General features: G+C 52.4%; 17 protein-coding genes across 17 annotated transcripts; 6 read left to right on the top strand and 11 right to left on the bottom strand.

Moving 5' to 3' along the window:
* Positions 1–376: 376 nt before the first annotated feature.
* Positions 377–1,794, bottom strand: MYCGRDRAFT_108931 (uncharacterized protein; the record flags this gene model as incomplete). The annotated part of the gene is made up of 2 exons (XM_003852765.1): positions 377–404; positions 1,260–1,794. 2 exons carry the CDS (start codon positions 1,640–1,642, stop codon positions 377–379), a joined length of 411 nt encoding a protein of 136 aa, XP_003852813.1.
* Positions 1,795–13,093: 11,299 nt separating this feature from the next.
* Positions 13,094–13,907, bottom strand: MYCGRDRAFT_99780 (uncharacterized protein; the record flags this gene model as incomplete). The annotated part of the gene is made up of 3 exons (XM_003852764.1): positions 13,094–13,336; positions 13,386–13,569; positions 13,621–13,907. 3 exons carry the CDS (start codon positions 13,830–13,832, stop codon positions 13,094–13,096), a joined length of 639 nt encoding a protein of 212 aa, XP_003852812.1.
* A 3,413-nt stretch (positions 13,908–17,320) lies between these two features.
* On the bottom strand, positions 17,321–18,621 carry MYCGRDRAFT_99779 (uncharacterized protein; the record flags this gene model as incomplete). The annotated part of the gene is made up of 2 exons (XM_003852763.1): positions 17,321–17,571; positions 17,629–18,621. The coding sequence occupies 2 exons, from the start codon at positions 18,605–18,607 to the stop codon at positions 17,321–17,323; spliced, it is 1,230 nt and encodes a 409-aa protein (XP_003852811.1).
* Positions 18,622–18,871: 250 nt separating this feature from the next.
* Positions 18,872–19,408, bottom strand: MYCGRDRAFT_17911 (uncharacterized protein; the record flags this gene model as incomplete). The annotated part of the gene is made up of 1 exon (XM_003852762.1): positions 18,872–19,408. A coding segment is annotated over one exon (537 nt), but the record flags the coding sequence as incomplete, so codon positions are not given.
* A 629-nt stretch (positions 19,409–20,037) lies between these two features.
* On the bottom strand, positions 20,038–21,834 carry MYCGRDRAFT_70620 (t-complex protein 1 subunit gamma; the record flags this gene model as incomplete). The annotated part of the gene is made up of 2 exons (XM_003852761.1): positions 20,038–21,629; positions 21,682–21,834. 2 exons carry the CDS (start codon positions 21,704–21,706, stop codon positions 20,038–20,040), a joined length of 1,617 nt encoding a protein of 538 aa, XP_003852809.1.
* Positions 21,835–22,752: 918 nt separating this feature from the next.
* Positions 22,753–23,550, top strand: MYCGRDRAFT_30460 (uncharacterized protein; the record flags this gene model as incomplete). Its single annotated transcript, XM_003853542.1, has 3 exons — positions 22,753–23,067; positions 23,143–23,337; positions 23,398–23,550. Coding segments are annotated over 3 exons (663 nt in total), but the record flags the coding sequence as incomplete, so codon positions are not given.
* A 2,958-nt stretch (positions 23,551–26,508) lies between these two features.
* On the bottom strand, positions 26,509–28,939 carry MgBGL1 (putative beta-glucosidase; the record flags this gene model as incomplete). Its single annotated transcript, XM_003852760.1, has 3 exons — positions 26,509–28,065; positions 28,116–28,750; positions 28,807–28,939. 3 exons carry the CDS (start codon positions 28,937–28,939, stop codon positions 26,509–26,511), a joined length of 2,325 nt encoding a protein of 774 aa, XP_003852808.1.
* Positions 28,940–29,516: 577 nt separating this feature from the next.
* On the bottom strand, positions 29,517–30,249 carry MYCGRDRAFT_92255 (uncharacterized protein; the record flags this gene model as incomplete). The annotated part of the gene is made up of 3 exons (XM_003852759.1): positions 29,517–29,619; positions 29,672–30,119; positions 30,216–30,249. 3 exons carry the CDS (start codon positions 30,247–30,249, stop codon positions 29,517–29,519), a joined length of 585 nt encoding a protein of 194 aa, XP_003852807.1.
* A 314-nt stretch (positions 30,250–30,563) lies between these two features.
* MYCGRDRAFT_108927 (uncharacterized protein) lies at positions 30,564–31,960 on the bottom strand (the record flags this gene model as incomplete). The annotated part of the gene is made up of 2 exons (XM_003852758.1): positions 30,564–31,295; positions 31,353–31,960. 2 exons carry the CDS (start codon positions 31,845–31,847, stop codon positions 30,645–30,647), a joined length of 1,146 nt encoding a protein of 381 aa, XP_003852806.1.
* Positions 31,961–32,901: 941 nt separating this feature from the next.
* On the bottom strand, positions 32,902–33,564 carry MYCGRDRAFT_92253 (uncharacterized protein; the record flags this gene model as incomplete). The annotated part of the gene is made up of 2 exons (XM_003852757.1): positions 32,902–33,125; positions 33,180–33,564. The coding sequence occupies 2 exons, from the start codon at positions 33,562–33,564 to the stop codon at positions 32,902–32,904; spliced, it is 609 nt and encodes a 202-aa protein (XP_003852805.1).
* An 808-nt stretch (positions 33,565–34,372) lies between these two features.
* MYCGRDRAFT_39947 (uncharacterized protein) lies at positions 34,373–34,897 on the top strand (the record flags this gene model as incomplete). Its single annotated transcript, XM_003853543.1, has 2 exons — positions 34,373–34,552; positions 34,628–34,897. The coding sequence occupies 2 exons, from the start codon at positions 34,373–34,375 to the stop codon at positions 34,895–34,897; spliced, it is 450 nt and encodes a 149-aa protein (XP_003853591.1).
* A 1,201-nt stretch (positions 34,898–36,098) lies between these two features.
* On the top strand, positions 36,099–38,327 carry MYCGRDRAFT_40311 (uncharacterized protein; the record flags this gene model as incomplete). Its single annotated transcript, XM_003853544.1, has 5 exons — positions 36,099–36,489; positions 36,543–36,563; positions 36,622–37,833; positions 37,899–38,028; positions 38,096–38,327. 5 exons carry the CDS (start codon positions 36,099–36,101, stop codon positions 38,325–38,327), a joined length of 1,986 nt encoding a protein of 661 aa, XP_003853592.1.
* Positions 38,328–38,638: 311 nt separating this feature from the next.
* On the top strand, positions 38,639–40,004 carry MYCGRDRAFT_99777 (uncharacterized protein; the record flags this gene model as incomplete). The annotated part of the gene is made up of 3 exons (XM_003853545.1): positions 38,639–38,801; positions 38,856–39,901; positions 39,952–40,004. The coding sequence occupies 3 exons, from the start codon at positions 38,689–38,691 to the stop codon at positions 40,002–40,004; spliced, it is 1,212 nt and encodes a 403-aa protein (XP_003853593.1).
* A 426-nt stretch (positions 40,005–40,430) lies between these two features.
* MYCGRDRAFT_92250 (uncharacterized protein) lies at positions 40,431–42,461 on the bottom strand (the record flags this gene model as incomplete). Its single annotated transcript, XM_003852756.1, has 1 exon — positions 40,431–42,461. One exon carries the CDS (start codon positions 42,459–42,461, stop codon positions 40,431–40,433), a length of 2,031 nt encoding a protein of 676 aa, XP_003852804.1.
* Positions 42,462–44,788: 2,327 nt separating this feature from the next.
* MYCGRDRAFT_108925 (uncharacterized protein) lies at positions 44,789–46,051 on the bottom strand (the record flags this gene model as incomplete). Its single annotated transcript, XM_003852755.1, has 1 exon — positions 44,789–46,051. The coding sequence occupies one exon, from the start codon at positions 46,016–46,018 to the stop codon at positions 44,789–44,791; it is 1,230 nt and encodes a 409-aa protein (XP_003852803.1).
* A 119-nt stretch (positions 46,052–46,170) lies between these two features.
* MYCGRDRAFT_70608 (uncharacterized protein) lies at positions 46,171–48,961 on the top strand (the record flags this gene model as incomplete). Its single annotated transcript, XM_003853546.1, has 1 exon — positions 46,171–48,961. The coding sequence occupies one exon, from the start codon at positions 46,184–46,186 to the stop codon at positions 48,845–48,847; it is 2,664 nt and encodes an 887-aa protein (XP_003853594.1).
* A 349-nt stretch (positions 48,962–49,310) lies between these two features.
* MYCGRDRAFT_70606 (uncharacterized protein) lies at positions 49,311–50,840 on the top strand (the record flags this gene model as incomplete). The annotated part of the gene is made up of 1 exon (XM_003853547.1): positions 49,311–50,840. The coding sequence occupies one exon, from the start codon at positions 49,311–49,313 to the stop codon at positions 50,838–50,840; it is 1,530 nt and encodes a 509-aa protein (XP_003853595.1).
* Positions 50,841–60,948: the final 10,108 nt, after the last annotated feature.

Here is a 60,948-nt window from a genome sequence, read left to right as displayed (position 1 = left end):
AGGAGTTATCATGGCAACTAGGTCCATCGAACAAATCTCATCCTCCTGCTTATCAATCGCTTCCTTCGGTCCTTCTTACTGTTGAGGTCTCGCTACCGGTCGCCTACACCAACACCATGCGCGCTCTGGCTGGACCGCACAGGCAGGCGGCATCCACCACGAGGGATTTCATGATGGTAAGCTTGTAGGCGATCCGGTGAATGATGGCTGCATCTCCTTCCCTCCCCTCGGGCAGCCCGGCAGCCTAACGTGGGCAACTCCAGATAATGGTACAGGAGAGAGTGTCCGAGGCAACGGGCAGGTAGCGTGACATTTGACTTCACCGCAAGTCAACAAAGTCAGCCCGTCAAGGCAAGTCAGTTCAATCAGGGTGCCTTCAATGTGAGTGAAGGCTATTTGACGTTCTGCAAGCCAGTAGTGAGTAGTTAGATAAGATATTGCGTTAACGGCTAAGGTAATCACTGGAGCGATAACTGCGGTGAAGCAAGCGCCAGCAGTCGGCTCTCGTGCAATCGCCGGCAGCGAAGAGGACACCATTCGAGGCCTCATTATGCCGTGGATGATGTGTCATTGCTTGCGCAGGGACAGGCAATCGCGGATATCGTCAGCGCTGCGATGTCCTTGTGTCGACACTCGGCCGGGAGTTCGGAGTAGGCAGAGCGAAGGGCGGTGACAGGGCGGAGGGGGTTGATAGAGGCGAGGGCGTTGATCCGGAATTCGGAGTAGGCAGAGCGGAGGACGGTGGCAGGACGGTGGACAGGGACCAGCAAGTTATAAGCTAAAGATGAACAGACGAGCGAATGCATGCTGAAGGCAGCAGGCGGCAGGCCATACAAAGGAAGACTGGCTCGATACGCTTCTGAATTTTGCGCCAGCCTCGATGACCATCAATTGGGTGCAAGGGGAGGCAAGACCAAGCATGCTAGTCGGAACTCGGAGGTGGAGAGACCATAACGATCGATGCAAATCACGCGAGGGTATCTGGCCACTATGCATGCGAATCCACTCGCAGAGGGGAGAGCGATGATAATGAGAGTCAATCCTCGACGTCGAAGTCCGGAGCGAAGACAGTTCAGTCCCCGGACAGAATGCGGCGGCCTCCCGACTGCATCAAGTCTTGGCCGGAATACTGGTCTCGTTCATGCGAATCTGGCATTGCGACCCGGGCAGATCTCCTGTGCAGCCGGAGATGAATTCCAGGCGGATGTCCCACATGTGCAAAGCGTGCAAGCCCAGGGCCAAAGAGATCCCGCACGTACGCCGCGTGCTCCACCCTCACCGCGTTCGCACTCGACAGGATGCTGCCGTTCTTCTTGCCAGCGTCGGGGTGATGCCCACAGCCGCCCAGGCTTCGTATTTGGAGAGTCGATCTCCAGCTGCGCTCTGCAGTTGGACGGTAAATCGAGCCTCTAGGCGCCAGAGGTTGATCCTCTGTAGCTGGGCGCGGAGAGCGTTGGAAGACGATTGGAGGTTGGCAGCAGGAGACTTGTCGGCGGCGTTTCTCATTCGCTGGTAGTGTTAGAGGGGCGGAGACATCATCACGAGGGTCGAGGGAGGAGTATGGTCGGTTCGGTCGGTGTGGGAGTTTTGCGTCTCGGTCGCTGCTGTACTCGGTCTGGACTGCTGATCCCTGACTGAACATTTTCTCGTGAGATTGTGGTCGACGTTTACCTCCAGACCGCTATTGAGAGTTTGGCAGGACACGCCATGAGTTTGGGGTGGTGGCGAGCTCTCGGAAGATCTTGCGCATGGACCTTTCCACCTTGAGGACATCAGCTCAAGGAGAGAGATCAGATGCAATGCCCGTAGCTTCCATATAATTGAATGCTGCTGTGGTGTGCCCGTCGACATGGAATCTCATGAGATTGGTGCCAGGGTTTGCTGCAAGTTCCGAGGTGGAGCGGAAAGGCGTTTAATAGTCTGACCGGCACGACCATACCAGAGAACCAGCTCGAATTGATTAGGGATTGTTAAAACGAACCGGCAACTCAAGATTGGAAAGGTGAAGTCGGAAGAGCCAGCGGGTAATGTTCTCGGCAAGGTCGGAGCCTGAGAAGTTGGTTAAGTCAGCATCTGGGTTGAGTGCGGATGCTGAGGAGCGCGATCGCCGCACTTGCAGGCGAAGCTGAAAGGTCTCGCGTCTCTCACAGGCGAATACGCCGTGCGACTTTGGGCGGTATCAGCTCTGGGAGGAAGGAAGTGGCAGGAATAGTCGATGACCAGAAGGAAGTGGCAGGAAAAGTCGATGACCATGAAGGCAGACGATCCGGCAATCCGGGCATGGCGAAATTGAGCTGACGCTTCCGCGAAGAGGCTTGACGACGCCTTTGTGCTGCGGTGCTAGGTTCCCAGAGGTTAATGGCGAGAACTTGGAAGTGCTTGTCGAAGGGTATGCCGATCGACTAAGGTGGCTTGAGATGTGAGATATCGTGCAGCGGTGGGACGACGCCCTGCAAGGGCCGATTGTTGTGTCCCTTGCGCGGCCTTTGGCTGAGAATGAGATGCATGTTGCTAGTGATCTAGATACGCGATGATGGCAAGGCCACGGCGTGGATGCCGGTCTTGATGTTCTGGACAGTCACTGCTTGGCCTAGGATGGTAACGAGGGGCGTCGCTGCGGTTGACGTTCCCTATCTGGTAAATTCAGTGTAGAGCTGTCGCAAATGAGGCTCGTGAAGATCAAGGTCCCGCCGGTATGCTGGGAGATCGAGACTGCTCGCCGATGAGGAGATGCTGAGGAGATCGGCTGATGCGAGTAGGATGAAAAGATGATCCACCGATGGCTTGCCATTCTCAGTACCCGAAGCTTCAGCAACATTGAGGGCGTCGAACGAGAGTCGAGAGGGACGCGTGTCAAATCGCTTCCGATGAGGAGACGCACATCTCGCTAGTGGAATTAGCGGTATGTAAGACGAACGTCAACATCAGAGCTATGCCGGTAAGCGTGGCGGAACCTCCAGGATCAGACAGGTCGAGATGGAAGTGCCGAAAGATGGTGTGCGAAGACAGAACAGCGTAAGGGACGGACTGGAGATGATTGCGACTGCCGGCGTAGTGGAGGTAGGTGGTAGCCAAGGTGACTTGCACGGCTTCGAACTGTCCCGCGAGGCGCTTGACATGTAAACAGCTTGCTCCACGATCGACGAGTGTCGAGAAGGCGCAAAAGGAGTGGAGGTTCTCGTCAAATTCCAAACTCAACCGCGCTGGGCATCCTGGCAAGGCGACAATGAGAACGATCCGCGTGAGAGAGCAGGTTAAAGCAAAAGATGCGAGTCTCGGGAGACTAGCTATGGCTGCCTTGCCGCGCAAGAGTGGGAGAGGTGGCGGTGGTGAACGCAGATAGAACTCCATGCTGGTCGCTGTGTCAAAGGAGTGTTTGGGATACTGCTGATGATGGCATCTCGGCGACCGGCTGGATCTCATCGCACGCCGTGTCAAGATCTCTCCAGTGTACGTGGCGATTTGTCAGAGTGATGCGAGAGGTTAGCCGGAAGACCATCGCTCTCGACATTCTTCCCAGATATGCCCTCGATCAGACCACCTCATCCAGACTCTTGAAGGCGCGGTTGACAGTCCGGCGCGGGTGCGGTGGATAGTCGGATGACTTTCCTTGGCTCGTAGGATCTGCGAGAGAAATGTGACTTGATAGCCTTATGCGCGACTCGCTCCCGACTCTACGTCGATCTCTCAACCCACCTGACGTGCAGCGCCACAAACGGGACTCCGTAGCCTTTCCAGAGCAGAGTCAAACTCCACCCTCGGTGATGCATCGCATTGAAGCCTTTATCGTGAGTGCATTGGAGCATGCTAGCATGTTGACGCTCCGTGCGAGTCGTGAAGAGGACAGGCCGAGTCCTTTGGAAGTAGAGGATTTGAGCAAAGGTCGGCATTGAGATAGCAGAGCGTATGTGTCTTGAGATTGTCCAGTCGATGTCGAATTCGACAGCTTCAGCAAGTGGAGATGGTCGTCCTTTAGCACCGGTGCGACGTGTTAGCTGTGTCGGAATCGTCGGGACAAGAGGTAACAGAGGCAGTTCGCACGCGTCCTTCGCCACTCTGCTGGGTATCCTGTATTCTTCTCCTACTCTTCTCTCAGGCTTCACTCCATCTCTTGCGTTGGCGGCGATCCCTGATCCGTTCATCTCGTACTAATACAATGCCGGATTTGTAATGGCTCGGGGAGTTCGCCTACAGCACCTGTCTAGGCAAGAATCTTCTCGCTTTAAGCTAGTCTTGTGCTTAAAGCAAGAAGAGGTTGTGTTAAGGTAGTATAAAATTTACAGGGAGTATTAGCAAAGTCGTCGATGCAAGGGACGTCTTTTAAGTTCTCGAGACCGAGCTTTTGCTACGACCTTCTCTCGGGCTTTAAGTACGCTGAGGGCAAGTATTTGACGTGCATATAGATAAGCAAAAACGTCACAGGCATTGCTCGTGTAGTTATTGCTAAACCTGTGCACGAAGTTTCGAAAACCGAGCTCTAAAGGGTACAAATAGCAAGATTAATTAACACAGGCCTCTTATACAACTATGCGCATGCCAGAAGGAAGACGGTATCGTTTAAAGCTATAAGTAAACACAGTAAGACCCCGGTGTATGTACGTACGAGTAGAAGTAACGGGGGTAGCGGTTGTCTGTGCCTTTCTAGAAACGGTGCTTAAAGATTCGAAAACCGAGCTTAACGCCTTACGTTCGGCTTGTTTTAAGCATCCCCAAGGCCGGACGGCGAAAGGATGGAGAATAAGTGCAGATCAAATGTCTAGACGTTCCGAAGGTGGTCTTCCGGGTTCGCGGCTTTCCTTGTTCGGCAGCGACTAGACAACAGAAAGACTGGTCGCTTAGGGCAACGTCCTTTTTGAGTTTTCGAAGGGTCGAACTTTAATATAGCAACCTTACCCTATCGTTTAGAGAAAAGACGGCAATTTCGAACACTATAGAAACGAATTAGCAAGTGAACAAACTGTAGAAGACGGTAGATAGTGTCTTTGGCCTCGAGATTAGCTTCTATGTCCCTCCGGTTGTCGAGCAAATCGCCTTTAAAGTTTTTAAAACCGGTCGAAAAAGCAATCCTCGTAGCAGTACAAAAGCAGGAGCACCCTTTCTACGCCCTACCTAACGAGAAATACTTTCTAGGCACGACATTCGGGCAAAACGAGCTGATACCCGAGCTGTTGGCGTTTCTCCCCTCGAAATTCAACGTAAACGGCCTTACATCGCGGGCTAAACTTGCTGTCTGTTCCCTTGTTGTGTCTTGCAAACGCCGTACCAGAATCATTCTATTGGCCCGGTCAGAACCGCCGCAAGTGTATGTCCTTTTCTACAATATCAAACCCGAAGATATAGACAACACGGAGTGGCTGTAAGGCATAGGATGTGGCGGAATAGCATCTCCAGATCATACTCGAGCGTAATATACTGCTGTCTGAGCGTTTTGCGTTAAGTCCAGAATGAGGCGAATGCAAGTTGATATTGTAATCGATGAAGCATATATGCGGGAAGGGCGGGACTGGACGATGTAACATAGCTAGGATAGATTCCATACGGCGGTGGGGTTAAAAGTGTTAAGCAGAAGAATGCAAAGATCGAACTTCAGAATGATCATTGCGGCAACATTAGGCGCTGATGCCGTTTGAATCTCGTCGCCCCGACGATAATGATGGTGTTATGTGCTTTTGTAATCGCAATAGTTCTATCCGTTTCGGCTGAATTATACTCCTTAAAAAAGTCCAGCACAAACCCTAGGATTATGCTACGGCTGCGATTGCTACTTGATCGAGCTTAGGCGGGTCCAGTTTGTATGTCCACGGGACGGAGCGCCATCGAAGCTGTGGTCACATGTCTTGCGTCTGCTCTAAATCATGCACAAATTCCCTATTCCGCGTGGCCGTGATGAACGACGCACAGATGAAAGACGAGACAGCAGCAGACAGAAGCGTAGCAGGCAGCGTGAGCATCCGACAGCGAGGTCAGGACGACTGCAACACTTACGAGGCGTCACAGATTACGGGTATGTTGAGGAGAGCGGATGTACATGAGTCATTGGTTGATTTGGTTATGTAGGTCTAGCTAGTGGCATGCGGGATAAGATGTGTTCGGGGAGAGGGTCTGAGGGCGAGAGTAGCTGGAGGGATTGGGCGCGGAAAGCAAGGCAGATGTCGGCGGGAGACGATGCGGGGCTTCGGCAATGGGGTCGAAGACGAGGCAGAAGAAATCGAGCGAAGGAGTCGAGATGGCGGAATGTAGGAGGATGGGCACAGTCAGTGGCAGACTAGCAGCGCTGAAGGGAATTCGCAATAACGGCATGACCCAGGAGCCGGAGGATCCAGCAAGCAAAGAACGTTCGAGGATAAGACGACAGCAGGCCGCAAACCGAAGACTATGCAGGTTGGCACAGGAAGGTCGGTAACGAGTCTGGAGGCGAAATCAGCAAGCGGGACGGCCGATTGTCAGGTGGGAGGGAGGATTAGGATATAGGTCGGCCGGTGAGAGAGCAATCGTGTGCGAGCGATAGTCAAGTCTGCAGTGTCGAGCACAAAAGACGATGAGACCTTCAATGGCACTGTCAGCATGGAAGTAGTAGGAGACGGCGCGGCTATGCGCTGTGCAGTTGTGAAGCTAGCGAGAGTGGAGCGGAGATTTTGGTATCGAGCAGGATGACGGATTCGCTGCGCTTTGAATGTAGCGTAGTGGAAGGTGGTGTGGCGGCAAGATTCAGGGCGTCGCGGCGGTGGTCGGCTTTCTCACAGCTGGAGAACGGACGGGAAGGTGGGCACGGCTGAGGGAGGTGATGATGGTAGGCATGCATCCGCACAGAATGGTCGTCCACAATGGAGTGGACCATATAAGAGAGAACCGGCAGTCAATCGGGCTGACGACGTCATAGACAGTGAGGTGCTGGCGGGAATATCGAAATATATCAGTTGCGTGCATATCGAGGGCATGTACCTTCAAGACGAAAAAAACCGGGCGGCTTCACTAGGCATGGTTCCGACATGCGAGTAGGGTCGTGCACTGCTGTGTGTTCATTCACTGCGATTCATGCCTCGACGACGACACCCAGGATTGAGTGCAGAAATGGCATCGTTGGCGTCGACAGTTTTGACCAGAAAGGGAAAAGACAGTCAGGTAGATTGTGGTGTTGAGGTGGGTATGTTGCAGCGGAGAGCTAGGTGGGCTGTCCTCCAGGCGTTTGGCAGTCGGGAACGGGCAGTGGGCGTTTGGCGTCGAAGATTGTCGAGGTCGAATGCTAGCAAGGTCAGGATCGCAGGAGGTTGGTCTGGCGAGAATCCGGGATGGTGAGGGGTCCCTGCCAGGAAATGTAAAGATCAGTAAGGTGCTACGTATTCTGGGAAGAAGAGAGGTAATACAAGGAGGAGCAGGACAAGTAGGAAAGCAAGGAGTCGGATGTCAGCAAGCGACGAATGCACTCGAGAATCACTCCCAGAGATCAAGAAGACAGCGGGGTGATAGAGAAGGAAGGAGAAGATGTGGCAGAGAGGACGAGAGAGGGTATGACAGAGATAGGGCGATGGGAGGAGGTAATGGCTCTGCTACGGAGAATGGCTGTCGTGCATCGAGCGGTCTGCTTGAATGGGAGGAAAAGGCAGCGAAAGGCACTGGCGGCGATGGTTGAGTAGACGGCTGGGCGGAGGCGGTCGATGCTGTAGAAGTCAATATCGATGGAGTTATTAAGGATCAACTGTGCAGTGTATGAGCTGACTTGAATGGGCTTGAGCCTCCACGACTTGTGGCGGAGACACTCGGAGAAGCGACTCCGCGGGATCGAAGGTCATACTCTTAGCCCCAAAGTCCACGGAGTCGACGATGGTCAAGATCGTGACGAAGCTGAGGGCGCCGGCAAGTCCAGTCACCTTCTTTCCGGGGCACCGAACTTTTCCAGCACGGCAATGATGAGAATATGCAGGAGTTTGAGCCCGAGGTGGAGACGAACGGACGGTTGCCGAGTTCGACTGTGTTGGGAGGCAGCGACCGATGGACATACTTGACACCGTAGTTGTTCGGCAGGACCTCCGCAGTTGCGACCCAAGACAGCGGCATGTTTCGGCTGTCGAGGCATGCACCTGGGAGACTTGTCGGCGGTGTATCTCATCCGCTGATAGTGCCATGCATCTTCCGGGTTGGAGAGGGTTGAGGTTTTGATGCGATCAAGGTGGTCCGAGATGAACTTGCGGCGGTGGGAGCGGCGGGGATAGGAGGTTTGCTCGAGGGAGTTGTGGTGGATATGGAGGGGTGGTGCTCGATTCGGTCGGTGTGGGAGTGGCGGGTGTTGTGCCTCGATCGCTGCTGGCTTCGGCCTGGACTGCTCTTCGCTCGACCGCGCGTCGAGCCGTAACGTCTGACGTCAAGAAAGGAAGCTCCAGCATCCGGCTCCCAATCTAGTGAAGCCTGACCGCAAGGGACCGGCAGCACAGTTGAAAGTAGCAGGAACTACCATGGCGATGGCAACGTGCGTATTGCGGAGGAGGGAAGCAACATGAGCCGATGGTGAAGAGTGAGCACAGCCTGGGCGGCTTGAGCGGCTACTTGCTTGTCGATGGCTTCTCGGTGAGCTGAGCGGCACTCTTGTATTGATCAGGAAGTGAAAGCCTTGTCTGGCCGCTCGCTGGAGTAAGATATTCAATGCATGTATGTCCATCTTCGGTGCGTCCATCCTGGACCTGGTTCTGTAAGGCGCGCTGAGGACAGTATGCATGTTCAGCTCCATGCAGGGACGGGCAGGGAATAGTAGTGGCTTGGATGACAGGGAGGCGGTCGTAGATGAGCGAACAGGCCTTTAGCATCGAATGAGTCCAAGTGGCTTCGATCAAGGCATACTTCGCGGCGGCCCAGTCGGCAGAGGCACGTCAGCCTTCCACGGCGCAACCCTGAGTGGCATTCCGAGTGTTGCGCTTTTCATTGCGATGACGGGCTCCCTCTACTTAGAGTCGAAGACCGGCACAAGACCTCTCCTTCACCACAAGCTGGAGGCTGGTCCCGGGCGTAGATGGTGATGCTGCGGATGCGAGCTTTGTTGAAGCAACCGCGAGAGTGAGAAGTACGAGAGTCGTTGGCGACCAGATGCGACTTAATGGCCTCTGTGGGTATCAGCGTGCGCAGGAGGCAGAGGCCAACAGTTGAGAGAAGCGCGCAGTTTCTCCAGGGAGCAGCGGGGGACGCCGGCGGCGATTAGCCTGGGAGCCGCGATTGTGAGCCTGATCAGCAAGACTTGATCATTGAGGGCGGGCGATGAGGAGGACAGAGAGCTCCACGATTCCCGGTGGTGCGGATACGGTGCCTGATGGAGTGGCCTTCTTGCCAAATTGGACTTCCCGGCGATCGTGTTGAAGAAAGAGGCACGATAGTGGCGATAGAGAGCATAGCAGCATGCGTGGAGAGCCTCGCCGACGGTCAAAGGTCTCACGGACGGTCTCGTTGATCCGGGCTCTCCAGATGAAAAGCCATTTGCGAGGTTCTCGCAACGATCAGACCAAAATGCGAACGTTGTTGAGAGCAGCAGTAGCAGCAGTAAGCGCTTGAATGAGGATATGCCTGGACGTCCAGAAGATCGGGGTGCCGCATCTTCTGAATGATGCGCCTTCAGATCTGCGCACTGTGAAGTACGACAGCGATATTTCTTCACCTCTCAAGTGGATGCTTGAAGATCGGATCAAGTATTGGAACGAGGATGGACTCAGTGCTGCAGTCGAGTTCGGAAAGCGAGGTCGGAGGAACCCACGATGCGCTGAAGTTCGTTGATCCGGCAGAAGACCTTCGACAGCAAGCAGCAAGTTGTGAGCTGGAGGTGAACAGACGATCGAATGCATCCTGAAGACAGCAGGCGACAGGTCTTCGAGGATGCTCAGATGAAAGATCGAATCGTTTTATGACGGCCGGTGAGTCGCAGCACACTTGAACATGCATCGCTTCCGGGATTCATGATCGTGTGTGCGTTGACGTCGTCTGCTTGTTCTCTGGGGCGCTCTATCAGACCTTCGTCGGGCTCAGCCAGGTGTTGTCTACCTCCCAGTGCACCCAGCGATACTCAAAAGCCTTCGGAATTGTCCTTGCTCATTCCCAACCCATCCAGCTTTTCAGCAGCTCACCGATGGTGTCTTCAGATTCTTCGCTCGGCTCTCGTCTCGGCGTCGAGACATTCATGGATGTGGCCTGAGCCAATAGCGAATTGTGTTGGATGTCTTTCTCCCTCTCTTCCGGCGCCAGAGATTGATCGTAGTAGTGCGTGATAGGTTCTTGAACTCGTCCCGATCTTGGTGAAGGAGACACGTCGACCGACAATGATTATGTTTTCCTCGAGCTGTCGGTGCTCGATGAGCTTCAATGTCTTGCTGTAGCTCGGAGCTGACGTGCAGACATCAATCGCTCTGAGCGCGACCGTGGTATCTGGCAGCCTCTGATGTATCCACTGACCTCAAGACCGCACTCGGAATCTCTCCACTTGCTCGGCCAGCCCCCCTTTCTTCCGAAGCCCAGCGCCTTCATCTGCTCCAATTGCCAAACACCCTCGATCAGCGAGGTACTGCTGTTCCAGGCCCGCCGATTCGCGTCTCTGTCCCAAGCAGCCATGACATTGTCAAACTACTCTCGAAGATCTTCTATCCAAGCTCTTTGTCTAGGGTCTCATTGGGGCTGATGATGATCGGGGATGAGGCACATACTTCATCATTTGGCAACGAGAGGATGGTAGGAGTAGAAGTCGGAGACTTTTCGATCTCGCAACGGAAGTCGCATGCTCGAAAGGTGCGCAGTAGTGGCCTTCCCTGGTGATGACCACGATCTCGGCGTATGAGTAACAGCGAAAGTTCGATCGCTCGAGACGGGACAGCTTTGTATCCGAGACTTTACTTCCATGCTCTTGTTTTTGCTCGGAGCTGCTGGCGTCGATACGTGCTGGACTGCGGGAGTCAGGCCGTGAGAGCGCGAAAACAGATGATCGACAGAGGCGCGAAGATTGCGAATGAGGCGAGGTGGGATGCTGCTGAAGCGGTTGTTGATGTTGTTGATGTTGCCGAAGCACTCTTGGACGTTGCCAATTAGATTTTGCGCGTTGCCCCTCAATCGATGCTAAAACCATTATCCGAACAACAGGCCGTAGGAACAAGAGACACGAGCAGAAGAGATGTTCGTCAGTGCTTGAGGAAGTGATCGCATCTCGATTGTGGTCTACTGGAAGTAGGAGAATAAGCCGTCTGGACCTTCGAAAGCGTCGGCGGTACAAGGCATCCAGCCTGCTGCCTCCTATCGCTGAACGATGTTGTGATCCATCTCTCGAGCCTCGCGGAGTCGATCTGATATCCCTTGGAATCTGTAACAGACGCTGAGTCGATGCGAATGCCTTACCACTCCTGATCCCGGGAACGCGTTGGAAAATGTCCGATCGACTTTGTATCCTCCATTTGCGCACCGTTGAGCCAGGCAGGACCCCTTGCCCGGAGAATACTTCCCGTCCTTAGCATCCTCTCTTAAAGATGCCGGCCGCTGAAAAGCTCCGGCAGGACGGGTGAACATGTCATCGATAGGGTATTCGGTGGCCCGATGGAGTCTTTGACCACAATACTGGACAGCTGAGCAGTACTTCGAAGCCTCCATACGGCGAAGGCACAGCATTGGTGATCCAGAAGAAGCTGCATGGCAACATGGATGAGGAAGCCGCTACTATCTCACATAAGGCTCCGACAGTCGCGCCTTGCAGAAAGGAAGGCGCCACTGTCTAGATCGGCACCTAGACAGTCGTTGCTGCCTTCAAGATAAGGTCGTTCTGATCTGTTACCCATGATGCTTCGTCGAGCGCGGAAGGAACTCCAGACCTAGACCCAAGCATGCAAAGTCCGGTGCCCAAGATCGAGCAGAATAGGGATACTTCGGCGACTTCGCGGTCCGAAGGCGCGCATGAATGACATGCTTGACCGGCTGCGGAGGTAGCGGACACTGAGTCAGGAATACCAGTAATCGCCGGCATTGGTGTTACAAAGACAAAGCCCGGCCAGATTTTGAGGTCGTGGCTGTCCGGGTCGACCTTTCTTGCGGCACTGGTACTGCACTGCTACCGTGCTGATGCTTTTAGAAGACCGAAGGCGCCGGCTCGAGGTCATGCCTGGTGTAACAGACGGCAATGCTGCGCCTGGACTTCTTAACCGGGATCGCTTTGATGAAGGGAGATTTCTCCCTTCTGATCTTGAAACTGCACCAAGTCGAACTGGCCGCGAGACCCTATGCATGCCTCAGGTTCGCTGGCACAGCCGATGCCGAAGGAGATTTGGCGTCGGTGGACCATCGTCACGTCTTTGCAGTGGAGTGGAATTCTCGAGCCGGAAAGTGAGATGCCTTGACGCATGATGTGGCCGGACGTGTTGCGATATCGTGGAGGTATGGTTCTCATGAATATGTCGCGAGTAGACAATGACCATTTGATGCCAGAGCTTTCGAGCTGCGCACTTCAGCGATCCGCTATTGCTGCCATCGCTCAGCCGGAGGCAGTGTGCAGGTCGATGGTGAGCTTGGCGATGACTTGTAGGGAACTGTGCACTCTGTCCATCGTGATGGTAAGCGAGCTCGGAGGATAAGTCGATTGCTGGCTCGGCAGTACGGAGGCGATATCCTCTCAACGGTAGCAAGCGTTCCTTGTATTGAAGCGATCTCAGACGTGACTGCTTGCGCTGACGACGTGCCAGCGGAGGAGTCTGAGTGTCCAGCTGCCCCGAATTCTCGCGATACCGACACCCAACGCTCCACCTTCATCGTTATGCATCTTTTGATCACGCCCCACCCTAGCTCTCGACCATCATCTTCCACTCAGCGCTGCCTTCTCTTGCCTGCTCCGAGCCATCTGAAGATTCGTTTCGACTGACGCGCCATGCTTGAAGTCGAGCCATGGGAACGATGGGAGTGTCGTGTCGAGGGTTGCCGGTGCCGGTAGTATCATTCACGGGTCGGATTTGTTCGCTTTGTGTCGGCGGAAAGTGGCAGCTAGGAACGAGCTAAGCAGAGAAGAGTTCATCCGCGAATCTGTGTGATGTGAAGTGAAGAGAGACGCCTCCGCCGGGCAGACTTCGGTCCCGTCCACATTTCCCGCCTCACCTCATGCCGCCTTCAACGCGCTTTTCCCGCGTTCTCTGAGCTCCCCATTGTTCAACACACTCTGTTCTCCCCCGACAACTGCAAGATCAACAAGCGCTGCTCCCAGTGTCGCCACTGGAATATAACTCGACGACACGAACCTCATTACCGACTCCCCCTCTGTCACGAGCGAGGGCCGAGCAAAAAACGATGTCCACTGCTTGCTGTCCTTCCCAAGCTCAACTACAGCATTCTCGACCTCTCCCTGTCGGTTCGTTAGACGGGCCAACAAGAATCGCAAGCACGAAACATACCCTCATCCGCCTCATATCGCCCATGAACCACAGCGTCTTGCTCTGATCTGTCTCGACCAGTGCGCCACTGACGTAGACGAAGCGAAACTGCTGCCCGTTCTTCAGCGATGACTTCAACGCTTTGACGGCAGCCATTGTGTAGTCCATGTGTACATCGCGACCACCTGTCGGCGTGCCGAGCGACCTGTGTAGCCTGTTAGAGGTATAGAGATGATCTCTACATGACCGCACTCACCATATACACGCCTCCGATCCGGACAGCTGCTCCAAGACGCCCGGCTCGTAGTGGAGGAAGTCTTCGATAATAGCCACCGTGAGCTTTGGATGCTCGACATCGATCTTTCGACGTGAGAGAGCGATGACAGAGGTAACTGCTGGGAGAGCGAGCAGACGTTGGAGCGCCGCACCACCAATCTTGCCCGTTGCGCCGGCGATCACGATCTTCATTTTGCTGTTGAGGGAAAGGAAGAGTGCTGTGGACGGACTTAAGGATTTCTATTCGATGTAGGAGCAGCTGATCATGTTCTTATGTGTTGAGCTTGACAGAGCTTAAGTCGGGAGGATTTCGAGCTTCTTTGGCCGATCAACAAGTAGCCGGAAGGTTGTTCCTCCGATTCGGCGATTCGGGAAGGATTGAGCGCCCTGGGCCCCGCCCTATAACCGAGATCGTCCTCCATGCGTAGAGAATTGTGATAGATCAGCAGTGAGTTCACGATCTCGGCCGGACGTTGACTTGTTCCTCCTTGTGCCACAGGCCATTCTAAGAGCAACACACGGACCCGATGCAAAGGGATAGATCGACATACACGAAGGAGAGCGTTCTTAAGAAGAGAGATGAACGAGAGACGAGAAACGATAACGACAGAAATAATGAGACGATGATCCAGAGCAAATGATGTTTGTCTTCGAATGATAGCGGGCGCCAATACTGACGGGATTTCCGTCCCTCCATTTCCGATGCCCAGCCAATCCAACCGTCAGCGACTGTAGGATCCTCCATGGTTGTCGCATGCTGGCAAATATCGTGCTTGCTCTTCCCGTCCGTGTCGATCGAAGATGCCATGCGGCCCACACCAAATTGTCAAGACCGGTGCGTCGCCGTGGAGAAAAAGTGCATACGTCGCGAGTCTTGGTTTGCGTATTGTGTACACCGATGCGGGGCGTGGTGCTTAGATGACCGACACGCAGTTCTTGTTGCTGCACCAATAGACCCAGTTTCCACAGCCGCCGCAGGTGGTGCCGTCCGCGGCATTACCACAGTTCACGCCGTTCGATTGGAACGTACAATCGGCAGATGCAAGGCCCGCCAAGGTAGCCAGGAAGGCGAGTGCGGGGGTGAAGCGCATGTTTGGACCATAATTGGCTGTACGTTGGTGGGAGGGACGACGATAGGATGATCTCGTCCATATCCTTGGATGCGAGGAAGATGTGGAGAAATACCAGTGGCCGGAGCAGATCTTGAAATATCTGCGCGGGACAGAGAAACCAGGTCAATCCCTTGATATGGTCACGAGGCCGGTACAGCATCGGCGCGGATCGGGCCTGTTGTATTGAGCTTTTCATCCAATCCGAGGGCCACAGCTGTCGGTATCGTAGGCATACCCTTGAGACTGGACGTCACTCTCGGCAGCATCTTCACCACAACCACTCAACTCCGAGCGCTCCGTCCATAGCCTTGCAGCCATGAATGAGGGCGCCTTTTGCTCAGACCAATCACATAAAGGCCATCTCTCTCACTAGGCCTCCCTTGGTCCAGCCACGAGCAAAGTTGCGGCCAGTCGTCAAGAGCAAGCTGATCCACCAAACCCGTCCAATGAGACCATCATACCACATCTTCTCTTTCTGCTGCCTGCTTTTCCTGCTTCTTCGTACAGCTCTGATGATCAGCTCTTCTACCAGAATAGCGATACCGTTCAATGCGAAGAACTTCGCTTCGCCTGCTGCATCGGTCCAACTCCCAGCCAAGGTCCCTCGCACGGAAAATGAATGAACAACAGCAGAGCTCAGGAATCCTCCGAGGACTTTCCCGACATCCGCGGGCTGATCAGGCGATTTTCCTGTGAGTTTCCTTTCAACCCACTCCCCTGGCCAGACGCCCCATACTAGAAACAGTCGTGCGAATAATCGATGCCAGCCGTATGACCTGTACACGGAAGGGTATAAGGGTCAGCGATTTTCAGACAAGCCGAGAATTTCTCAGGCGCCGTAAGCCTTGCACCCTTCAGAGACTTACCAGAACCCTCTTGCAGATGTGATGTCCCACACGCGAGTTGTATACAAAGGCGGAAAGAAGGAAATCGGGTGCGGAGCTAGAGGCGAGCAGATTATTGCAAACATAGAGTGACCAAGTGAGAAGGCCGCCATCAGGAAGGCTCCTAGCGCTGTTGTGAGAAGGTACTGCTCTGGCAAGGTGAGCTCATCAAACGGCGACTCAGGAGGACTGGGTCCAGCCGTCATAGGTGCCAGTCGTCGCACATACATATATCGAATGACTGCCCAGGCAAGCACAAGAACCGGCCCAACATGTACAAAGATGGAGTGCAGCCGGTTTTGCACGGTCGGCAGCCAAGTCTTCGTCGTATGTCGAATATCTGCAGTCGTCCAGGTGAAGCCCACTCCACGCATCGATAGTTCCAGCTCCAATGCCCACGATGCTCTGTCTGCAAATCCATGTGGCCAGCCATCTTCAGTGTGTGCCGTCTCGATGACCGGGATCGGCTTCGGGCCATTCACAAGCTTCGTCATCATGGTCATGTAGCCATCGTCTTTGTTCAGTAGGTCTGTGTAGGATTGGCTCGTCATGTTCTCCAGCAGGTCCGACTGTGACACCATCCTCTGTGGCTTCGGTCGGGTGGGCTTCAATAAAGCCTCATGTTGCATCTCGAGCGCAGTACTGTGCGCATCGCCCTTCGACTGACTTCCAGGAGGTGGTTTGGTAGGATCCTTGAGCATTCCATTGCTGCCTCCATCGGCCCACGGACGAGGCGCATCGAAGCGGCACCTACCACAGGCGTAATCATTACAGCTTCGTAATACATACTGAATCCAAGACCTTGCCCAGCATCATGACCGGCCTGGCATCCAGGTCTGCTTCGAGGTCTTTGCATCTTCTTGTCTTTCTGCTTCAGTGCTTGCGCACGCGAAGATTCCTGAAGGTCGCACGGGCAGCGAGCCATCGTAGGCGGAGGTTGCGGCCTCAGGCTGGAGCACCACTCCGTGCGGACAGCCCCAGAGCAGAGGATATATATCTCTTCAAGAGACGGATGGTGTGTATAAGTCAGATGCCGCAACAAATCCGGTCTCAATTAATGGTTCCAAGGTTCTTGATTTCGGGCGCGATTGGTAAGCAGCAAGGATGAAGAAGCACGCGGAGAAGCGACGACACATCAAGCTGGAGGAGTCTGGACACACATGTCAATCTTCCTCAGCGAGACGATGCGCCATGGTCTCTCGGGACCCGTGGCTTGGCCTACGGAACGCCGCCGCTGCTAGAGTACGCCAGCGAGAAGATGCCTCCTCACCAACACAGAGAAACGCATCTGCATCGCCACCACGGAATCTCATGCTGATATACCGATGTCGCGGCAGTGCAGGCTGCTGCGATCAAGACAGAACATGGCAGACACTATATGGACTATGGAATCAAGACGTTGAGTTGGATCTGAGGATCCAACAGCTCTACAGACGTCTCGTGTAGAGGATGCTGAAAGCTCTTCGGCGTCGACCTGGCAAGTAGGAACTTGATCGCGCTATCCCGCTCCGAGGCCAGCGATACGTTCTAGGCGATGGCAGACCTGAGGACGTCCTCCTCGTCCAAGACCTGCATCATGCCATAACATCGATCCAATGCTCGGCAGTGCAGGCCGCAATATCTTGTGATGAATGGGTTTGCACTCAGTCGTTCCTGTGATGGAAGTCACCAGGATGAGCTGCGTTCAGTTCGCTCCCACCGTCGGACTCGTCTCCTCATCGATCTTGATACCAAACTGCTTGGTAGCCATACCGTAGCTCCAAGCGACGGCCTCGCTGCCGTAAACCCTCATCTCCTGCTCGTACTTCGCCGTCAAACCCTCCTTCCAACCGCCTGCTTCGTGCAGCAGCTTCCCAAGCAGAGCTGAATCCCGGACTGCAGTATTCGCACCAATGCCACCCGCGGGAGTCATGCTGTGCACGGCGTCGCCGATTACTGTACGAGGTCAGCGAATTTCATCGTTAGGGTGTCGAGACGATTCACCAGTCACACGCGGCTCATTTGTCCATTCCGGTACTCCAGATGGAGTACTGCAGGTAATCTTCCAGAACGCCGCATTGGCTTCATCCATCTGATCAAATAGAGACTTCACCCTCGGATGCCAATTTGCAGTCAGAGACTTTGCCATCTCTGCTGCCGGCTTACCAACAATTGAAAAGTTGTTGTTCGGCGGTGAGATGACTCCCGGCTCGCCGCCCATCGTCCATCCAAACTGAACATCGGGATCGTCCATGTCACCAGGTCTGACATTGGTAATGACAAACACCTTGCCCTCGTCTCTTGAATTATCGTTCAGCATCCAGACCCCTTCGCCTAGTTCTTTGAACGCCGTGGTAGGTGCTTGTCCATGGATGCCGCTCGCACCGGTATCGTAAGTCTTCAATTTCCCCTGCGAGACTTGCTTTGCGACCTTGCTGTAGATCCCCTCACCACCGACCAGCAGATCTCCCTCCTCCGACTTCGACCCATCTTTGAACACAGCCTTGACTCCATTCGCGGTCAACTCATACCCGGTGACCTGGTGACCCCACTTGACATACGGCGCGCAACCCTCGAGGAATAGCGATCTCATATCTCCTCTCGAAATACCAATCGTCTTATCACCCCTTGAAGTCAGCATCTGTTTCGAATCCGGTGCTGTCGGTTCATCTTCTTTTGGCTTCTGGTCCGGTTTGTTCATCTCGACCTCCTTACCGGTCAAGACATCGATGGTGCCGGGTCCGGATGATCCTCCGGTTTTCCCGCATTTGTCCCAGAACTTGGGGAAGCCTTCTGGGCCAAGGACATCTTCAATAGCATCTAGCCCTTCGGCGGAGAGACGCAGACGGTAGCCTTGACCACGAAATGATATTGACTCGTCCCGTTCGAAGACTTGGAAAGGTATGTTTGAGCGACGAAGCGAGCGGGCTAGGAGGAGGGAGGCGAGACCAGCGCCTGAGATGAGGACGGGCTTCCGAGATTGTGCTGCCATTGGAAATGCGGTTTGACTTGGAGGTCGGAGTGACGTTGATGTTTATCGATGGAATGTCGGAAGAATGATACATCATCGACGGCAGCAGCACGTCAGCTTACTAAGTCGAATAGCCCGTCATTATTTGACATCTCTCTTATTTCACAACTTCATCCCTCCCGACCTGAGCCAGAATGCCTCACATGTGGCCGCCACATGCAACCTCTCCATCACATCCGCACCTCCCGCGTCTGTAGAACTCGCACGCGACTGATCATCCCCAGACTCCTGCAGCAGCTCGGCATACGTCCAACACTTCCTCCCCGCAATTGCCAGACACCAAGCTCTCACGACAACGATACCCGGCACCCTGACAGGCCGCCGGTACTTGACATCCAGCTGCATCGTCGAGAACCTCGTCGGGTTATCCACATCCGCTGGGTGAGTATACATCACATGATTAAGCGTAGCGAAGAAGACTTCGTCGAATAACGTGGAGATCATGCCGCCGTGGAGAGTATTGTGAAAACTGCAGACGCCGGAACCACCGAGGTGGATCAGAGTGATGAGATCGGGTTTCGTTGTCGTGGATACTTCCACACCGGGTGTAGGCGCAGTGGGTAGGTTTCGTCGCTGCTTGGTGCGTAGCGTGATCCAGTGCGGGATGGTATTTTCGTTGTTCAGCGTGGAGAGGAAGAGGCCGTTTGCTGAGCCTTGCATGCGCGCCCAGGGCACGGTGGGTTCGTAGTTCTGGAGGGAGAGACATTTGGCCGTGATTGCATTGTCTTCGAAATGCGAGCGGATGTTCTGCGGGATGGCGTACGGCTGGATGTGCAATTGTTTAATGGCGGTTTTGGGGTCCATTGGAGGAGTAGTTCTGTGCGTGAGGTGCGTTGCAGGAGATGCTGAGGACGGAGATTTATCTGGTATTCACGGCGCAGGCATATTCGCGTTGTGGTATGTCCAGCAGAGGTCACCACTACGTGCGTAAGAGCTTGACAGTCTAGCATCTCGACCGCGGTGGACCCGAGGATTACCTTAGTGAACGACCTCACCTTGGTGTGCTGCAACCAGCACATTAGATCCATATGCCGCGGGATCTGCATCGCTACAAGATGGCAGGCACGTGTCGCGGGCTGATATCGAAAGTGTTGAGACGAGACGAGTGTACTTTGGAGAGGAGGTCGCATCGCGATCAATGCGGAGTACTTTCAGAGTACTTTCAGCGGGTTGTTTCACGGTTCGTATGTCTTGATCAACGGTAGATGTGCCTCACGATCAGTGAGAGTACCAAGGAAGGCAATGCTGTCAACTGCCTCGAACTTGGGCCCATGCTTGACCCGCGTCCTCTCGCGGGCACACGAACGGAACTGGAAGCGACCGAAGGCGCGAGCTCCCTGCTCCATGGTCAACTACTCTCCGAGCTCTTGTCATCATGACCGTCTCCTTTTTCAGTCCTCTCCACCACCTCCGCCGCCACCTCCAGCCGCACTCTTCGCGCCCACAATGTCGTCCACTCTCAACAACAAGCATGCACTCTCCACCGCAGTCTTGACGCTCTGCAGCTTCACAGCTTGCGGTTCCCAAATGCCAAAGTCCCTCATGTCCACCACTTTACCCGCATCACCGTCAATACCCCACGTACTGCCACCTTCCGCGTGCTTCGCTCTCAGTTGAGTCAAAACGCGAATGGGAGATGCACCAGCGTTCTGGATCAGCGTGCGCGGAATGACCTCCATCGCCTCTGCGATCGCCTTGTACGGCCATTGCTGTACACCTTCAACACCTTTTGCCATTTGCGAGAGACGGACCGCGCAAGCCATTTCAGTGGCGCCGCCGCCGGGAGAGAGGTATGGATGAAAGATGACGTTTCGAGCCACGGACATGGCGTCGAGGAGGTTGCGGTCGATCTCGTTGAGGATGTCTTTGGATGGTCCGCGGAGAAGGATGGTGCATGCTTTGGGGTCCTTGCACTTTGTCAGGAAGGTGAAGTACTCGTCGCCGATCTTGGAGATCTCAAAGAGGCCGCAGTGTGTTCCGACGTCCCTCTCAGCGAGATCGTAGACACTGTTGACGATTGTTGCGCCAGTAGCGCGGGCCACGCGGTTGGTGTCGGATTTGCGGACACGACGCAGGGCGGTGATGTTATGTTTGAGGAGGAAATGTTGCGCAAGATCGGAGACACCCTTTTCGGTGATGACCAGATCCGGCTTGACGGCGATGATGGCGTCGCACATGGCCCGAACTTGCTCTTCTTCGATTTGTAGGATGCGGTTCCAGTCTTCCTCCTTGCTGATTTCGATGTTTGTTTGGGACTCGCCCTTTTTGTATTCAAGGGTGCAGTCCAGGAGGACGATGCGAGGGTTCTCTATCCGGCGACGCATCTTTGGGTGGGTGATGTCCTTGTTCAGCATTACGCCGTCCAGCACGCAGGAGTCCTCGATCTCTCCTCCCGGCACCTTCTCCACACGCGCATATCTCTTGATGTCCACCTCTTTCTTGCCACCGCCTGCATCATGGCTGACCGTCCGCACTGCCTGTAGCGCCAGATCGCACATCAGGTCTGAGTAGCGCGATGTGAATTTCGTACCGATGGATGTCGAGATGAGATTTCGCATGACTTCGTTGTCGTTGATGTCCACAGGAATGGAGACGTCCTGAATGACTTTGATGACGTCGGCAAGTGCACGCTTGAAGGCTTGGATAATCACAACGGGATGGATGTTGCGCTCGAGTTGTGGTAGGGACAGGGCGAGAATCTCTCCCGCGAGAATGATCACAGTCGTGGTGCCATCGCCAACCTCCTCATCTTGTGTCCGTGCCAACTCAATCATGCTCTTTGCTGCAGGGTGGGCGACTTCGATCTCACGGAGAATGGCGTGGCCGTCGTTAGTCAGGACAATTCCTCCCATGGGATCCAGCAGCATCTTCAGCATGGCCTTTGGTCCTAGACATGATCGGATGATGTCGGCGACGGTCTTCGCGGCGGTGATGTTCGAGGTTTGCGCTTGCCGGCCAGTCTTGCGGTCACCTGTTGCCGTGTCTGTGGCGTGTCAGTCTCATGTGTATTGATCTGTGGTATATTGAGGACCTACTCATCACTACCACTGGAGCCTGCATCTTGAAAGAGGAGAAGCGCCGCTTGCGCTGGTATCGATTGTCGGTCTGGCAGCTTTGTCGAGATATGCGTCTCTTTCGTCTGATCGGTCTCGGATTGTCTACTCGGATGTCTCGTGGTATGGTATCTCTCGTTGGTGCTGGAGCTCCAAGTTTTCTTTGGAACTTCAGAACTTCCGACCCGCGTCTCGTGTCGTTGATGCAAAGGTCGTGGTCATCAACGGACAGAAGTCTTGGACATGTCGAAGCTGAGTCATCAAGTGGTGCTGGTGATCGACATCCCGTCCATCGTCGACTTTACCTTGGTCTTTTACCTCCACAACTCCAACTCCGTTTGGACAGTTCTTGAGGCAGAAATGCAGAGATGTAACTTCGCGAGCGCCTCTAAGACTACCTTGCCGTCGCCATGAGCCATTCGTTCCGCTTCGAAGGCCATACAACTGAGGACCATGGCCATGCCCTTGGAGCCTATGGACCTCGACGACGACGACGATGAGAGTTCCCCCTCATCTCCGGGACAAATTGGAACATGTCCTGAGCGATTCCTTCAAGAACAGTTGACTCGACCGCATCCAGGAGACGATCCTATACTAAGATGTGGGAACGCTCTTCTCTCCGCCCTGGCTATTCGACCGAGAGAAGTTCTGCGAGAGGCACATCGAATGCTCTACTCCAGAAAAGCAGACGAAGTCGACGTCTGCTGGCTGAGACTGTTTGAGGAGGTCAGCCTCCATGTCGTGTTTTGTCTGCTCCCATCACAGCCACCGAGCGCAGACGAAGATGCTCTCAAGATATGGCTGGCAGAAGTCATTGCTGTGCTTGATCGTGCCATCATCATTGCTGGGGCTCCTGCCCGTCGAGAAGTGATCAATGTCCTTTTGGAGGAACTGGAGCCGATAGCGCAGCAGTGCAACAGCAATGCGAAGCCACAGCTCTTCCACGTTGGCCCTCCTCCGGCTCTCCAGACGTCCAGCCCAATCGCCCGTACCAGGAAGTCTTTCGATCGTGATGGCTTCTTCGAGTACCTCACCACTTGTCAGCCGCCACATCCCATCATAATCCCAGACCTCCTGTCAGACTGGCCTGCTCTTCATCTCTGGCGAGATCTGGGATATCTCCACCACCGTACGATGGGCGGCCTTCGACTTGTTCCTATCGAGATTGGTTCGTCTTACACCTCTCAAGACTGGTCTCAGAAGATAGTCACATTCGGCCAATTTGCAGACACCTACCTCGGTCCACTCGAGAGCCATGCACGAGATTCAGGGCACGTTCCAAAAGAAGTTGCCTACCTCGCCCAACACGACCTTTTCGCACACATACCGTCCCTCGCCCGGGATATCATGTCACCCTCTCTCCTTACCGTCTCTCCGCCTCCATCCATAGGTGCCGCACTTCAAACTCCAGGTCTCGCCACTTCTCTTCCACACCACGGCGAGGCACCGCGAATGAACGCCTGGCTCGGCCCAGCTGGGACCAAAACGCCACTTCACACCGATCCGTGGCATAATCTGTTCTGTCAGGTTGTTGGATGGAAGTACATCCGCTTGTGTCCGCCTGAGGAGCGAGAGAGGTTGTACCCAAGAGGAAAAGATGGGATGGGTGTAGATGGGAGTAATACGTCTGGAATTGATGTACAGCTTCTGAGACCGGCGATTGGGAAGCATGAGGTCAGAGCAGAAGACTTCAAGCAGGCGAGGAAAAGTCATGAGGTCGAATTCCCGCATGCAGAAGAGGCTCGGTATGTCGAAGCGATGCTGGGACCGGGAGACTCACTGTACGTGCCGCTGGGTTGGTGGCATTATGTGGAGAGTGCGACGACGAGCTTTAGTGTGAGCTTTTGGTGGATCTGACGGACGGCTCAATATTGAGCCACAGGATGCCACGAACCGGACTGCCCAGTTCCACGAACCTCTCAATGGTACGAACTATGTCAATCCCAAGGTACGGCTCCCAGATGTCTCGGCACAGACTCTGGAAAATGACAGCCTGCCATCGCCTACGCCGCCAGAAGTATCCTGATCTTCTCGAATCAATCGGCACAACTTTGACAAGAGTCCTGACTGACGACCAGCATCCCGCTCGAAGCACACCACGGTCAATCTCAATACTTTCCGAGGTCTTTCACGACCAGAGAAATGGACGACACCATCTGACGGACAGTGCGATAACAGCCGCCAGGCTTGACGCTCAGTATCATATCCACCAAGGCATTCGCTTCGCCTACATCCCAATGGTCCTGCTGCTCTTCGTTTTCCCGGTCATCAGATGAACCTTCCCCGCGGTGTTCCGCAAGATCACCGCCATTGCTACAGGTCGTCAGATGGTCTACGGCCTCTTGGTGATCTTCACAACGGCATTTCTAATCACCGGCCACGCACCCGATGTCATGCGCATCCTGGTCTACACCGGCGTTCGGGTCGGTGGATGGTAAATCCTGTCGCGCATCCTCCCGAGCACATGCGAGCTGGCGAAGAAGGTGGAAGAAAGGGTCGACGTATGGCCTTGTGCGAGAGACGAGGTGGTCGAGGCTTGGAAGACGGGTGGAATCTCGATGGAGGTGCTGTGGAATAACATGCTGTGTTGGATGTTGTTTCATTCAACCTGGGTTATCGGATTTGCTATTGCAGCTGCCTGGACGATCGGGCAAGCTGGATCGGAGAAAGTGGAAAGATTCGATCTGGAGGGCTGCTGGTACCAAGAGTTGACACGCGAGATGCATGGCGTTCCGTCTGATGGCAAGGCTAACGAGGTGTGATTGAGGAATGTGGGATCTTCGACCAGAATCGTATCGCTACAAGACTCTAGCAGCGTCACTATGGAAACATGGCGCTTGGAAATTGATAACTGCGTTGTGATGAGAGAAAGACAGAAGTACACGACTTGCTCGAGACACTTGAGGCGTCCGTCATGGCCTGCGAAAGCACGAAGCGTCCACTCCGTTTGCATGGGCAGGTCTCGCTGTCTATGCGGGCCTGCTATTGCAACACGTCCGCGGTGAAAGCTTGCACAAGCGAGTAACGTCCTGGATCGGCAGATGAACGGGAGTGGTAAGGCAAGGAAGCACTCTCCCGTCTGCACTAGTTTCTTTGCAAGCTAGCCATGGTTTGTTCGAGGACAGACTTTGCCCGTGCAGCACAATGCTGACACTGGCGGATGTACCCATCGTATGATGTCGTGTGACGAGCACATGAGAGACATCATCTGATGTTGCAGCGGCACGGACATCACAGACATCGTCTGATGTTGCAGCGGCACGGACATCAGAGACATCGTCCGATGTTGCAGCGGCAAGGACATCACAGACATCGTCTGATGTCGTAGCGCCCAACACGGCTCCAATCGGAAGCCAGCGATCGGCAGTCGAGCGCTGCGCCCCTTTGCATAGCCAGTCTGCGATCTGGAGAGATGAAGTCAGAGTGACCTGATGGAGAAACGGACGAAATATGGTCGCGAGCTCCGAAATTGTCATAGTCAAGTACTCGCCAGGCCTTTCAGGTCGTCTTGCTGAGAGCGACGCTTTACTGACTGTTGATGGGGAATCCAGTGCACGAAGAATATGCCCCCATTCGCGAGCCCATCCCGCCATTCCCGCGCACAAGACGCCGACTTCGAAGAAAGGACTGTCTCCCTTGACTGGAATCCCCGTCCCCGTCTTGGTGGTCAGACTTTAAAGTAGTATGATTGAACGAGGACAGGGTCCCGAGTCCCAGCTGGAAATCCCTACCCGTGATGCAGTCAGATCATGTCGATCCCAGGCAGGTTCGGCTCAATGTCTTGTCGCTGAACATCACGTCGCTTGAATATTGGCTGGCGGTGTTTCTGGATATTTTCGGTTCCTTCAGCACGGTCATATGAACATGGCTTGTAAGTTGTAAAGAAGGTACCAGAACTCATACGGCGACGCGACGTGTGGAACTCGCTCATGGTGAGATCAGCTCCCCAACATGGTCAGCATAGCATGATCAGAAGCCGGTATCATCCGATCTCGCGGCGTCCGGGATCGCATTCGTACCTAATCCCTGCATCGAACGATCAAGCCTGCACCTGGAGCTTGGGCGTCAATGGACGTATACTCGTGCTGACCGGAAAATCTCAGTCGAGTGTGAAGTTGTCACCCCTTGCTGCGACGGCTGTCTCAGCAGTGGCTACTGCGCCTAGCTGGCGAGACGACCAACGCCGACATCTGCTTCTCGCAACGCAACCCACCTCGACGATCTCGACTTCGGACAACACCTGGCATTCGATTCCTGGCCACTTGCAGCGCTTTCACAGGGGGCCGATAACGACAAATCGGACAACGCTCTTTCTGGTTCTGTGTCATTTTGGAAAAAAAACAACTCCCCTCAAAAAAAGATCTTGGAGTCATCGACCTTTGGCCACTTGCTGCTCTTCGACAAGCGGTCCAACGACGACACACTGGTTGATACTCCCTCTGGTTCTCTGCGATTTTTATTTGCAAAAATATCCTTTCTGGGAGTTATCAATCTCTGGCCTTTTGCAGCTCTTCGACAAGCGGTCCAACGATCACAAACTGGTTGATACTCATTCTCTCTGGTTCTTTCTAGAATTTTGGCATTTGGGGAACGGTGGAGAGGTCGCGTTCAAAAGACGGAGGACGATTCGTGGGTCAGGAACGCCGCTCGACTGCCTGGTCTCCAGGGTTTCGTCGACAAGGACCTCTCGCTTGACGACGAAAACATTCCTATCTGCTATCACTTGTATCTATTCATCCTCTGCTGCCACGCGTACCCGTTCATTCACTCGTTCCTTCGCTCCTTTCAACGTCGATGTTCATGTGCGTTTTACTCTACCACCAAATGCCCCTCAATCCTCTTGTCTCTCGAACTCGCACCAACAAACAGCCCATACGTCCCCTTCTGCATCCTCCAATTCTGCGCCACCACATCCCAAATACTCAAATCCCTCCTCGTCAAGCCCAGCGTCACCTGCTTCTCCTCGCCACACCTCAAGAACGTCTTCTCGAAGCCTCTGAGCTGCCACTTGGGAGCATTCGGCACGGCGAGGTATAGCTGAGGGACTTCAGCCGCTTCCACGTCTCCGATGTTCTTGATCGAGAACGTGACGTTGTAGACCACTTCCCACAACTTTGGACTGCCACCTTGAGGGATGTCTTCCGGTGCGAGATGGGCGGGATATTCATCTTTCGGTCCATCGCCGACAGCCACTACTTCCACCGTGGATCCATATTCGAATTCGGTATAACTCAGCCCATACCCGAACTCAAACCTGACGTCCAAATTCTGCTGATCAAAATACTTGTAATCAACATGCAGTCCCTCCGTAAAATCGATCTGCGGGAACGGGTCCGGAAGTGCAGTGCCAGACGAGTTGAGCAGGTTTCCATAATCTTCCTCCTTCTTCGCCACAGTGAAGGGTAGACGACCACTCGGCACAACGTCGCCGTACAATACATCTACGATTGAGTTTCCGCTCTGCTCACCAGGAAGTAAAGCGAATACCACGGCCGTGACGTTCGGGTGTTCGATCCAGCGGTCGACTAGTCGGATTCCAGCCGAGTGTATCACGACGATGGTATTGTTGTGCTTGGCAGCCACATTGTTGACCAATTGATCCGACCACTCGTCCGCGAGGGTGGTGCGATCGAAGGACTCCGAGGCATACGCATTGATGAACACAATGCTCGCGTCGGCGGAAGCATACACCGTTGGCTGGACATTGACAAAGTCCCACCTGGTCGTTCCACGATCTGCTTGAACTCTCCGCTGAATCGCTTCGAAGGGCGATACAAGACCGGACGGCGTATTGGACCCACTTCCACCTGCTGTGATGAGCGTTCCGTCGAAAGTGTTCCAGCCGAAGTTGACGTCGTAGCCACCACCGAAACGGGCGGAAGTGTTCCAGGGAGCGGTGGGAATGGTGGCGTCGTAGCCGTAAATGTTCAGGAAACGAGGAGCTTTCAGTGGCAGCGCTTTATCGACGTTTTTGACCAGCACTGTTCCGGCTGCAGCGATCTCTCGGATGACAGCAGCGTGGTCCCCACGAACGTCAACGATGGGATGCTGCGTGTCGTAGTTGAAGACGGAGGGGTCAGGAAATGCGGCGACGTCGTCTTGGTTGAAGTGGTACCAAGTTGCGAGGATACGGGTGACCATGTCGTCGAGTCGGGTGCTGGACACGGAGCCGTTGGTCACGGCTTCGGTGAGGTTGTCGCCCCAGTAGCCGCCGTCGGGCATGACGAGATCGAGACCGGCGTTGGCGGAGGCAACCCCTGCGTGTTGGGCGTTCCAGTCCGAGGTGACGAAGCCTTGGAAGCCAAGGTCTGTTTTCAGGATACCATTGAGGAGTTTGCTGTTCTGGCAGCCGTAGCTGTTGTTGATCTGCGGGATGTCAGTGGAGGTATATTTCGTACTGTTGTCACGATACACACCCTCTGGTAGGAACACATCGCACTTCCACATCCTTCTCTCAAGGCATCCATGAAAGGCCAGACATATCCCTCCCATATCGTGCGGTCGTCAGCATTGGTCGACACACTTTCTCCGAGATCCTCCCTCGGCAACCTCCTCCACTCCTGTTCATTCAGCAACCAATGTTTCATCTGCGCAATGACACCTTTACTCTGCAGGCCTCGCGTGACCAGACCCATTCCCACACCGCTGAGATAGTGATCCGCACCGAACCCTTCCCAATTGCGGCCACCGCGAGCAGTACGCCCGAGCGGACCAGCGACAGGAAGCAGGGCAATGTTGATACCTTTGCCGTGATACTCTTCTCCGAGCGCTTCGCCATAAGCGAGCATCAGTTCTTTGTCAAAGGTGGCTCCAACGGTCAGTTGAGCTGGAAACGAGGAGACAAATTCCTGCCCGCGAATACCGGATGGAGCATCGGAGAAGCAGAGCGAGCGGATCCCGAGTCGAGGAACGGCAGGTGTGTTGCCAACGCAGGTTCCTACATGGCCGCGGGTGAGGTTGACTTTCTCCTCGAGGGTGAGTTGATTGACTAGGGCGAGGGCAGAGGCATAGGAGTTTCGCCAGGCAGAGGAAGGACCGCCTGTGCCTTGGGCTATTTCGAGGAGATAAGTAGAGGTCTTTGGCGCTGTACGATGCTCGAGAACTCACGAGTTGGGTAGACGGGCGGAGATTGGCCGCAAAGCGGTATCTCGGAGACATTGGTATAGGCTATGGCGTCGACTGAAGGAACTTGAAGGAGAAGAGCTCCTGCTTGAAGGAGAATCAAGGTTGGAGACTTCATGTTGACGTTGTCGTCGTCGCTAAGAAAAGCGACGCCAGGAGATGAGAGAGGAGGAAAGTCGTCGACTTACTCTTTTGGGTCCGGGAAACGGTTTCTTTCATCCATCTGCCAAACGCCATCACTCACCATACGTCGTGATCGGATCAGTGTCACGATCGGTCTCCCCCTCTTCTGGCCCGCACAGTAGACCCACTCGCCGCCCATTTTGGTGTGGGTCTATACCGGCACGCGGTACGTCTTCGCCTTGGCGAAGCATTGAGGGTGGAGACAACCAAGTACCGTCCGGAGAAAGATGTCGACTGGCGGATCGGAGGAGAAGTGATGTCGTGGTACCAAGCTCGTGATATGCAGCATGATCACATGGTGCATGTTGGATTCGGTACCCAGACGACCTCGTCTCGAGCTCGGCCGATATTCTTGCGGTAGGCGAGCTTCTTTGTTGTGTTCTTCTTGATCCTTGTGCTGTCCGCGGCAACAGCTGCGTTGTTCCAGCAATATGGGAGCGATATCGGTCAGTCTGCACTCTGCGCTGCGAAGGTCAATCTCAATCTCGACATCTTGCGAGCAACGCACACCTTCACAACCTCATCTCCAACACCGTCCCCTCCCATCCCTCCTCCGTCCCAGGTTTCGGCACCGTAAAATCACCCAGCGCCTTGAAGCCTTGACTCTCATAGTATCTATCCTCAAATTAGCCATCTCCCCTCTCAACAACACGGACGACAAACTCACCTCACCAACTTCCTCCCATTCCCCCTCCAACAATCCACACAAATCCTCCCAACGCCCGCTTTCCTGCCCTCCTCCCTCGCCAACTCAATCATCTTCTCTCCACCCCCCTTCCTCTCCTCCGCTCCCGCATCACGATTCGTGATCAGATACGTCAGATAAACGAATGGATCGTCCTCGGTCTGCGCGGGTAAGATTTCGTGGACATACCCCGCTGCCTTCGCCTCCAACACCAGAGCAGCCACCGCAACGGGCGGTGAGGATTTCGTTTCGGCGATGAAGACTCGACACCACTCCTCGCTGCCGCTCGTGAATGGGGCGTTTTGCTCGCTGAGTTCAATCCACTTTTTAGTGCGGTCGGAGACGTTGGGAGTTGCGACTCGCGATGGGATAGCGCCCCATTGTTCGGTTGATGGAGGGCGGGCCGGGTAGATGTAGTTCCTGCTGTTTACTAGGAACTGGAGGTTTGGATGTTATTCCGTTGCAGCCTTGGTGAAGTGTTATATCGAGAGACAGAGTGTTGACACGTTTACCCCATCGCACTCACAATGCACGCGATCCGAGGTGTGGACTCTCGGCATTTCGAAGGATTCAGGCGTCAGCTTTGAGCCTGCTTGGAAATCGGCCTGCGAGTGGCATGATGGAGGAGACAACAAGCAGCGACATGTACGAAAAGTGTATTGAAATCAATCCAACGATGTCTGTATTGTGTTATTGGCTGGCGTAGTCCTCACGCTAGTCGAGGTGCAATACGGTTGCTAAAGTTGACCTCGCTGGACTTGGATAGCCCCTACTTCGCCTGTAATTGCGTTCCTAGGTATGCAATGCGCCGCTCTTCTCTGTCGCGCGACGTCCTGTCTTGCGAGAAACCTCCTCTTACGGATCCGCCTCCCCTGCGAGCATACCAAAGCAATGATAGCCTCCCCAATGTATTCCTCTCCCTTCAGTCCCTCTCATCACAGTATCCTCATGACAATCAAGCCTTCCGTCTCGTCCTCAGCGTCCGCTGTCCTTCCATCTCGATCCCTCTCGAGCCATCCGCCTCCACAACTTTATGCACCTTGATCTCATCCTCCGACTGTCGTGGACTTCCCTGCATCCTGACCCTCTCCTTCGGCTCGTAGTGCACCTCCTTCGCTTGTCCCTTGGTTCCAAAAGGCGGAGCGAATCGACTCCTAATCGTCTGCACCATCTTTCCAAACCACCAGATATTCAAGCTGTTCAACACGATATTCGAAGCCAGGTAGATCGCTCCCAACCACAATGGGATGAACCTCTCCTGTCCCGCGAACGCGAATCGCTGACCCTGCTCATCGTTGTATATCGCCAACAGATCTTTCGCGGTGTAGCTCGACACGGGTACGTCGGCAAGGTGGTGCGGTTTCGACAAAGGAGTGGTGTTGCCGCGGAAGACACCCTTGTAGACGTCCTGGAAGACGTAGACGGAGGAGATGTTGCCCCAGATGATGCGGCAGGCGAAGAAGGTGAAGGTCAGGAAGGCGCCGTTGATGGCTTGGTAGATGCTGCCGGTGAGCTTGAGCTTGTCGCAGAACCAGTGGATGTTGAGAAAGGGCGAGGAGAGCTCGTAGAGGAGGAAGACTGGTGCGTAGAAGTAGATGAAGGGTCGCTAGAAGATCACTGTCAGTCTGCGACTTGCCTGTCTCCAAGATGGCAGTACACTCACATAACCCAGCGCAAACACACTCAGCGCACTGATCGCATGCGCCAACATACCCCACCCGAAAATGTCCACATGCACCGTACACATGATAAAGTCCCACAAAAAGTAACCCAACGCGAAACTCTGCAGCAACCCGCTCAGTCCGCTGTACTCCCAAATCCTCTGCTCCCACGCCTCCCTCGGTCTCGTCTCTTTCCGCTCCTCATCGAACCAGATGACGTACAGCGACAGCGCGCAGATGATGACGGACTGGAAGAAGGACACCACGTGGACATCCCAGTTGATGCGTGTGCGTCGATTGAAGGAGGTGTAGGTGGAAGGGAAGAAAGTCCGGGAGAGCCATGGCGAGAGGACGACGTTGACGAAGTTGTAGAAGAAGAAGGCGAAAATGACTTCGTGGACGTGGAGGGGGAGCGTCGGGAGGGAGAGTGCGGTTGCGATGGGTTGGGTGAGGTTGATGAGCGCTTCCGGTGGAGCGATGGGGAACGGATCCTTCATCGCGGCGGTGGTGGGTGGTGGTCTGGAGGGTGAGGTTGAGGTCACCGCATTGCTGAGGGCGGGAGGTATATGAGGTGGTGGAGGAGGATAGGAACCGAAGTGCGCGTGAGGAGGTCGAGACGATCAGTTGGACAATGAGGATGGCGTCTGGTCTGGAACCAAATGCCACATGAGTGAGGTCAGAGGGCTCCCGTCCGTCTCGGCTTCGGCAATTTGATGGACCGCTCGTTATCGCTTCGGCCGGATTTCATTGCTTCCCTTTCAAAGTGCATCAATTTACAACATCTCCCTCTGCATGAATGGGCAAGAGATGAGAAGGGTATTTGTAATTCTCAGGTGCCCCTGGCCAGGCCAGCTACCTGAGCTACCGGCGAGCAACGGAACCATTGACAAGGAAGCTGGAGAGTCAGCTCATACAAATCTTCTCGATCGAGGACTCCATCGGTGCCAGGATGGTGGAATCGTCGGAACACTCTTGATGTCATGGTAATCTTCAGCAGTCAACACCTCCAGTCGAACGATCAATGAGCTGACAAGATTGATCGTTGAGGCTGTACCCATGATAGCAAGATATCGAACGATAGTCAGCTCCGCGGTCAAACTGCAGTCTGTCCTCGATCTTATGACACGGGTTCTACAGGCTCTACAGACTCTGGTCCAAGAGCAAGAGGTAAGCCCGGAGGTGAGTGATCGTGGTGCGACGGACGACTGTTGGACAGGAGTGGGGTTCTGTTCAGTGTGCTTGGTGAGCTATTGAATCGAGCAATAGTTGGTGCCGCTTGATATTGCTGCGTCCGGTTGAGGACGAGAGATCAACAGGGCGCATCTTTTATTCAGCGTCGGAGAAGGACAAGCGGTGATGCGCCGGTGCAGGAGTGGCAGTTCAGTTTGATCTCTTCGGCATTCCCGTATTTTCTTACATGTACATATCGGCAACTGCTGGCTCGCTGTCAGGGTGTCGGAAAACTCAAGCGACTTTCAAGTGGACTCGAACATAGTCGTGCGTTCTCTCTGAACATTCCTCAGGGGCGACCCTCTCCTCCATATCCCGTCTTCACACCTCGTTCCTCGGCGCCGGCTTCTTCTCCGGTCGATGATGCATCCACAAGCCATCGACCTTGGCCTTCTTTGCGAAGTCTGGGTTTAGTTTGGGATATGCGACCAACACATCCGGGGTCTCGCCTTGCTCTCGTTTCGCTGCGTAGGCATGTGCAAATGTCATGAACTCTCCCACGTCGAAAGGATCAATGAGAGATTGCTGCTGGAAAATGTGTAGGGCTGGGACAGGATGTCAGTGTGCGGAGTCTTGGAATAGGCTGGACTTCACTCTACCTTTCCGAATCCACACATCTGCACCTTCAACATCGCCACCGCCAGCATGGTCTGACGGAAGTCCAGGCTCGCTCGTGACTAGCTTCTCCTTTAGAAGTCTGCCAACTTCCTCAGCCGTCGCTTTCACGCCTTCCGCTACGAGGATGTTGCCGAGAATGAAAGGTCCGGCATTTGCTCCAGTGGTCTCAATGCGGTAGGCCGGTGCTCCGTCTGATGGGAGGATGGCACTGAAGTGGGTAGGTTCTGTGGAGGACGAAGAGTGAAGTTGTGGTAAAGTATGATGCGGTTCGAGGGAAAGGAGCCATGTGTGTTTCGTGGAGGTGGGAGAATGTGCGGTTTGGTTGGAGGGCAGGGAGATGGAGACGTAGAGGTTGGATTTTGTCATGGTTGCTGGTTGGCTTCTTGCTGTGTGTGCTCTTTCGTGTGGGTATGCCTGGAGAATAGACTGGGATGGTATTATACTACCTCCTTTGACAGTTGTTGAACGTGGTTTCTCCCAGCACGACCGTCACCGGCACTCCGTGGCACGTCAATGGATCGCCACGTTGCTGCGGTCAAAAGAGCGGGCACTGACGACATTCCCGCACTGCAACGACTTCTTGGCTTGTGCAATGGAGAATGAGAACGGAAGGCCGCGGAAGGACACGTCGGGTAAGCAAACATACCGAGAAAGTATGTCGAGGAGGACAGCAGAATTGATGAGTTGTACATGGGAACGCTGGTCGGAAGAGAAGTGATGTCCAAGTGAGTATGGCTCCTTCTCATGCTGATCTGGCAGGAATATCCACGCGTCTGGGCAGGTCCGGCTCCCCATCCTGGTCGTACGGTATACGTAGACATCAATCCATGGGTTGAGGAGAAGACCGTCCAGGCATGTCCTTACGTACGAGCATGATATAGCATGAACCCGGCAGTCTGTTTTGATCATGCACGGATATATCTGCTCTGCAGTGACCAGACCGACTTCGGGCGTCTGACGCGGACATGCAGGAAAGACCTCTGGACCTTGCCAAAAATACAAAGCAGCAAGTCAGGAAATACGAGGCAGGCAAGACATAAGAAGAAAGCAGTCTCCTTCTCATCTTCCACTCTTCTCTCTTCCGTCAACACAAACCTCCAACAAGCATATCACATCTCGACCACTACCCATCACCCATCAACACCATCTTCAACAAGCATCAACATCGATCAACATGAAGTTCACCACGACCTTCACCCTCCTCACGGCTACCATTGCCAGCGCCACGACCGTTAGCTACGACCCCGGCTACGACAAGGCCAACAATCCCATGACCGGAGTGGCCTGTAGCGACGGCAACAACGGTCTCATCACCAGATACGGCTACCAGACCTATGGCTCCATCCCACGCTTCGTGAGTCACACGATCCCTCCACCTTCCTCTCTCTCACACACACACACACACACACTGACAAACCCTCCCTCACAGCCCTACATCGGCGGCTCCTCCGACATCGCCGGCTACAACAGCGATCAATGCGGCCAGTGCTACAGCGTCTCCTATAACGGCGGCCAACCCATCTACATCCTCGCGATCGACCACACGCTTGAGGGACTGAACATCTCGGAGGAAGCGATGAATGCTTTGACGGGCGGACAGGCGGAGGCGGTGGGCAGGGTGGATGCTCAGGTGACCAAGGTTGGAGTGGATATGTGTGGCTTGGCTCCGAGGAAGAGGGCTGTGGAGTTCCTTGCTTGAAGTGGTGAAGGAGGTGTCTGCAAGAGGAGCGGGATTTGCTGCGTACTTTTCGTGTTCTGAGAATGGAGTAGTGACAATGAGACTGACTTTTGCGCGTTTGCACCACACGCTCTCTCCGCTGATCTCCAGAGCTGGAGTTCTTGCTAAGAATTGTGACGAAAAGCGCTGTTCCCTTCCCATGGTACACGGCAGACCTGAACTATTGTCACCCATCTCACTCAGCTGTTCTGCCATTGAGCCGTCTCTGCTCTGAACCAGAGTTGCAGATGGTCTTGGCGTGGTTCTTCAATATGGCAGCCTGGTGGTCCTGTATAAAGTACATCCAAGGGACTTCGCCTTGACGGAACCAGCTCTCTCGCACTTACCTCTCTCACAAGCGAAATCCAGCGACTGATACCTCATCCTCCTTCCACCGCCTCAACCATGGACAACAACATCTGGACAGACGAGAGCATAGCAGGTGCAAACCTCCTCGCAAAGCGATACATGAAGACAGGCACCACACTCCTCGGCATCCTCACCCCGCTAATCGTATTCACCATCCTCACGAAGTCCAAGCCGCATCCCACACGACGCTACTACCATCAACCTCTCTACATCACCAACGCGATTCCTCTGGTTTGGAATCTGTCACCTGACATCATGCACATCCTGGTTCATACCGGTCTGAAATTCGGCAGATTTGCAGTGGTCCCGCGAATCCTCCCGAATACATGTGGTGGCTGAAGCGTGACCGCACGGGATATGATGGTATCGTCGCAGGCTATCGTCTGTCGAGGGGAGCATGTCTCGATATGACCGGTGCTAGACGAGGCTCAGATGAGCCCTGTCAACCTGTCCAGGAAAGAAGGATTATGTAATCGAAGATGGGGCCGTTCCCTCCCGCCTCTCGTACCGTGTACGAGACAAAAAATCCAGGGCCCATGTCACTCGTACAACATACGAGATTTCCATCTGCGAGAAACGGATTGGACAATGGCTACAGACACGACGAACAACCTGGACAGCCAAACTCCGCCTATGCATGAACTATCATCGACCATGTTAGTACGCAGCGGGATAAGTAGTCTCTGCCCGGCTCCGGTAAGCATTGCAGCAGCTTCATTCCTTTCCTCATTCGCGTCTCGCTATTTCTCGCATTTCTATACAAGACATCAAGGCTGTTCTGTCTATTGACAGAGCTCCCGCTCCGACCCCCATCATGGAGAACGAGCGTCTGAAAGCAGGAGACGCTGTCAAATTGAACGCTGCCAACCCAGATGCCGCCATACCAGACGCTGCCAACCCAGACGCCGCCGACTCTACCACCTTTGATCTCAAGTCCAAATACGCCGAGGAAGCCAACAAACGGCTCCACGGCGGTGGTCTGGCACAGTACCTCGACCTTCGCCACAGCGAAGTGCACGCAGCTCTCCTCGACGACCCGTGGATTCCAGAGGGCGAGCCGATCAATCAAGTCGTGGGCGAAGGAGAGAGCACCAAAGTCTGCATTCTTGGCGCAGGCATTGGTGGTATCTCATTCGCCGTGGCCTTGATCAAGCAAGGTTGGAAGGCGGAAGATCTGGTGCTCGTTGACTCGGCGGGCGGTTTTGGTATGTGCTCTGTTATCTTCCGGAGCGATGGAGACTTGCTGACAATACGACAGGTGGGACGTGGTGGTGGAACCGTATGTCCTCATCCACCTCATTGTCATGAGCACCGACTACTGACTCAACATGCGTCAGGCTACCCCGGTCTCACGTGCGACGTTGAAAGCTACATCTACATGCCCTTGCTGGAAGAAATGGACTACATGCCCACTCGCAAATACGCAAGCGGCGAGGAGATACGTCTCTATCTCGAGACAATCGTCGACAGATACAGCCTGCGACCACGAGGCTTGTTTCAGTCTACGATCAAAGACTTGCGCTGGAATGGGACCTCGAATCAATGGGATGTTTCTTTACACCAGAAGCCCAAGGGTGGAGACGTCAAGCTTCTGAACTTCTGCTCGGATTTCGTGATCGTGGCTCATGGGAACTTGAATGAAGCAAAGATGCCAAAGAAGGAGGGAAGTGAGCTGTATCGTGGCGACATGTTTCACACCGCGAGATGGAGGTATGACTTCACCGGAGGAAGTCCCGAAGATCCTAAATTGGAAAGGTTGAAAGGCAAGAAAGTGGGCGTCATCGGAACAGGAGCCTCCGGCGTCCAGGTCGTTCCGCAAGTCGCCGAGTGGGCCTCTGACCTATACGTCTTCCAGCGTACACCTGCATCAGTCGATGTACGAGGCAACTACGACACCGATCCAGACACCTGGAAGACCTCCATCGCCACGAAACCTGGCTGGCAATTCGAGCGGAATCTCAACTTTGTCGCTTTCCTCAACAACAACACCCAGAAACCCTCTCCGAATCTCGTCAACGACTCATGGACTCGCTTCCCGTCTTTCTCCTCCCTTCTCGGCGGGCCGGACCACAATGTCGATCCCGCAACTGGCATCGCCGACTACATTGCCAAACTGTACGCTCTGGACCGTCCACGCTCGGAGCGAGTGAGGCAGAGAGTGATGGAGGAGGTGCACGATCCGGCAACAGCCCGGAAGCTGCAAGCCTGGTACCCAGGCTGGTGCAAGCGGCCCTGTTTCCACGACGAGTATCTGCCGACTTTCAACCGGGACAACGTGACGCTGGTGGATACTAATGGGCAAGGCATCGAGCGGATGACAGACCGGGGCATTGTCGCGAACGGCCAGACCTACCAGCTGGATGTAGTCATCTGGTCGACGGGATTTCTGGCTCCGGCTAGCGGAACTCAGGTCAAAGCTGGCGTTCAAATCGCCGGCCGAGACGGATTAACGCTCGATGGAAACTTTGAGACTGAAATGGTGACCTTGCATGGTTTGATGACCAGAGGCTTTCCGAATCTCTTCTGGTCGGGTGGGCGACAGGCGGGAGGTGAGTGATGTCGAACATCGAGCGTCTGAGAATCAAGATCTATGCATAACTGACACTTCGCGCAGCTGCTGCCAATGCTACTTTCCTCCTCACCCAACAGGCCACTCATGTCGCCCACATCATCACGGAAGCTAGTCGAAAGGTCGTTTCGAGCAGACCGGTCGTCGAGCCCACCGAAGCAGCTGGAGAAGCCTGGTAAGCGACAGAAACCATGATCCTCACCCGTCCTCGCAGCTACAGTAATTAATGTATATCGTCACAGGGTCAAGAAGATTGTCTCCTACACCCACCTCGGCGCCGCGGCTGCCGACTGCGGGCCCAGCTACCTCAACAAAGAGGGAGAGATCAATTTGCTTCCGATGGAAGAGAGAATGAAGCTGAGGAGAGGAGCGGCGTATATGAAGGGTATCGCGGCGTACGTGGAGGAGCTGCGGATGTGGAGGGAGAGAGGTGTTCTGGAGGGTTTGGAGGTGAATGATGGGGTGCGGAAGTGATGAGGATGATTGTCTCGATCGGTTCGATCTCCTTGTCGACCTCAGGCCAGTCTTGTCCGATCAGCATGCGGACGCGATCACGTTGTACAGGTGAAATGTTGCGCTCATGATCTCCTCTTCCATTCATCCCAGCGTGTTTATCGTGCGTGCGCTCGCATATACGTACGTCGGTCTTCGGGACATCATTCACCCGAGGAGCCCGGCCAGATTAGGAAGGTCGCCATCGATCCTTCATCGTTGCATATCTGGACGCTGGCCGCAGATATATCCATCGTCAGAGGAAGAAGACATCAGTATACTCTTCGACATCCCACGGGCAACCTCTGCCCAACACTAAACCTGTGACCGGATTTCAGAGAAAATGCCCGACTTCGACGTCGCCGCAATCCGCAAGCAATTCCCCGCCCTCGACAAGAAACAAATCTACTTTGACAATGCCGGCGGAAGCCAGATTCTAGGCTCCGTCGCCGACTCGTGAGATCCTCCTTCCCACTTTCCACGAATCGCCACACCGCTAACAGCATCCAGCATCGCCACCTACCTCACCACCACCAACGTCCAACTCGGCGCCAGCTACCCCATCTCCCAAGCCTCCACGCACGCCTCCTCAGCCGCCCACTCCGCCGTCGCCAAATATCTCCACACCACTCCCGACAACATCGTGCTCGGCCCATCCACGACCCAACTCTTCCGGAATTTATCCCAAGCTCTGTTCGACTACCTCGACGCCGATAGCGAAGTCATCCTTTCTCAACTCGACCATGAAGCGAATATCTCCGCTTGGCTGCAGATTGCGAAATGGAAGGGTTGTACGGTGAAGTGGTGGAAAGGCGAGTCCGTCGGTGGTAATGCGAGTAACCCGCAGCATACGACCGAGTCGTTGAGGAAGTTGATGAGTTCGAAGACGAAGTTTGTGGCCTGTACGCATGTTAGTAATGTGCTCGGGACTATTCACGATGTCAAAGCACTGGCGGAGGTGGTGCATGAAGTGCCCGGAGCGATGTTCTGCGTGGATGGCGTGGCGTTCGCTCCGCATCGAGAGGTGAATGTCGAAGATCTGAGAGTCGACTTTTATGCTTTCAGCTGGTACAAGGTTTACGGACCGCATATCGCAACTCTCTACGGTTCAGCTGCGGCGAGGAAGAATTTGACCTCTCTTGGACATTACTTCCATGGCACGGAGACGCTTACGAATCAGCTTGGGCTGGCTGCTGCGTCGTATGAACTGGCTGCTTCCATCCCCACCGTCACAGGCTGGCTGGCGCAACAATCTTGGGAGCAGATTGCGAGGCATGAAGAGGATATTCAAAAGGTTCTGATTGATTACTTGCTTTCGAAGCCGGATCTGTTCACGATTTATGGTGAGCCGACTGCTGACAGGAAGAAGAGAGTCCCTGTTGTGACGTTTGGGATCAAGGGCTTCAACAATGAAGATGTGGTGAAGAAGGTGGAGGAGAAAAGTCACATTGGATGTCGATGGGGAGCATTCTATTCGGACCGCTGTGTGGAGGAAGTGTTGGGTATCAAGGACGCTGGCGGTGTGCTGAGAGTGAGCATGGTGTTTTACAACACTGGTGAGTTGGTCTTCACTTTGAGTCACGAGACTCCGCTGACAAGTTCACAGTGGAGGAAGTGAAGCAATTTGTGGAAGTGCTTGATGGCATCGTTTCGTCGTAGTTTATGCCGGAAGGGACTAAAGCCAGAAACACATAGAGACCGTGACATATCTGTGCCCGCGGCCCAAAGAAAAAAGGCTGTCCCATGCGTATGTATAGCTCCATCGCGCTTTAAGCAAACCTGCGAGCCAACGTTGCAAACAAACGTGATCGTTGTGCGCAGCATTGTGCATCATGAGATTCACGCGAGTAGCACGGCTAATGCTCCGCTACCGTCTCGCTCGCTTCGTGATCGGCATCGCATGTTTTCACATGCTGTCACATGCTGTTCGTTGCTTCGTCGTCTCCATTCCACTCTGATAAGATTCTGTGGTCCTTCGTGAACCTTCGGAAAACATCGTGACCTTTCGTAAGCGTTCGTAATCGTGTGGTCCTTGTGATTTCTCGTTCGTCGACGAGAGAGAGGGCATATGTGTTTGCGTCTCGCTCAACCGAAGGTCGGAAACACCGTTCCCTTCTTGCCCTTGACGCCAATACCACGGAAACGCTGACCCTTCGTGTACGCCTCGACCTCCTGCTGTGTCGGACGAGTTGCCGGGCCCTGGCCACCTCGAATCGGGTCCTGATTGAGCCGTCTCTCCAGTCTGAAGCGGTGACGTTGACGCAAGGAACCCGGCGGATCCAATCTCTCCATCGAGACGACATCGTAGAGACCGTCATAACGGAAGCCGTGCTGTGGTGCCCACTGGCTGTGACAATTGTGGGACCGTAGGAGCCGCACCGGAAGGCCGGAAGAGACGCTCTCGATCATGTGCTTGGTGTAGTCGGTCGGTTCGCCGGTCTTGGAATCCGTGCCGCAGTAGAGAAGCCAGTCCCCGTGATCTTCGTCGGCGTAATCTTGTCCTCCAGAGAGGATGCAGGAATACGCACCATGGCCTGTCGCGCCGCAGATGCCTCCCTGAGTTACGCCGTGTGCACCATCGCGGAAGGTCGTCAGCTGCGTGGGCCACCATTGGCCATTGAGCAGTTTTCCATTGCCGTGATACCGAGCGCTGACGGTCGGCCACTTGGGGTCAATACTGTCAGCATTGCGGTCTGCTCCCGCTGCTCCTCCTTTGGCGATAATGCCGCGAAGGAGGTCAGTCTCGAAGATTTGACGGGACCATTTGTTATATAGCTCTTCAGCGTCGGCGCGAATATCGAAGGGGTAATCCACGCCGTTGGAGTAACGTACATCGAAAAGTTGCGGTAGACCGTCTTCGTTGTGAAGCATCATGTTGTTGCGCAGGAGCTTGCCGTGGACTTTCTGGAAGACGAGTCCGTGAAGGCATCTACGGACGGCGTTGAAATCGGCATCGTTGGTGTTTCCGGATTTGCATCTTGCGATTTTGTCCTTCAGACTCTTCATCATTGTATCCGCTCCAGACTCGTCCGAGTTCCGGCTGTTTTCCCGCTTCAGGGCCTTGTACCAGTCCGGAGGCTGGCGCTGTCCATCTGCGCTGCCAGACGACATTGGAGAGACTGGAGAAGCAGACGAGATGCTCAGACGCGAGCGCTTGGGTATTCTTCCTACCGGCTCGGTTGCTGGACGCTTTGAGCTGTTGGCGATGCTCTGCGGTCGTTGTGTTCGTGTTGGAAGAGATTGCTCCCCCATAGCTGTACCCTTGTCGCCCCGCAAGGAGCCAGCAACTGACAAGGAACGCTTATTATTTCCTTCTTCCGTAGTCTCTACCGGTGGTCCGGCGACCTTCTGCTGCTCTTTCTCCCGTCTCGCCTTCTCGCGCTCCTGGAGGGCCCTACGATTCTTCTCGGCTTCAGCTTCCAACACCGCGGCCTGTTCTCCCAGCTTCTTCTTGTGCAGTGCGGCAGCGTTGGCCTGGCTAGTGGCCTTGGTCTGCTGCCACATTGCGTTCTCGTCGCCAGCGTGTGGTTGCCGAGTTGGAGTTCGCTTCGCTGCCTCAGCGGCTTCTCTCTCTAGCCGCTCTTTTTTTGTCCGCTCAATTCTAAGCCGGTGCTTCTCCGCATTCTCCTTGTCGCGAATCATCTGAGAGTTGGTTTGCTGGTGCGACGGGAATCCAGGGTGGCGGTCTCGCTCCTGCTTGACGGGATCATTAGCAGCTTCCTTATTTGGGCAGGAGACGTTCAAACGAACTTGCTTTCCTCGCCCTGCGGCAAGACGCGACTTCACACTACGGTCATTGTCGAGACGCTCTTTCTCGGATTGGGCCTTGACTGACTGGTCATGCTCCAATCGCTCTTGTCGGAGTAGCCCCTCCGCTCCATCATCTCGCTGGGCTTCGCGTACGACAGAGAGAGATGTCTGCCCAGACGGCTGACGTTCCGGAGGCCGTCTACCGTCAACAGCTATAACACTGTCGTTGCGGGGCAAGCTTGCGGCATTGACTCGCTGTGGTGGTGCAGCAGCCGCGGCGGTGCCGTGGATGTCGTCGTGAGCTTTCTGTAAGGCCCACGCTTTTTCCTCCGGCGTGAGCGCGGTCTTTGAAATCTCAGCACCCATCTTGAATACCTCCTACTTGCGCACCGATATGGTGCGGATAGGTATGAAGAGAAGAGCGCGGTGTGTGTGTCAATGATGAAGTGATAGTGTTGGGTTCGATGCGACGTTGAGGTGCCTCCTTTCGTATTGATGAGAATGGCAATGCCGCCGTCGGGCTTGTTCGCCGCCGACTCGCCGCGGCGATGGTGGAGTAAGGTATTGTGAGGTATTGGAAGGTATTGTGACGTTGTTTGTGTCGAAGCGGCGAAGTTGTTGTTGTTTGTTGTCTCAAAAGGAAGTGGCGGAAAGAAGCCTAGCGCGCTAGAGTGAAGCACTCCTTCCAAGGGTCAAATCGTGATGGCAACAGCAGGGACGCATCAGTGCATGCGGTCCTTCGTTCTGCGGTCTCACTGTGAATGTTGTGATTTCGTCTCAACTCTGCAATGCTGCGAGTGACCTACGAAAGATAAGAGTCAGCCAGAGCCCGTGCTATTGCCCAATGAAAGCTAAAGCAACCTCACTTGCTTCGTTCCTTGTGCAAGTGTGCAACAGTAAGCCGGCCAAACTCAAGACGTGGAAGTGAATGAGCTCCATGGAGTCAATTGGTGCAGTGTGCTCGGCAGAACGTACCAGCGTAGGGACTCCAACGCGAACGCGTTGTCGCCGAGAAAAGTCAAGACGGATGTCGAGGCTGTCACTCGCATTCACGAGGCGTACTCGATTGTCGAAGATGTTATCGTCCTTTCGAAGTCGAGTGTCTTAAGACGACATCTTCCGTTCGAATATCGTGTTTTGCTTTCGGTCGTCTTTTATAAGCGAACGAGTGAATGTGATCGTCGTCGATAGGGGATCCTACGACAAGAAAGGGCAAGGTAACAACTAATCGCTCCGATGTTAGACGACCGTACACAACAGTATAGCTTGCGATGTACTTACTTTTATTTAGCTACGGCAAGTAAAACCTAGTAGCTTGTTCCACTTCCTAGATAGGATTCCCGTAACAGTCGCATCTAATTCTTAGTCGCCTCTTTAGCTACGACAAGGAACATCCACATCGTCCGATCGTAGTCTTGTCGCCACGCTCTTCTATGTGTACCGATATGTCCACGGACAATTTAAATTTTCATGTATTTTGATAGCTATCGTATTTAGGGGTTCGACTCTGGCTCGGAGCAGTTGGCGAGGTAAGTAGAATTGATCAGACTATGTGCATTGGCGACGATGCAGAGGTTGGAGACGAAGTGCAAATTCGAATTTATGTAACAAGTGGGAGGAAGGGTGGAGGGTCCGCTGGAGGACGAAAACAAATATTTATTCCCCCCACTGGGCTTGGTAGCGTGTCCACGCCTTGCCGTACTTGGCTTAGTACATGCACAGTGACATGTATTGATATATCAATATTTTAGCACAAAAGTATACCTTTGTGAATGCACAGAATATCGAAGACGCACAAAAACAGTCTCCCCATCGGCGGGGTTTGGACGGCGAATCGCTCGCGACTGCTCGTCTAGCAGCACTCTCTTGGGTCCCACGGGCACGGCTCGCAGCCCCCAGGGGAGGCCTTGCCGCCAATGTTGGCACGAGCTTCCGGAACGGCGGCGCCGAGGGCCATGGTGGCGAAGAGAGCGACCAGAGCCATGAGTTGGGTGTTGGTGTAGAATTGCATGGTGGCGGTGATGTTGTGTAGTGGAGATGGTGTGGCTGTATTCGGCGATGTGGAAAGTGTTGGTGATGGTGTAGATGTGCTGCGGATGGAGTAAGAGCAAATGGGGATGTGGAGGAAGAAAGAGAGCAAGAGAGGACAGACGACGGGTGTGCTTATAAGTTGAGCAATTGCACCTCCGGTACCCGTCAGCAGCGGTGAGAAGGCGGATCCGGAAGACGATGGGCTCCGGCAGAGATGCGATGAACGACAAGGTGTTTGAGTAAGTTGACAGGCTTGTCGCTGACGCCGAGCACCCGGTTGTCATTTTCCCACTTGCCATTCGCCTTCTCGCGCCGGTCAGGCGGTCAAGATACAGCCTGCATCCTGGTATATGCGGAGAGTTTTCGATTTATCAGAGCTGTCAGCAGCGGGGAAGAGGCGCAGCGAAAACATGATGAAGTTTGGCAGGGATAAACTGGGTGCAGAATTGGGACCATTGGCCTCGCGGGCGGCATTTCATTGTTACCGCTGCTACGGCAGAGGTTACCACGGCGGCCAGAATGGACAATCGAACGAAGCCAAGAACACATTGTGTGATGTTAGTGAGAAGGGAGTGTCGGTGTCGAGACTTCAATTTGATCGTCGTCCAAGCTGAAGTCAGATTGGGCCCACAGTTGTGTAGAGATGGACTCTGACTGGCAGGTCACGAGCCTGTGTTCGACACCCGTTTTGCTTCCACGACTTCAAGAATCCATTGCACGGCTTGATCTCTGCCCTGACTCTTCGCCAGAGCGTCGACATGCAATGCTCCTGCCGCATCCTTCCGCTGCCAATCAAGCCCTGCCTGCTCGCATGCCTCTTCGAGTTTCTTTCCTTCCTCGGCTGGTACAACCTCGTCCTTCTCCGCGATCATGAGAAGCACTTTGGGTGCCTTTGAAGCTTTGCCTGGCGAAGTGAAGTGTTTTCCGATCGTCGCTAGTGCCTGCCTACTGTCCCAGTGGTTCCAGAGGAACGGATGCAAGTGTCGATAAGGCAGCCATTTCTGCGGGTAGAGAGTCAAAAGCATTGACTCGATACTTGTGAACGGGGTTTCGAGGAGCAATCCCAGAATGGTAGGCATTGAGGCAGTGCTGTGAGCCTCGGTCAAATATGTTGCAGTAGCTGTTGTCGCAACGCCAGCGCCGAGCGATTGTCCCCAGAGTATGAGTTCCAATTCGCATTCATCATCGAACTTCAGATGGCTCGGGATCCAGCGCAGCAGGGCTTGGGCATCCCGTTCAATGCCCTTCTGCGAAGCACGGCCTGACGACTTCCAATAGCCTCTCGGTGACAGAGCGACCATTGTCAACTTCACTCCCGCACCGGCGGTGTCGGCCTGTTGCCGGATGGCCTTCAAGAATCTCGACATGAGCGGCAGACGTGGCGGCAGAGACCCACCATTTCCATGGAAGTGCACAATCACAATGTGTCTCGATTTTCTCCTCGCGACCGCAGCCGGTCCTTGAACTGCCGGAGGAATCTCACCGACACAGATAGACAACTTGGTACCATCGAGCGACCGAATCTTCCCATGCCGCCACTCGACCGGTTTGCACAGGTTCGTGTAGTCCGCCATCTCCTCACTGCGGGTGAAAGGTGGCATGTACGGCATATAGATGATCTTGTTCTGGCCGATGACCGTCATGAAGGCTTTGTAGGTCCATAGTGCCACCAGTAAGCCAGTGAAGACGACCGGAGGAACGAGATATGACGGTAGAGTATCAGCCAAGAGTGATGATACACGGCCGGAGTCGTCTCGATGTCTGCTCGTGGAGTGGAAGTTTGCTCTTCTTGGATGAGGAGTTCGAAGCCATCGGAAGTCACTGGCGGACCATCTCAGCCTGGCGAAAGATGCATGTGCTCGCCTCGATGAGACGCTTCGACATAGGTACATCTCACGTCCATTTTGCGATGAAATTTGTGTCTTGTCGTCGCGACAGTTGAATGCTGATCTTGACCGAAATTGATGACGATGTGGAGGGGACTTTTCAATGAACTGAACTTTGACAATCTTTTGGGTCTGACTCAACTTCAACTTTGGACATTCACAACATCCACCATGGCTACCCCAGAGCGCGCACCGCCATATTTGGCCGCCGTCGACCTGGCTGTATACACTGGCCTTGCACAGATCGAAAATGCAAAGGAAGTGGCCTACGCTGGCGGCCTCGCGACAACTGTCACTCCCGCGAACATCGAAACCGCATTCCAACTGCTAAAGGACACCGTCGGCCGATATGCCGTCCACTTGGAGGTGTCCGGTCTGGACTCACAGCAGGATGTCATCGATCTTCTGGACGCCGGCGCCGCCAAAGTCTTCGTAGCTGGCCAGCAGGCTGCTACTCTGAAGAACGTCCCGAACCTCGATCTCAATCGCATTGTTTACCATCCGACCGCCTCTTCCGGCGACGAGGCCAACGCTTTGGAAGGAACAAGCTTCGGACTCTTCCTCCAGAATGTTGGCAGCGTGCATGCAGTCAGCCTCATTTTGAAAGAGCTTGGAAAGGACCGGCCGCCGGTCTACGTTTCAAAGGCAGACATGTCCGAGCAAGACGCATTGGAGCTGTGCCAGCAAGATGCCATCCCAATCATACCTGCTCAGCAACTTACAGTGGATGCGGAGGCGTCTGAAGGCGACATTCGCATTGCTCCTTTGCTGTTGGCACGTGCGAAGAGCGACCGACCGGATGGACTCTTCACAACATTGGTCACGGACGAGCGAGGCATTGCTTTGGGACTGGTCTACAGCAATGAGGAGAGTGTTGCAGAGAGTTTGCGATCAGGAAGAGGAGTATACCACAGCAGGAAGAGAGGATTGTGGAGAAAGGGCGACACGAGTGGAGACTGGCAAGAGCTTGTGCGAGTCGAGGCTGACTGTGACGAGGACTGCTTGAGCTTCGTCGTACGGCAGCAAGGTGTTGGATTCTGCCATTTGCAGACCGCGACATGTTTTGGATCATACCGAGGATTGTCGAAATTGCAAAAGACACTGCAAAGTCGGAAGAGGTCAGCACCGGAGGGATCATACACGGCACGTCTCTTCAACGACCCGAAGATGGTCCATGCGAAGATCATGGAAGAGGCGGCAGAGCTCTGCGAGGCACAGTCGAAGGAGGATATCGCGGCGGAGGCTGCTGATGTGCTGTACTTCACCCTCACGAAGGCAATTGCAGCCGGCGTCACATTGGAGGACATCGAGCGAAATCTGGATGCCAAGAGCGTCAAGGTGAAGAGACGGAAGGGCGATGCGAAGGGACCATACGCTGAGAAGTTCGGCGTGAATGGCACCACCAATGGCACAACCAACGGCACAACCAAGGAGATGGTCAAGGAGGCACAATCGACACCAAAATCCAAAGACGATCCTGCTGGACTGAGCAAAGACGGCCGTATCGAGATGCGCAAATACTTCGCCAGCCAGGAGTCACCAGAGACAATTGCTTCAGTGCTGCAACGACCTTCGCAGCGTTCAACCGACAAGATCATGGGCATCGTACAGCCTATAATCAAGGACGTCCGCGAGCGAGGCGACAAGGCATTACTGGAGTATACGCACAAGTTTGAAAAGGCCACCTCTCTCACATCACCCGTCCTCAAAGCACCATTCCGAGCAGAGTTGATGCAGCTTACTCCAGAAACGAAGGAGGCCATTGACATCTCGTATGAGAACATTCGCAAATTTCACGCCGCGCAAAAGGAAGAGAAGCCGCTTTCCGTGGAGACCATGCCTGGCATTGTGTGCTCCCGCTTCGTCCGTCCCATCGAACGTGTAGGCTGCTACGTTCCCGGCGGTACCGCCGTCCTTCCCTCAACTGCAATGATGCTGGGCGTCCCTGCCATGGTTGCCGGCTGCCACAAGATTGTTCTCGCATCACCACCTCGATCAGACGGCTCCATCACTCCTGAGATTGTCTACATTGCTCACAAGATTGGCGCCGAAAGCATCGTCCTCGCCGGTGGTGCTCAAGCCGTGGCTGCCTTGGCCTACGGCACAGAAAACGTCACCAAGGTTGACAAGATCCTTGGACCCGGCAATCAGTTTGTGACTGCCGCAAAGATGATCGTCTCCAATGACACATCCGCCAACGTCAGCATCGATATGCCCGCAGGTCCCTCCGAAGTGATGGTCATTGCAGACAGCACCTCCGTTCCCTCCTTCGTCGCATCCGATCTTCTTTCGCAGGCCGAACACGGCGTTGACTCTCAAGTTATCCTCATTGCCGTCGGTCTCTCTGAATCTCATCTCCAAGCCATCGACGACGAAATCCATAACCAGGCGATGGCTCTTCCTCGTGTCGACATTGTCCGCGGCGCCATCTCCCACAGCTCTACCCTCGTTGTGCCCACCATCGAAGAGGCCATGCGTCTATCGAACGACTACGCGCCTGAGCATCTAATCTTGCAGGTCGACTCGCCTGCCACGGTACGTGACAAATTTGTCTTCAACGCTGGCTCAGTGTTCTGTGGGCCGTGGACGCCAGAGAGTGTAGGCGACTACTCTGCCGGTGTCAACCACAGTCTACCGACATACGGCTACGCGAAGCAGTACTCCGGTGTGAACTTGTCGAGCTACGTCAAGCACATTACGTCCTCCGAGTTGACGGAGCAGGGATTGAAGAATGTTGGGACCGCGGTCATGAGGTTAGCGAGCGTTGAGGAGTTGCACGCTCACGAGCGGGCGGTCAGGATTCGGCTGGATTGGTTGGAGCAGCAAGGGAGGTGATGTCGGAGTCGATGTAAGGGAGTGACAGAACTTGCAATCGAGGGAGGATGATGTTGATGTGTTGTCTAATTGACTTAGCATTCATGTACACGTTATCCGTATACATTCAGACCTCTTCTGGTCCTGGTGCGGTACCCCTCGAGTCTTTCGATCCTTCGTGGCGCTGTTCTCGCGAGGCACTCGATTGTCCTGGGTGCAGTCTTCGCCGCCGCGGAGTGCGCCAAGAAAACTGGTGTTTGTTCAAACACCCGTACGGGTTTTTAACCTGCCTCTTCGGAAGCTTCGGGCATACCAAGACTGATTGCCATGCAGACTCGCATGGAAGTTTGCGAAGCAGCGAAAACATGCGCTGCCCCACATGCAAACACTGCAACGCAGCTCAGGAAATCTCTTTCATATAAAAATGCTGCGATTGGCACGAAGAGTCCTGTTCCCCTCACCCAACCTGTGCACAGACTACACGATGCTTCCCGAGGACGCCTCCACGGTGCAGACCACCCCTATCAACCCAATTTCAACCGATCCGGAGACCGACAACAATGACAAGACTCCTCCACGGTCTCATCCGAGCCGGTCAACCTACTCCGGCACCCTTCTCTTCAACCTCGCCGCCTTCCTCCTGCCGGCGCTCTACTCCACGCTCGCGAAGCTATGGGTCGCCAACATTGACTCATCCATGGTTGTCACTACGGACGTCTACACCTACATTGGCGTCATCACTGAAGTCCTCAACGAAGGTCTGCCGCGCGCAGCGTGGAACATCATCGGCGACAAGTCGAATCGTACACTCTCGGATCGGCATGGTCTGTCATACACCTTGATTCTGGTCCAGAGTGTGTTGGGATGCATCATGTCCATTGCCCTCGTCGCTGCAGCGCAACAATTTGCAACCGCTTTTGTTCCGGGGGAAGTTCGAGAAGCGTCTGTCACTTATGTCAAGATTTCTGCTTTCTCGGCTCTTTCGTCTGCGATCGAGACGGCTGTGGCTTCTGCTACGAGAGCGCTGGATCAGCCTGACGTGCCACTCATCATCAGCTCGGTCAAGTTCGCTGTCAACATCATCTTGGACATGATCGTGATCTCAAAATTCCATGTTCCGGGCATCACTCCAACTGTCAACATTCAAGCCGCAACGCAGCTGGCATGCGGTCTCGTCGCTTCTTTCGCTGGTCTGGCCTACTTCATCTGTACGACAAAGCGTAAACTGCGAACTGGCAACCAATCTGCAACTCAGTCAGTCCTACCCTCATTCAAGGCACTCCTCATCCTCGCCCGTCCAGGCTTCTCAACCTTCGCCGAGTCCGCCATACGGAACGCCCTTTACCTCTGGCTCGTCAGTGGCGTAGTCGCTCTCGGCTCAACCTACGCCACAGCATGGGGCGTCTTCAACACCATCCGCTGGGGTCTAGTCATGGTTCCCGTGCAAGCTCTCGAAGCGACGTCTCTCGTCTTCGTCGCTCATGCGTGGGGATCTTGGCGAGCCGTCAACTCCACTTCAAACCGTCCTCGCGTCACGAGGAACGACCTCCTCAAAATCGTCCGTCCAGCACTGACGTCCTCTGCCATTGCGTTGGCGGCGGAGGTACCGATATGCCTCTTCCTCTCCTTCTACGCCGCCCGCCGATTCGCCCTCTTCATCTCCGCTGACGATGAAGTAGCTGCTATCACGGAACATATGTGGAAGACCATCGACTGGTGCTACATCTGCTACGCGATATCCACGCAGCTGGCGACGATATTGCTGGCGACTAGACCGCGCTGGTATTTGTATCAGTCGTTGGCGAGTAATCTGTTGTGGGTCTTGCCTTGGGCGGTAGTGGCGACGAGGAAAGATTTGGATGAGGGAAGTGCGTGGAAGTGGCATTCGATTATCTTTGGGGGAAGTGTGGTGTTCAGTTTGGGGTGTGTTTTGGTTGTGCTGGGTGGCTGGGCGGTGGTGTTAATGAAGGGGAGGATGAGGTTGGCGCCGGTTGTGGTGCAGAATCGGGCTTGAGGACATGGTGTTGAGTCCGTGAGAGTTCCTTCGGGGGACACGGAGGTGGATCAACGGACATTTTGCTTGACAAAAACTCGATGCGGTCGGTGGGCGGAGGCTTCCCAATCGTGGACAGCATCTTGACGTCTTGGAGACCCAAACCTGTGACTGGCCTCCAATAATCAGTGCTGTCCGCACCAGATAGAAGGTACCTACGGCTTCGAGCTTTCGACGAGGTCCGTTCTTCGTGCTCGACACATCATCCGACTCGCTTACGAGCTCCATCTCAACGTCTCCTCGGATTTGAGCGTTCGTGCTCAGACAGCTCCGCTTGTTGAGGCGATATCAGCCCCGCCTCTGCCCAAACATATCGCAACGTCGCGCTCATCCGAAGACCCTGCAGAGGCGTAGAGATGCTGTACGTACAAATGAGGAGGTGGCCGTGTTTGTCACGTGTCGATCATGCCCCGATGAGGAAGTCCCACAGCCGATGCAGGGCTCGATCTGCCATTGCTTGAATGCTAGATAGAGTTTGGTCGCTGGCCGCCTCCTACGTACGCCGCTCAAGGTATGGATCCACCCGGTTTCTGGCTATGGAACGGGCGTGCCGCCGTGCCACCTCGCCGTCTGGACGAATCCGGTCGGCCTGCAAGGCAGTGTGTGGCCATGGGGTATAGCACGGCACCGAGTGAGTTGCCACATCAGCAGCATTGCGGAACCTTCCTGTCATCATGGTCGGAACCCATGCTTGCACAAGTTACACATTGTCGATGACACGCTGACATTCGACCGACCCTGGTGTTGTCGTGCTGTGTGAGAGGCTGCCGGCAGACGGTGAGGGGGCCAGCGCATACACGACACGTTGGCGCGCTAGCGGCCACACAACTGCACGGTGGCGACGGGCATATACCAGAGGATTCTACATGGCGGACTGCTCGCGACGGACGTCAAGACGAATCATGGGGCGATCTTAGAGCTCTCGTAATATAAGCTAGATTAGCGGTCCGATTACTAGTGCTCGTAAACTCGGCTAGAAGCCTATTAGAACACTTAAGTATAGTCGCCCTTCTAAGCTAGATCCGGATGCGGTTTCTTTAGTACCCCCGGTGCCCGCGCCTACGACTAGCTCTAATATAACCCCGGTTAGTAGCCGCTAAGGACAGACTTCGAGCTCCTACTTTAATAACATCCTCTATATTAAAGAAGATAGGTGCCCTATTCTAGTGCCGGTTTATAATACCGAGGTTCTAGTAAATGCCGCGGTAGTTCCTAAGAAGGCGAACCTAGTAGTCGGTAGTATCTTAAAACTATATAATAAGAACTACCGAGTACTAAAAGGGCGAGTTATCGTAGACTAGTCTACAGCTAAGATTAAGACCCTAAAGTCTTATACCGCGGATATAGTTCGTTCTTAGTCTATACTACCTACTAATAGCTAAACGATCTAAGGAACGAACTCGCTATTATCTGTTCGCTTCTCGGAACCGCCGGTAGAGTCTATCGAGCGAGATTCTTAGCGCTAGCTAGTTACTAAAGACTATATAGAAGACGTAGACTCGGATACCGAAGTTAGGCTAGTACCCTCTAAAGGAGCTAGCTAAGAAGAGAAGGACCCCTCCTAAAACTTAGCGAGTAGACAACTATATCCGCGATAGGTTAGATAGTAACGAAGTACTAGTTAAGCGGATATAGAAGGCTCCGGTATCCCTTCTATTTAGCGAGCTTCTTAGACTCTCTAAGTTAATATCGTAGAAGCTCTTCGGTCGTATATAAAATACTCCGGTATTAACGGCCGAACAGACTGCACCTTCACGCGGTGGCCGTCGTAAGTACCTTCCTTGGAAGGGAAACTAAGACAGTCTGGAAGAAACCTCCTCGAAAACCTCTCGAATCCGCCCGAAATCCTTCTCGAAATCCGCCTCGAAACGAATCCGCCCGAAATCCTTCTCGAAATCCGCCTCGAAACACGAGCTACAACAGAACAACAGCACGATTCGAACGAATAGCCCTCTACGCTACGAAAGAAGAAAGAAGTAGTCCACTCTGCCCTATACGCGCACCTCCTCGAAATCCGAATCGAAATCGTATGTCCCTTCTCTAGAGACTTCGTCGCCCTCGAAAGGAAGCATACATGCACTTCAAAGAGCTGGAACTCGGTGGAATCTACAACTCTGCGATCAACCTGCGTTGTCGTAGATAGAACTGCTACTACGATACCACAAAGGCATATTGAGGACAAGAGAAGATAGCGAGTTGGACAGCTGCATCTCTTTCGAATTCGCAGCGTGTGTGCGAAGCGGAAGGATCCGCTGAAAATTCTGCAAAAGCTTGGCGCGAAAATTCTGCAGCCTTGGGCTGCAGACAACGACACTCGTTTGATTTCCTTTGTCTTGCGCTGTTTTGCTGTTTTGAAGTCCTTCGGCAGATTCTGCTTGCAGGTCCTGCCTTAGGCACGGGGTTTCCCCTAAGGTTAAAGAATACCGAAAAATCTAATTGTAACTAGATCTACTGCTTTGCCTTTATAGCAAAGCCGTCCTACATAGTCTTGGACTCCGAAAGGACGTAAATGGAACAAACAAACAAACAAACAAAACAAACAAACAAACAATACTCCGGTATTTATAGATAAGCTAAGAGGTAGGCCGGTAGGTCTACTACTATCCGATAACGTAGTAAAACTAAACTCCGTTTAAGGGGATAATAAGGTCGAAGAGATACTAAGGGATAGCTTTACCGTAGAAGTCCGCTCCGGTATACTACAATTTATAATAATAGCGTTTCGAGCCGACCTTATAGAAGAAGGTATAATACTTCTTTCCGACCTATACGAGGATCTAGCTAAAGCCCGGTTTATATTTAATAACTACGATTATATAACTATACCGTCGCTAAGAGTCTCGGCTATAATTAGCAATTTTAATTATAAAGAGCCTGCCGCGGTAATTAATAAAGGCTCCGAGTCTTATATTATGTCTACTATAGTAGCTCGCCGTACCGGCGTCCCGATCGGTATAGGAATTAAAGTCTTAATAAAGACGGCTTCTAGTATTCTACCTTTCCTTAGCTATCTACTAGTATACGGGTATCGGTTTACGGTATTACGGTTTACGTTCCCTTCTTAGTTATAGACTCGGATATACCGACTCTTCTTAGGCGACCGTAGTATCGTCGGGTCCGCCTAACTTTAACTAACTACGATAATAGATCTTAGTAGGGTACGATTACGGCTATAAACGGTCGTATAATTAATTTTATTAGAGTTTAACTATACGGTCTAACGTACCGAGTCCTTATACCTACTAGCGCTTCGGGAAAAGCCGAGTTAAGCTACTAACTACCTCCTCGCTACTTAGTAGTCCGTTAGAGGTCCTACTTCGAGCGATCTAGTACCTATTTCCGGAAGAATTAAGTATAAAAAGGACTTCGAGTCGAGAATCCGTATTTAGTAGACGAGGTCGAAATAAAGCGGGCTATCCCGAAAGTTTAGCCGCTCCTAAAAATCTTAGCGCCTCGGGTTACCCCTAGGGTTAGGCCGGGGAAACTTTAGAAGAAAACTCGGCGAATTTACTTATCCCCGAAACTAGCTAATATCGCGATGTTTAACCTTACCTTACATCGACGCTAAGCCCTAGCTCCCTTCTATTCGAACTTAATAATATCGATAATAAATATAATAAGCTACTCGAGCTCGCGGCTACCGCTTACTACCTCCGCTACTACGAAGAAAGAAAGAGATTACTATACGGGGGGAGGAATTTATAGTTTTCCGAATTTTCTGTCGACTACTATATACTATATAAGAGGAAAGCGGACAAAGTTAAGCTAGTAGAAGCTTTAGTTTATAATACGAAGAGCGTTACTAATAAGGTAGGGAATTAGAAAGAAGCTAGCCTTAAGTTCGAAGTATCTTTACCGTAGTCGGATCGCTAGTAGGATAATAAATATCTAATTTAGAAGTTCTCCGAGCTTAAGAGGGGGACGAGATTAATACCGGAGAGAGTTAAGATACTAAACATTAGGATAGATCTTTTTAATAAAGAGCGTAAGCTTTTTATAGAATGCCTATATAATAGGGAGGCTACACTTTCCTTCGATTTCTCTAAATACGGCCGCCTTAAACCCTCGGTCGTACCGCTATAACGAATACGAACTATGCCTTATATTCTCTAGCAATTAAAGGACTTCTATATTACTTATAGCCTTCGAGATATAGTATCTAAGATAATTAAGAAGCGACTAGATCGCGGAACCCTCGAACCCTACTATAGAGTATATAAGAATCCTTAGTTCTTAGTTAGTAAAAAGGATCTTAACGAGAAAGGACAAAAGTAGTACCGGCTTATTAATACGGCAATAGAAATTAACCGAGTTACTCTTAAAGACGTATATATGCCCCCGGACACTAATAGATTTTCTATAGACTTTATAGGTCTTTAAGTTATAACACTAATTAACCTTTTCTCTAGCTACGACTAAATCCTACTAGACGAACAAGACCGAGACTTAACTAGATTTAATACGCCGATCGGCTACTTCCGCTAGACTAGCATTCTAATAGGAGCTACGAACTCGGTAGTATAGTTTTAGCGAATTATATACCGAGTTCTTAAGGATTATATATTCTACGCGGCTCGACCGTATCTAGATAATATTAGTATTAAAGGCCCTCGGTCTCGGTATAATAATAAAGAGGCTAAACCTAGTATTCGTCGATTCGTACTCGAGTATATTTAGAACCTTAACGGGGTTCTTACGGACATAGAAAGAGTAGGGCTAACTATTAATCTAAGTAAGACATTCTAGTTCTCGACTAGTATAAACATTATTAGCTACGTCTACGACTCGGCTAGTCGCTACCCGGACACCGCTAAGGTTATTAAGATTACCGAGTAGGGACTACCTATAGATACTACTAAAGCCCGCTTATTTATTAGAGTTATAGTATATTTCCGAATCTAGATTCCGGACTTCGCTATTCTGTCTCGCCCTATCTACGTAGTAGCTAAGCTAGGTAGTATCTTCGTCTAGACGCCGCTCGAACAGTATACGATAGATTAGCTTAAGGAGGTACTTATTACGGCACCGGCCCTTATTATAATCGATTACGTTAACGGAGGGGCTATAATCGTAGTAGTAGATATATCTAGTCTTAGCTAGGGAGTAGTACTAATATAGGTAGTAAAGGGCAACGATCGCCGTAAGTATCCGGTTCGATTTAAAAGTAGTTTATAGACTAAGGAAGAAGCTAAATACGATGCTAGCAAACGAGAGTGTCGTAGTATACTCTACGCTCTTAAGAAGCTTAAAGTATATATGTTCGGTGTTTACTTCGTACTAGAAGTAGATACGAATACGCTAGTTTATTAACTTAATATACCGGCGAACGACCTTCCGACTTTAGTTACGGCTTAATAGATTACTTAGATTCGGCTCTTCGACTTTATAGTTAAGTATGTACCTAGCCGAAAGTATAGCGCCGCTAATAGCCTTTTACGGAAACCTTAGACTCCGTCTAATACCGTAGATAAGGAACATAATATAGACCCGGATAATATAATTAACCGTAACTTCTTTTAGGTATAGGTGCATACCGGCAATATTAATATTAAGGACATTATAGAAGGTAAGCTATCCGAATTCTACTAGAAGATTATATACTACCTAGCTATACTTTTACGACCGCCCTCGGTAGATCTAACGGAGTTCTATACCCTTAAGAAGAAGTTAAGGCGGTATCTTATTCGCGATAGGATTCTATACCGCTAAAAGCGTATTAATGCGCTACTAGCTCGAGTAATCGATAATAAGAATAAGCGTAAGACTATACTTTTGCACTACTATAATTTCCCGGATACCGGTTACCGCGGTCGCGAAGTAGTATTCTATAAGCTCTCTAGTAGGTACTTCTAGAAGGGTATATATAAGGACGTATCGCGATATATTAAGGGGTGCCCGTAGTACAACCTACGTAGTACGGGTAACTACGCGAATGCTCTACTATATATACCTAATCCGGAGCCTAGTACGATCTAGGCGATTAATACTATAAATATCGACTTAACTATAAGTATTATTATAGTAAGGGAGCTAGTTAGCGGCTTCCCGGAGGCGCGTATTATAAACAAAAGTAACCTTATTAGCACTAACGGTATTAGCTCTACTATAATTGCTAGCTTTATATACGAGATGCTCTTTTATAGGTATAGTGTTATAAAATTAATCCGGCTTAATAGTAGCCGTAAGAACTTCGGTAAGGTGCTTACTCTACTCGTATAAATAGACGTACGACTTAGTCGCGTATCGCCCTATTACCCTTAAGGAAATAGAATAGTAGAGCGAGGGTACCCGAATATACTCGATGTTCTTACTAAGTATACGAACGGAACTATAAAAGGATAGCGCCGGTATTTCTATACCGCGCTATAGGCTAATCGATCTACTATTTAAAGAAATACCGGCTATATATCTTCTAAACTCTAGTATTCCTTTAATATTATCCTTCCGGTAGAGCTTAAGTTTTAGACTTAGAATACTACGGCTTAGAACAACATTCGTACGGAAGAAGATCTTATCGCCCTACGTACCGAGTAGATCCTTATAAGGGAAACAGATATTAAGGAAGCCCGCCTTCGTAGCCTACGGCTTCGAGAGCTTACTAAGGAATACTAGGATAATACCTATAATACCGACGATATACTAATCCCTCTTAGTACTACTATTCTTATACGCCGCGGAGAAAGAAAGGTAACTACGGAAAAGCTATCGTTCCGGTAGAAGGGGCTATATCGTATAAACTTATACCTAGAAGCTACGTCGACGTATAAGATTAAGGAGTTTACTAGTACCGTACTTACTACGACCTTTCTATACCGAATGCTCCGCCCTATACCTAAGTAGGATTCTATATATATACTACTACCGGAGGTCGGATCTACTATACCTCTAGAGGACGAGCTTAAAGAAGGGCATAATCTAAGTAACGAAGACGATAGTCTACTACCGTCCCCGTAGGTATCGTATAATAGCCTTTAGGGGGGGTGGGGGGGGGGGGAAGAGTATACGGCGTTATTTGCTCGACCTCGTTATTTATATCTATACTAAGTGCACTAATATAGATCGCCTAAAGTAGTAAAGTAAGATCTTTCGCCTATAGTATCGCCGTCCCCGCCGCTAATTATCTACTACTAGCACTACTAAATATAGGAATAAAGTTTAAGGGGCGCCTATACTACTACCCTTACCCGACTATAATAAATGCCGGCTTAAATAACATCTATAACATTATAGCCTAAGATAGGGCGTACCTCCGTATAAGAAGTTAATTAGCCGATTAGTCGCTATCCTACCGACCTACTAATACTACTAAATATAGGACTAAGGCGTAGAAGCCTCTACGCCGGGATATATTTAAATTTAAGAAAGGCGCCTATTCTCTATACTAAGCTCGCGATACCGGTATCCGTACTACCTTTACTTAAGCTACCTCCGAGCTAGACTCCGAGGAGCCTTCTTCTTCCGGCTACTTAGACTTAGACTACCCGGTAATACTAACTAATTTAGTACCGACGGTGCCGAATTCCTAGATTCCTATAATAGCCTATACTACTATATCGCGTATTCCGATATCTTTAAACCTCTTCTATACGTAGCGGAAGCTTATACCTTCTCTACCTTCGCCGGATACTAGTATGTTAAGGTATAAGGATAGGTTATATACCTCCTCGACGGCTATTACTAAGTTATTATAATTAGGCTCTTCGCTAGCTAGCGCCTAGTAGTAAACCTTATAGAATGTCTCGAATTCGTCGTAAGTTAAGACAATACCGGTATTAGTCTATATTCGTATCCGATTAGCGCGCTAGTAATAAGCCTACTCTCTACTACCGTAAATACTTACGTTAAAGAACTCCTAAAGCCGTCCGTCGTATATAGTAGTAAACTCGCACTACTAATACTAGGTAGCACCGCGCGCTTCTTCCTACTCCGAGAGGCCGGGAGGCGGTCCGGTCTACGCCTATAGGTTCTCGACCGAGTAGAGTAGTTTAATAAGCGGAATTATCGCTACTAGAACACTACTATTAACTGCGATGCGTAGTAAAGAAGAAGAAGAGAAAGAACAGTAAGTAGTAAAGCTTTTTAGGGGCTTAGCTACGCTTCCGGAATAATTATAAGTAGTTTCTAATAATTAGAAGCGATTTGCCTCTAATAGAAGGTTTATAAACATCTAGAATTTACTAACAACTATCGCTACGACTAGTATTGTTATATCGCGGCTACTACCGCCGTCCCCGCTACCCCGCCCCGGTATTACTCCGGGCTACCCCTAGGGGTAATTAAGGGAAAATAGCCGTATTAAGGTAGTAACTAATACCGGCGCGATTATCTAGAAATAGCGAACTATTAAACTAACCGCGCTCTTTAATATGCGTACTAAAGCGCAACCGTTCGTACTTAACATCGATACTTATAGCGGGTATATACTAACTACTACTTTCCGCCTTAATCGGGAGTAGCCGGCTAGCCTTATTTTCTCCTACTAGTAGTTCTTATACATTTTCTCGAGTTACTTTTTACGACTATAACCCCCTTATTAACATCCTCGTTTACTACCCTCTTTATAACCGGCCTCGATAGCCGACTCGACTTTATAGGCGCTCGCGCTTATACTATAAGGCGTACTAATTACCCCTATCTAATATAACGGTAACACCTTTAGTAGTATTAATAAAATTCGTACCTACGTAGTAAACTTCGATAAGGAAGAAGTACTCTAGTTCTACGTAGACATAGCTAAGAAGCTTAAGGCTTTCGGCGTAGCTATAAAGGTAACTACCGACAATATACGTATACTATTTAATAAAGAACTAGTAGTCTACTAGACGATAGACGGTCTCTTAATTAAAGCTCGTTATAATTATTCCCTCCGTACTCGTAGACGATATATAACCCCTAAATTAAAGCTTATTACTACTACTCCCTCCGAACCTCCCTCCGAACCTCCCTCCGAACCTCCCTCCGAACCGCCCCTTCGATTAACTATCTCTCTTCGACGTAATCTAGTTTGCCTACGTCGATATACTATTATCCTACGGTAGGCTAATAGCTAGTACTAACGCTACGTTAGCTAGCTATAGCTAAAGTCCGAGCTACGTATAGTAACGCTCTAGCCTATTAATATCCTTCTAAATAGTATAGTTGCCGTTCTCGTAGTATTAGTCTTTAAGCTCTAGCTTAACCTCGTCTAGCGGATAATACTTACCTCCCTAGCTAAGTTACTAGAACTACGCTACCCCGACCCTAAAGCTAGTACCTAGATCTTAAAGGTCGAAGAGGATATATCCCTCGATGCTACCTTCGGCATTAAGGCGTTAAGTATAGTAGAAGTCGGTATAGCTATTACGGCCGAGATATAGTATTTATAAATACTAACCGTTACCGCGACGGATAGAGGTACTATAGCGAGGATCGGCCGAGGGGATAAGGTAGGGCTACGAAGGAGCCTATATATTAGCGATAGTATAAAGGGTGTTAATAATTTAGTAAAGGAGCTATATAAGGATTATTTTATTAGTTAAGATATAAGAAGATTAGTATATTAGATACGGTATAAGAGAAAAAGGAATAAAGGATAGGGAGGTTAGCCGGTATATATATAAGAAAAGGATAGTAGTAGTACGGAGTTATTAAGCCTAGCAAACATTAGCCGACGGTAAATATATAAATAAGCTATACCGAATAACCTATAGGCTAACTATTATACTATATCGAATAACTAATAACTACTAATCGATTAGGGGGACAAGTAAGTATTAGTAGGTTACGGACCGGTACTAAATAACTATAGGGCTATATAGTATAATCGGAAGGATAAGTAAAGGGTAGTAGATATATAGAAGGTCGATTATAAGTTACGAGATATATAGAAGTTAGCTAACTATAAACTATAAGATATTATATATACGAATAGTACTACGAACGAGCCCCGAATAATAGCTAAACGCCTCTCTAGCTAGTCTAAGTATATTAAATATATAGATTATATTTAATAAGTGCCGTTATAATACCCTTAAATAGTAGATATTATATATATAAGAGACCTATAACCCTAATTCGTAACCCTAAACGG

This window comes from Zymoseptoria tritici, chromosome 4 (genome assembly GCF_000219625.1).
Source record: "Zymoseptoria tritici IPO323 chromosome 4, whole genome shotgun sequence".
Lineage (NCBI taxonomy): Eukaryota > Fungi > Ascomycota > Dothideomycetes > Mycosphaerellales > Mycosphaerellaceae > Zymoseptoria > Zymoseptoria tritici.
This window is presented reverse-complemented; position numbering and strand designations above follow the sequence as displayed.